The sequence below is a fragment of the Scomber scombrus genome, chromosome 6, assembly GCF_963691925.1.
Source record: "Scomber scombrus chromosome 6, fScoSco1.1, whole genome shotgun sequence".
Taxonomy (NCBI): domain Eukaryota; kingdom Metazoa; phylum Chordata; class Actinopteri; order Scombriformes; family Scombridae; genus Scomber; species Scomber scombrus.
This window is the reverse complement of record NC_084975.1, coordinates 21,632,114-21,704,202: the sequence shown is the minus strand read 5'-3', so window position 1 is coordinate 21,704,202 and position 72,089 is coordinate 21,632,114. Positions and strand designations below refer to the sequence as shown.

At 39.8% G+C, this 72,089-nt stretch overlaps 1 protein-coding gene across 1 annotated transcript; it reads left to right on the top strand.

Annotated features, from left to right (window-relative positions):
* Positions 1-30,073: 30,073 nt before the first annotated feature.
* On the top strand, positions 30,074-59,729 carry LOC133981547 (contactin-1a-like). The gene is made up of 23 exons (XM_062420298.1): positions 30,074-30,128; positions 32,216-32,254; positions 39,258-39,384; positions 40,294-40,472; positions 40,858-40,953; positions 41,928-42,134; positions 44,241-44,340; positions 44,687-44,868; positions 45,196-45,320; positions 45,803-45,920; positions 46,260-46,407; positions 47,312-47,439; positions 48,172-48,344; positions 49,642-49,765; positions 52,182-52,343; positions 52,663-52,812; positions 53,386-53,456; positions 54,192-54,426; positions 55,428-55,531; positions 55,988-56,177; positions 56,283-56,395; positions 56,515-56,671; positions 59,646-59,729. Exons 1-23 carry the CDS (start codon positions 30,074-30,076, stop codon positions 59,720-59,722), a joined length of 3,060 nt encoding a protein of 1,019 aa, XP_062276282.1. The 3' UTR covers positions 59,723-59,729.
* Positions 59,730-72,089: the final 12,360 nt, after the last annotated feature.

Genomic DNA, 72,089 nt, shown 5'->3' with positions numbered 1-72,089 from the left:
AGCCATCTGTTTTTGCACCTTCGAGGGTGCAGTCAGATGCATTGTTTACGGTGGTGTTGAGAAGCTGTGCAGTCAAACAATTCTACATGCTATTTTGGTCCTGTAAGAGATGACTTTCAATTTCATGCGATTTGAAAATCAGTGGAATGTGCCTGATATATTCCCTGGGATTTCAAGCAGATTACTGAAATATTGTAAACTTCAGTGTTTACAAGTACATTTCTTACATGTTGAGGTATTTTTGATTATTTATTTGTGTTATAAAACATGCCATAATGTCCAAATTATGAAGAATGTCAGAGATTGTTTGGAAAGCACTCTGAGGAGGCATATGCATGTCCCCTCCTCCCACTATATAGGAAATTATTCCATAATCTGCATATGAAAGCTAGCATTTAGCGTCATTTTGAAGATTATATTACCTCTATATCCTTCATCATTGATATTCTCAGTAATGGGCTGCATTGTTTCGGATTTAATCCTGTTTAATCTGTTTTCATCATGAGATTGCGGAATCCTACTGTAAGTTTAGCCGTTTGTGTTGTTATCTTATAAAGAACAAGCCCGATGCTGTAGGGAACTGTCCAATTAGGTACAGAAACGTCTTCCTTGTTGGGGCCGAGCCACTCTTGGGGCCTTTGAGCAAGGCCTGTTGCTATAGCGCTGGGAGCATGTGTGGAAGACAAGAGCACAATTTCATCTACATGCTAGTTCATATTTCAGAGCTCCCAAGTATAACCACATTCCTCTGCCTATGATATCACCTTTCATGTACACATTGTTGCTTCTGAAGCAAACCCAGTGTTTTTTGCTTCATACTGGTGAAGGATGCTGTATATCCTTGACAGATCGGCAGTGTTACGGTGATAGCATACTAAACTGGAGTCAAGAGCTCACCACCAGTTGTGTGTTGAAAATAATGAAAGACTGAGGGGTCAAAGGGGATTCTGAGACTAATCAGAAACGTCCTTGGTGAGATGCCTACTAGTTCTTTAGTTGGCTGACCCCGAGCTCTCTGTGGAGGGGTCTGTATCTGTGAGAAGTGTATGGATAGAGGGCTAATCACGGAGAGAGCCCAAAGGCGAAGGCCTCCTGGCACGTGGAGCGAATACTGAGGAGGTCGAGCTCTTGGGAAGCCTCATTATACATTTAGGGGCGTCCTGTTTTCCCTTTCTCTGGACAGCTGGACAGCTAAATTGTTTGTGGATCAATAGTTTAGCTTCCTACTGGCTCTACAGAGTGAGTGAAGTGCATTTAAACCCAAGAAATCCCATTATGCTTGGCAGAGATGGGAAGCATAGCACTAGGGGCCTCAGCAAGTACTATTGCTCTGGCCATTATTCAATCAGCCTGTTTGTTTACCTGCAATGTTACTGCTGAGACCACCCATAGTCATTTCCCGCTCATGTTATCCAATATTTTTTGACATACGCTTTCTTTGCAACATAGTCTCATCCATAAATATCCTGTGATATTCCCACTTGATGAAAATGTCCAAAACTGTGACTTTATGATTGTTAAATCATGTATTTGATGTATCGACTAAGAGAGCTTCACCAGCAGGATCGATTCCTCCTCCTTGCATTGAAGGTCAACCATATAATAAAATTGTAGGACATGACCAAACTGGTAACGTCATGACAAACATCTGGAGACAACTGGGTATTTTATAGTATGTTAAGATTAAGAAACTCAAGGCTTTAGTGGTAATGTTAGATGCAGAAAAAACATTCGATCATATAGAGTGAAAGTATTTGTTTAGAAATTTAAATTAGTTTTTCTTTTCTTTATTGATTGGATCAAATTGCTATAATGTACATGGCAAGCATCAGTTTCCATTAATGGGGAAATTACTTCTATTTTGACAGTAAGTAGGTACCTAGGTATGGTACACAACAGGATCGCCCTTCATTTCCTTTATTATTTGCGCTAGTAATGGAGCCTTTAGCAGAAACGATCAGACCTAGTACTTCAGTTAATCAGATCAAGGAAAAAATACAATACAAATACAAACACAATATTTCTCTGTATGCTGATGATGTTTCTGAGTATGCCAAGTCCTCATTCCCAGCTATTATCAGGATAATTAATGAGTTTGTGATGTTTTCTGGATACAAGATCAATTATGGGAACTCTTTGGCATTACCACTTAGAAATTCAAGTTGCTCTTATTTATTGGGACACATTCCTCTTCAGTTGTCTCCTAATGGGTTCAGGTATGGGTTGAGGCATTTTTGTTCCTTTTATTTTGGATAATATGATAACAATGAAAGATGGGCCCTTTTATCAATATCACTGCTTGGACGGGTTGCCATTATACAGATGAATGTTTTGCAGAGGCTATTATATCTGATGCAGATGTTGCCTAAATATATCCCATTTACGTTTTTTTAAATCACTACATTGTAAAGTTTGCACATTTGTGTGGGAGTAGTGCCCCAGATTTAAGTTACAGAAATAGCAGTTACCTGTGGACAAAGGAGGATTAGCGCTTCCCATTATGATGTACTATCACTGGGCTTCACAAATCAGATAACATTACTGAATGGATTAAAAATGACCTGAATTCTACATTTCCTGATTGGAAACTGACTGTGAGCCTGTTCTTTTAGACGTGCCAGTTATAAATAATGTAGTTTCATTTCAGGGGAAGGAGAACTTCATCAATAACAAATCAATACCTTGTGTGCCATCTATTGTAAGTAATTCTGATTTTGATCTTTTTCAGTTGTGGGTTTCAAAACATGGAAGGATGATAGTGTTTCTAACATACAAGATGTGTTTTAGGCTGAATTATACAAACTAATTGCAATTTATGAGTTACATCCAGTCCATACCAATAAGAGTCATCTGTATGAAGCTTCTTCTCTTAGGAAGAGAGTTATTAGTTATATTTATGATCAAATGTTTGTTAACATCCCTACTATCAATAGTAAAACATCCTGGGGGGAGGATTTTGGGTCCCATCTTGATGATGAAATGTGGGGAAACATATTAATGAATGTAAGAAAATTACATGTTCTAACAAATCCTATGAAACCCAAATATAAGATTATTCACAGACTACATGCAACTCCAGCTATTTCATTTAAATATATGATCCTATGTGCTAGAAAAATAGTTGTGGTACATATAGTCTTCTTATGTGGTTTTGCCACATTTTTTGCCTATCAGTCCAAAATGAAATTAAGAAGATATGTGGGGTAGATGAACTTCCAAATCCGTATTGTTTTGTACTGGGATTAGAGTCTCATTATGAATGCAGGTAGAGATACATTCTTCAATTGCTTCATATGCTGCTCGCCTCGTAATATTACAAATTTAGCTTGTGACTGCTGCTGTTTTTTATGTGTCTGTGTTTGCTCTTGTGTTATTTTGTTACTGTTGGAAAAGAAAACTGACCGCAAGCATTGATTGAAAGTTATAACATTGTGTTATGCTCTCCTGAATACCCACTGATTGTATATTAATGCTGCTCATTATGACTGGAGCCTGGCTGCAGCCTGTTTGTATTGATTCAACACTTATTTAGAATGTCTGTTGTTTCTCAGTCCAGCTCTTTGGCTATGTAAAAGGCAGAGAGAGAAAAGGCGTAGAGGGAGAAGGACAGGAAGGGGGGCTCGGGGCCTTAATGAGAAAAAGAGAAGGACAAAACATTTGGAGCTCTCCCTTCATTCCTTAGATCAGTGTAACCAGAAATAAAAGCTGTGGCTGGTGCAGGCTCTGGGCTGTGGGCAGCCGCTGTCCTCTCCTGGCTCTCTTGCTGTGCTGCCGGTGTATTTGTGTTTTGCTGGTCAGCCTCCGAGCTCCCGGGCTCCTCGGCTGTATCTCTACATGAACAGCCCATTGATGTGGGCAACATTAGCATTCGTTGTGGGCGAGCACGACAAACAGGTTGGTTTTCCATTTCACACTAACAAACCTGTTCTCTCTGGATCGTCTCAAAGGGTCTCAAATCAACCCTCTTGGTGCATAGTAAATGAGTGCGGATAAAAGAGGTCAAAGAATGCTTATGTAGCCCTCTTCAGTCCAAGCAGTGTACTCTTTGTACAAGGCCTCGCCCTGCCAACTGACAGGCCAGGGCAACACTTCTTAGCTGGCGTGACACTGTCACATGTGGCACACAAACTCGCAAGGTGATGTAACCACCTGCGTCATGTTTTCTGTAAGTGCTAGTGGGACAATACACCAGCACTAATAGCTTCCGACAAACTGCTCTAAAATGTCCCTGAACAAAAGTTGTTCTTTTCGTTTGGCATATCATTATTCAGATCTGAACCCAGCATTCTGAGGAAAGCTGGCTGACTTATGCATGAGACTTGTGCTCTAATTATGCCCCAGATCCTTTCCTTGTCTCAGTTTGTAGCTGCAGGAGCTTTTGATGCAATCTGCTAATTCATGCTGCTGACATTATTCTCACAATTTTTACTTAGCAACAGCAAATTGCCCCTGAGACAGTGTTTCCCCTAGGTTGACTGCTTTAGGGTGGCGGTGGGAGGTGGGGTGAGGTTTGAGGGGGTGCTGAGCGAAACTTGTGACACTCAGCAGCCTGGAATATCTCTCTGTTCTCTGACACTAAATGAGCTGGTCTGCTTTAATGATCACCTGGTCAGGTTAGGCTAACCTATTGTGGCTAACTTCGGGGCTAACCCCCTTCACTTTTCCAGCAGTTGGGAAACAACAGACTAGACTGTTGTCTGAACCACACTTGCTACCAGTGGTGGAATGGGGGGATGCCCTCTTGGGCTCTGACTCCAAATGTTTTCTCTAAAGCCCCGAAACGTTTAGGTTTTTAAAATTAGTTCAATTTTGTGTAATTTCCCCTTAGTCTCTCTGACTGCATTGGCAAATCAATGGAGCAAAAGTTAAATCCTGGGGAAATATTGCAATCTGTAGGTCCGCACTAACATTGTTAGGGAGGATCCTAATAATGGTGGGGTTGTTGTCTTGTGTGTGTTGCGTTTCATTTGGTCTCATCATCTCTGTGAACATGCTTGCTAGTTAGCTAGCTAGCTAATATACAGAGGAGCCAGGACAGGAAATGTGTGAGAGAGTGAAGAGGGAAGGACAGGAAAAAAGAAAGGCAGAGCAGGACAAGAGGAGGAGAGATGATTAGGCAAGTGAGACAGTAGTGAAAACAAGAAGTTATGAGAAAGAGAGAAAGCAGAAAAATGTGTAGTTAGTGGAGAATTGGTGAGAAGAGAACAAAGTGGAAGTGAAAGTTTGGATTTTAGGAGTCGGGAAGAGAGAGAAAGTGAGGAAAAAAAATAAAAGAGTAAAGGAAATGAGATGTGAAAACTTGTAGAGAAAGCAGGTGAAGAAGAAGAGGGACAAGAAATGAAAATGTGTTGTGAGGAAAGGAGTGAAGAACAGAGGAGTAAAAGAGAACAGAGGTCCAAGGAGCAGATCTAAGAAAATAAGAAATTCATGTAATCTTAAGTTCATTATCAGAAATCTTAATACTTGTTTTGTTTTATGCTAGCTTCTTTCAGTGGAAGACATTTCCAGGAATACATGAGTGCAGTTGTTAGTAAGAGAAGTTAAGAACTAAAAAGGAGGAAAGGAGAAGAGAGTGACCTGGAGTAGACCAATGAAAGTACCATAAGATAATAACATTTACCTGTGTTTTTTCCCCAACTATGCTATGCTCCTAAGAAATCTAGTATAATTTGAGTACATCTTCTTCTTTTGGTGTAATCAATTGGTAATTAAATTAGGAGCTAGCAAGCATTGATTTAAGAAATAGGGGTGGGATTCAATAAGTTTTGACTTCTTCCCACTCCCTTTTGGATGTGGTTGAAAGTGCATTGCATCATGTTTTCTGTTAGGTGTAAGTTCACTGTTTTCATTGAGACCATTGTGCTTTCCTTTTTTATATGTTGTTTTTGTTTTTGTTTTGTTTTTTCTTTTTTTACACATTCAAAATAAAAAAAAATCTAATCTAATCTAATCTAAATTTAAAGCATTGAAGACCACATTTACTTGGCATTGTTGGGAATCCTTGATTTGCAATTACAGATTATTATGACATTAAAATGTAGCAGATTTATAAGCTACACATTCAATATGTTAAATATTCTAGCAAAGTATAACAAAAGTAGGTTTCAAATGGGTTTTAGTAATGTTGTGTATGCCAAATTCCTACCCTACCTATGTCATGTAAAAAATATATAACAGACAGTTTTTGCAGAGTGAAAATTAGTCATCCTCAACATTTGTTGTATTGGTTTCAGAAGGATGAAGACAGTTGGAGAACAGTTAGATACAACATAGGCTGTAGGCTCTAGGATCATTTCTTTTCCTAGGCAAATATTTTTCCCAAATGTACAGATTTTTAGGAATTTTTTAAAAATTATAATAAATTGCTCGAAAATAGTGTAAATAGCTGCTGTAAATAGGAAAAAATCTCTCTGTCCCCAAACATCCCCGAGATTTGGCCTGAATGTTTACTTCTGGCTCTGACCCTGCTTGCTACGCACACATATTACATACTGCCCTATTCCTTAAAGGAACTACAGTGCCAAGAGTTTCCCAGGCAACGACACAGAGGTTGACTCACGCTTCAGAACAGCGCTGCACAGAGACTTCAAAATGCAAATGATTATTGATTTCCGAATGAATGGATATTTTTTTGCATTAGATATAGGTATTTTTGGCCTGGCTCGGGCTCTCATTGGCCTGGCGTGCTACCAGGCCTATCGAGAGAGGGATCGAGGGGGAGAAGAACAGAAAGAAAGACAGCTTCCTAATTACAGATCCTTTTCTCCTACCATTTTGCATTTCAGCCTTACTGTAGTGGAAATTATATGAACAGTAAACAGGCAGATAATGAAGATGTGAGTGAAGATTCTAGCGTTTTTTATTCTCATTAATTGGCCGTCTAGACTGAGGGAGGTGCCGGCAATCACAACATCAATTCCCTGCCTGACTGAAAATATCTCTCACAGTATTCCATGGAGAAAAATAAGCCATGCATGCATATTAATAGAGTATTTGTTCAGAGTTCAGTAGGGCATGGCAGCAGACAGCTTCCATACTGTACGTGTGGGCTTCATAGTGCAATGTGTCAGTAGAATAGCGGCCAGTGTCACCGGTTGGATTATTCATGAAAAAGGTGTAATAGCAGTGAGTGAAGGAAAGGGCATCCAGAGGTGAATCTGACTGAGAGAAAGAGCACTGAATCATTTTTTTTCCTGTGCTCTTTTCACACACGCCCCCCCTACTTTGCAGTACTCTGACTCTTATCTGCAACACACAGCTCCACTCATGCTGCACACACAGGGGCATAGTGTGTTGAGGACAGACAGAGCGAAGGGCACAGCGTCACAGTCAGGCAAGCACACATCCTACACACACACACACACACACACACATTATGTACAATAGATAGAAAGAGGAGGGGTCATACTTCTCTTAATTCCTCTGCAACAGAGGACAATAAGACTAAGCAAAACACTGCTCATCATTATGACTGAAGGGGGATGGAAAGCACTCCATGTTTAGAGAGACTGCTGGAGTACTTAATGTTATTCACATTGACCCGTGACCAATCAGATCATGATCTGACTCCAATACAATCACATAAAAAGCTTGCCAAAAAATGACTGCCTGCAACTAATGGTATTTATTATAGATTAGTCTAAATAATTGATGAATCATATTAAAAACACACAAAAAAATCAAACAAAACCAAAATATCAATTCATAGGTAAAAAAAGAATGCATTTGTTTACATTCCTTAATATGCTTTTACTTGCTTACTTCACTTACTGCTTATAAGTCTAAGCTAAGGTAACAGTCTGTGCAGTTTCATATTGTACAGACAGATATGACAATGAGAGCATTTCTCACTTAATTCTCCTTAAGAAAGCAAAAAAGTATTCCTTTAAAAGAAAAAACTGAAAATCAAAAAATGTATTTGAAATATTACAATAATTAAGGTTTTTTTTCCTTAGAAAGTACATGAAAAGTTATAAAATCGCTGCTTAGTGCTTTGGTGTGAATAAAGTCCAACAGAATGTTGGTGAAATGGCCTAGTGAGTATTTTTAGATAGTCAAGCAAAGGCATAATATATAAAAATTCTCAACTTAGTTTAGCTTTGGGGGGATGGCGAGCTTGATTGGAAGTGCTGTAAACCAGGTTGATATCTGAGTAATGTCTTGAAGAAATTGATTGCATAACAGCTACTTATTCATGATGTCTGTTGTAAGGTATGTTGTAATAATTGTTTACTTGTTCAGTTAAATGTTGTGTTGTGTATGACAAACAGTGTATGCTATGGGAAGCAAGACAGCATTTTAGAAGAATATTTTGATGATTAAGTCAAATCAAACAGCTTCTTAACAGTGGAGAAATGATGTCCTCATGTGTGTGATAATCTTGTGATTTTATGGCTGGTAAACTCCCACACATCTTCACCTCCTTATGCCGCCACAGCCAAGAGGTGTCATGTAACATTTCTTTGTTTCATTTTTTTGAAGAGACAGCACATTAGCCTAATCATATTCAAAAGATTATCTCAACAGTCGGTTGATCATGGCGTGGCATTGTGATGTAAGCGCCCTCTTTCAGTGCATCTCCCTGTGTTCTTCTCTGTTGTTTAAATGGGCACCTGTTCTGCATGATGAGCCATGATCACATGGTGTGACTTGGCCAAGAGGTACCATATGACTCAGGTCTTTGCCCAGACTGCGCTCATTGTCAGTCGGCACACACACCGCTTTCCAACAGGCTGTCTGACTGTGGCCATGTGCTCAGCAGTAAACACAGGTGACTTGGTCTGTTTACATGCACATTGTGTTCCGGATGTGAATGTATATGACGGTGGAGGGCCTGGTCCAGATTCATAACAAGTTAACATAATATTTTGATTACTACACAAGAAACAACCAACATAGAAACAGTCAATTTGATAATGTATTTACATGCCATAATATATTAGCAAATATTTGCTTGTTCTGGCTGTCATACTTAGGTTTCTGGCAATTTGAATAAGAGCTCATACTGAGAGTTTATGCAGCTTTTCAAGGAAGGAATAGAGTGCCAACAAAAAGGGGAAAATATTATTTTACACATAAATGCACCCATTGAAAGAGACTTTGGAGCTTACAGAAGCACAAGTAGTGGAGGAAGACTTCCTAATGGGTAGGCATGAATATGCATGGTGCTGCTTAAAAGCACTGGCACAGACTAATACAGTATGGCAGTCAATGGACTTACAGAGCAGGCTTTGTCTCGAGTACTTTCAACTCTGGAGGAGATGTCTGAGCCTTTTGCCTGAACTGTTCAACCCTAAAGTCCCACTTCAGAACGTTCAGAAAGAGAATCTTAAAATCTTATAAATGCATACAGTATGGGGAGCATTATTTTCTGTTAATTATATCTCCTCACTCACTACCTTATTACTTATTTATCAGTAAGAAGGGTGTTTACATTTCTACCCAACTTGGAATTATGATATTTTATGTGGGGCTCATTGAGCTTGAGTTGCTTTAATGAATCGTTAAGTTACCAAAGTAAACAACTCAGCATGTGTCTGGTGCACCAGAGACCGTACTCCTAAACCTCTTGTGATCCAGACGTATTCTAGACATGTACCAACACTGTTCAGAGACTTACTGGCAGAGGATTTGATTTTCTCTCCTCCTCATTCCCTGGAATAATCTGTCATCCACCCACATCTGCCTTGAAGAAAAAACTGGAAATGGGAAATACTAGAAGTAAACAAATATCTGCTGGGCATGCGATCACATTCTTAAAGCTGCACATTATGCAGGGCTGCCCTTGGCAAAAGGGCTGCTGTTGCTTCAAAGCTACAGCGGCACTGGGAGTTAATGGCCACATGTCTCCATCAAATTAAATTACCATTCCCAAAGCCTCAGCACATCCAGTCCACGCATCAATCTCCTGCCCTTGTCTGCTTTTCCCATTCATCCATTCCTCTACAGTCTGTATGTAGCTGTGTGGGATGACATAATGTGAACAAAACTGTAGCCAAACATCTCTTTAGGGACAGACATACTGTACTGCTGAGAACATTTTTAAAAAGAGACAAATCCGGACATATATGGTTATTTGGCAGATCCAGACATAAGATTCTTTGTACAAGAAAAGCAGTAAAAGTAGCCCATTGCTGACTGGCAAGGAAGCTGCTGTGGTAATAAGAAAATCTATGCTTGTTTATAATCTGAGCAGGCAAAATATGGGCTTGTGCTGCATTGCATCCGCAGTGTATAATTGGTATGTCAGATTTCAAACCTCAGTGTAAAGTACTGTGAACAAACAAGACCAATAAAAAATGTTTATTGCCTCATGGCGTGAAAGGATATCTCTTTAAGGCATACGGGTGTGCAGACCCCAGCACTGACAGAACTTCTCATAACACCAATGGTGAAATAATGTCCAGGGTGTTTATTACAGTATGTTCAGTAAAGTGGAAAAGGGTGAAAAAAAGTACAGTGGCATGAGAACAAGGGGAAAGAACCAACATTCATTGTGACGGAAGTAAACAGGGTTTTGGGATGAGTCTGATGATGATCTATATTTTTCTCATTGTCAGCAAATCCCATGAAAAGACCAAACAGTTTGTGTTTGTGTAGCCAAAGCCTGATATGGCCTGCTCTGTGTCCTAGATCTCCATTCTTGTCTAAAAACTCCTGTATGAGCCACACCATTGCGCTGTTTGATATGTGCCTTCAATACAATGAACATGCACTGTAGCTTATTTCGAGTCAATCCCACATACACTGTTCTATACCATAAATACTCGGCAACACACCAAACCAGCAGCTAAAAGTAGTCTTCCACAAAAACACTATTTACTCCAGTTTGAGTAACATTTGATACAAACTACAATTCCCTACTGTTGAACATATACAATTGTGGCCCATTTTTAAAGATTCATCCCTAAAGGATCAGTGTGTGAGACTATTCAGTTGGTTGCAATCTCCAACCTAGCCAATTAGATGCCACTAAATCCTACACAATCCTCCTACACCTTTAAGTAGGAACAAATGGGCTCCAGGCTTAGTGAAAAGTTTAGTCTAGTTTAGTCAAAAAATACTGAGATGAATAAGACATTGTTTTTTCTTTGCTGACAATAATATTAATGGACATTTTCACAGCAGATATTTTGACATGTCTAAGCGAGAAAAACACAGGTGCAACATTAATAATGACTGAACAACATTTACATAGTTTGTGAATGTATTGTATAGTGTTGTTTTTGGCTGATAAATTCATAGGATTTAATGTTGGGAAGGGTCCCTCTGACGTCCTCTGTGAGTTGGAGTGCTCTGCTGTGCTATTAACGTTGTGTCTACAGCAGTGGAGAGCAGCCTCTCTCCTGCACTGTTAGCTCCAGGGAAAGCCCTCACTGTCCAACACGCTGAGTAGGCGCAAGGTTTTCAGGTTAAAACAAACTGAGCACAGAGTTACTTTCTTCACCTCAGAGTTGGTTTAAGTTATTTAAGTGTTGCAGTGTGTGTTGCACAACTGGTTTCGTTTGTTTCTGTTGATCCCTGCTCTGCTCCGCTAATGTTAGTCTCTGAGTGATGGTGTAGAAAGTTCACAATATACTTCACATTGGTCTCACAAAGGTTATTATTTAGTCATCGAATCAAAAAAATGCTTGTAGCTGCTGCCTTTTTTTGAAGATGATCTACAAGATAACACTAACCTGTGTGCGCTGTAGACTGACCGGGTGCTGCACTGCCCTCATAGTTGGGTTCTGTCTTTTTTTTGCTCTATCAACATAGTATTATTAACTAACAAAAATCGATTTTTGGCATTCGTGAATTGCATCGCAATGCATTTTTAATCAATACATTTCCATGCCTCTATACAAAATATCACCAATCCTGCATGTGTTTGTGAGAAAGAGTGGGAAAGATTTGCACCGGAAAGGGAGGCTTCTTACCATCTTAATTGTGGTGTCAATAGATTGCAGCAGTGATACTTAGGTATCAGTAGCCTATTAATGAATCAATACTATGCAATTGATCCAGCCTCTCTGACTCATTTTTACCTGAGCTGTATTGCTTACAAACATTGATTAATCTCCAGATGGATTCCATCTTGCAGGGCTTGTTCTGTGTATTCTAACACATGAGGAAATTGATTAATACATGTCAATGATTGGCTGTCGTCACACCCACATCAACAAAGATGCTGCGTGTATCGCACATAGTGAAAAGCATCCTGTCTGGCCTGTGACTGTCACTGACTGACATTGTTTCTCAATGGTCATTATATCCTCATGTGATTGGAAGGTACATTTTTTTCTGCCATTTTATAATCAGACGGGCTGCTGGTGAAAAGATCCACTCAAGTGTTAAAGCAAGAGAACACTGGATTCTTTAGCCGACTTAAACTTAAAGTGCAGTGCACACATATTTATTCACCCACCCACACACTCACTCACGAGTTGCTGGGTGTCTCTGACAAAGCTGAAGAAAAATGCTGAAATTAAGCAGTGCGTAGATGAGAGGATTGTTTGGTTTGTCTGTGGGTCAAACCACTGTGAAGGAAAGTAAAGACTATATTTTTCACACACATAGGGTAGCTGTATCTGCTAATATCCTCCACTTCAAGACTCCTCCCGAAAGATCTTCTTACCTGCAGTTTGTTCAAACAGTTTACTGAGCAGATGTTGATAATAAAAAGCGAATAGCCCAGAGGTGAGATATTGCCTTCGTCTCTCTTAAAGAAGAAAAGGAGTGAGTGGGCAGTTAGCTGAAGACGGACATTGTTGTCAGTGATTAGGCTTGATGCTCTGCTGTACATTAATAATAGACAGATAACCTGATGTTCTGTGTTCAGTTTTCTGCTCTATTGTAAGCGTGAAAGGGATCATGTTTGTGTTTGAGCGCAGTAGGGAGTGAGAGAGAGGGAGAGTGTCAAATCTGAGGAACAGTAGGAGACACAAACATGGGACCTGGGTTCTGTGCTGTGACCTTGTTTGCTAATTAAGTGTCAGACCTATTTTTCCACTCCAGGAAAAAATCCCATATCTTAGGGCTTATATTGCCAGAAGGCGATGGGAACTCTCGTTTTGCTACTGTTGGCTGGCTTCTCTAGGTCCCCGTCTTTGTGCGTTGGTGTGTGTGTGTGTGTGTGTGTGTGTGTGTGTGTATGTGTGCATGTGAATCGGGAGTATCATTAGAGATTCTACTGTGTGAGTTGCCCTTTCTCATAAATACTGCACAAAGCTGTATATGATGTAACAACACTGCATAATGTAGCTAAAATGTCACTCACTGTTATGGTCACAAATATGGACTTCAGTGATCTGTTTCAAGCTTGTTTCAAGCTTTATATTATATAAATAAATACTAAATTTGTAGAGCCTGGTATCGATAACATTAAATGTTGACTACTGCTGGCCTTAAAGGCTTCAGCTGCAGAAAGCAATTGATCTGATATTATTTGAGTATTCTAGCTTAATAAAATGAAACACAAATCTACTTTTTGGGTCACTTTAGTTATATTAGGGCAGGCCATTAGTGAATGCCGCAATATCAATATTTAGGTAGCTGGTCAAAAATATTGTGATATTGTCCAGCCCTAATTCACATAAGCTGAATTGATTACTCAGTTAATTGATTGATTATTCAGTTGACTGACAGAAAAAAATAATTTGAAAGCAAAAATGCTGAAAATTTACTTTTGACAGTTAATGGACTAAAAGATTAATTGAATAAATGAAATAATAATTGAAAGACGAATCCATAATTGACAACAATTGTTTATTGTAGCCCCATGTTATATCATTATACAGTACATATTGATATTGAGGTACTTGTTTTAAAAAGCAACATATTTAAGTTTGCTAATACTGAGCCGTGCTGATTCCTATCTGGTTATTTGATCTATAATGGTCTCTGTATTGAATTCAAGAAATGTCCTATGTCATAATGTTGTGAACTAAAAACACAGATACCTTGCTTGAGGATTTTATCCATCCAGCTGACCCTTACTCACATGATCTACTTGTTGTAGAGATGTAGTACTGAACGAGACTGCACACAAACACATTAAATACCAATCTACTGTTGCCTTTACATCACTGTCGAGGTTCATCATACTGGCTTGAAAAGTTGTTTCCTTGACATATTTTCTCTTGTCTCTTTGCATCTAGCCACCCACTTTACATTGTATGTGTTTTGTTCAGTGAGCATGAAAATTGCCCTATTTAATGACACCCTCCCATGCTTCTCAAGATGCAATGTCTCAAGAAGCTCTTTGAACAGCTCACTGACCCTTCCCCTAAAGACTAACTCCATAAAAAGTGCGGCTTTAAGTGAACAGCAGATTCTACTAAAGATTTCTGGTTTTATCCCCATTGTACTGGACATTGTTGTGGTCTAATGCTGTAGGGCATAAGTCATTGTTTGCCCAGTCCTAAAAAGAGCATCATTGTGTGCGTGACACATATCAGTCACTTGAATGGCAATGTTGACCTATATGTGAAGACCTGGGTCATAAGAGGGGCAGGCGGGCCTCAGCACAAGGTAAATCTCTAGTTTTAATGAGGCTTCATGCAGCAGCCAGTGACACGACATGCGTCAGGCTGTGGCACACATATAGATCTAACCAAGAGGAAACAGTGTTTATGTGGTACTCGGATGATTTCTTCGAGCTGAAACATTGCGTGTGTGTCGGTGTTGTTGTGTAATGTAGACCACTGCCTTCTAAAAATAATGTCATGCATGAAAACGTTCACACACAGTTACTGGAGACTATCCTCTCTTAGCCACTACATTGACTCTCTCTTTCTCACTCTCTTTCTTAATCTTGCTCATACTTGGTTTTGGATAATTCCCAATTCTAAACCGATGAAGGTATTTTCCAGTCGAATTCATTCGCATGTTATATTGGACAAGACATACATGAGAGGACAGGAGAAGATGGACTGACTCCCAGATTGAGGCGGGGATGCTGAAAATTCAGTGTGACTCTAAACCTTATTATCTTTGCCTTGATGACTCCAATAGTGCAGGAATCAATACAGCCTGACTGGCTCCAGGGGCACGGGGCCCACTACAGGAAGCGGATATCTCCAAACTATCCATTATGGATGAGAGGAGGAGTGTAACGATAGGAAAGAAAAGGAGGAGAGAAAAAGGATGGAAGACAGGGCCAGAGGAGAGGGATAAGAGGCTGAGAGGACAGGAAGGAGGGATGAGAAGAAGGGGAAGTGAAGATGGAAGAGGAGGTGGAGGTGATATTTTGCAGCGGGGCAGTGAGCCTTGCAGCTGTTTGTGTTTTTTTTTGTTGTGGTTCAGCTGCCTCAGTGTGGCTGGTTCCTGCTGTTCCTTATGTGTGGTTGTAATGTTTATTTCCAGCTGAGGGAACGTCCGCAGCCCTCACAGCTATCAAAATTAAATTGTCTTCTTCTCTCCCACTCACAGTTTGGTCTCAACCCTGCAACTCGCCAACAACAATTTTTTTTGTATCACAGCATCCTTCCCATGGTACACACTGTAGTCTTCTTATTTATCCCTCCTTGCTGTAGTTATTTCCCCCCCCCCTCTGGCTGCCGTGCTGTCTGGCCATACACTGCTATCACTCCCCCTCTCTGTAAAATGCACATATGCAACCCCAGCCCCCTCTTCTCTCTCCTTCTCTCTTTCCCCCTCATCAGTCTTGTGCTCTCACTCCTCCTCCTCCTCCTCCTCCTCCTCCTCCTCCTCCTCCTCCTCCTCCTCCTCCTCCACCTCCACTGTGATGTGAGGTCACAGCTGGGGAGCCCTATGATTTGACAGCTAAATGTTTATGTGAGGGTGCATTTGTGTGTATTTGTGTGTGTGATTGAAGGGGCTTCTGTGCCACTGAGCGCCTGTGTTAGAAGGGGGCAGGATGCCATGACAGCGGCTGCTAACCAGCACTACCAGACTAGCAGTTTATCCAGAGGCATGCTGTAGCAGAGAGATATACAGCTGACACCACTGCTGCCAACGCTAACGGGGCTGTAGCTACAGGCGTGTTGGGATGAATCTGCCTGCACCTCAGGGTTGTGTGCTCGGGAACAGAGGTGGGTGGCAGAGTGGGCTCACTGTTTGGTTAGTGTGTGTGTGTGTGTGTGTGTGTGTGTGTGTGTGTGTGTGTGTGTGTGTGTGTGTGTGTGTGTGTGTGTGTGTGTGTGTGTGTGTGTGTGTGTGTGTAATGTGGAGGAGCCAGAGCAGAGCGAGAAGTTAGGAAGTTTGCTGGTTTCTCTTGGGTTCTTGTAAGCATGTGTGTGTCTGTGTATGTGTGTATGTGTGTGTTTTCGGCACAGCTCAACTGTGCTGGCTCCGGGATTCTGTCCTCTGCAGAGGGAATAGCTTATTATCTGCCTCTCAGAATGAAGCATCCTACCTCAACACTGCAGTGCTGCACACTGAAAGGATGAACCCATTGAAGCATCATATGTGTGTGCCTGCGTGTGTGTGTGTGTGTGTGTGTGTGTGTGTGTGTGTGTGTGTGTGTGTGTGTGTGTGTGTGTGTGTGTGTGTGTGTGTGTGTGTGTGTGTGTGTGACTGTGTGTGCATGTGTGTGCCTTTTTAGTTGTAAGATTGTTACAAGGAAGGGGTTGGTGGCTGTCACTATATTTGTGTCTCTGTTGTTTTATCTCTTCTATGTGTGTTTGTAAGTGCATCATGCAAGTATTCCTGAGTCCTGTCATTTTGATGTGTTTGTTACTTGTTTTTATTTATTCATTTACTTTATCAAGTTATCATTTTTTCCCCACTTGTTTCATTCATCCTGCCACATTTATACAGTTGTGTTTTTGGCATAACCAGAGAAATGAAAGAAAAGTATGAAGGGGAAAAAAAGTTTCTTTGGGGTCCTGCAGTACTCTCAGTTTTACTGTTACACTCCATCTATTTTCATTGTTACTCTATACTTTATATATATATTTATTCATATATTTATTTATTATTTATTTATACTAGGACTTGTGTGAGACTATGTTTCACTGTGTTTTTGATGCACCAACCAGGAGGAGCGCTCTTAATTATGTTGTTTACTATACAATGATAATAAAGGTTTTCTATTTTCTATTTTCTACTGTTAAACTTCATCTGTTTTCATGACCCATTTACTCCAGTTTCTTTAAAATTCCTCTTCTCTGTTACTCAACTTATTAGGGATTCTTTCCATTTCTTTAATCCTTTCGACTGTTAGTTTCCAGGTGTTAATAGAAACTAACAGATGGTGGTTCAACATCTCGCCATGTTTTTCTTACTTGAGGCATATTTGAGCCACCAAGACAGCCGTTCATTATATATTCATTTGCTTTATATATTTTTTTTGTATTACTACTACATGACGTGTCACATGTTCATTGTGTGATTTATTTATATCAAGGCCCACTCGGAGACATTTTGTCCTATATGCCCAGTGTAGCCTATTAGGGCAAATAGTAGAGCAGCTTCATTATGTATGCTGTGATAATGTTTGTCCTATATGTGCATTGTTCACTCATGTATGTTGCATTTGTAGCCTTAAAGTGTTGGAAATGTTGCTTTGTGAACGTTTTTCCAGCTCGGAGGCTGCTTGGCTTCCATAACACCATATGACGAGTCTTTGACCTTTATTTAATGACTTTCTTTGCATGGTTTTACATCACTTGGCTTGTAATATCAACAGCAGCATGAAGTGTTCCCCCTCGCCCTCTCAATTCAGAGTCTCTCTTTCTGCACTTTAAGGAATTCATGTGAGTGCCAGCTCTGCATGTACAAAAGGTTTTCTGATTAGTGGGCCATGTTGATTGATGGGTAATTTTCAAGCAAAGAAGCAAACTGTTTGTTGAGAAATTACTTACCCAGGTCCTGAAAACCTTTTTTTTTCTTTTCCAATCTATTCAGTATAAGTAACAGAGTTTGAACAGTTTCGAACATTTGAGCCAAACTCACAATCTATTGACCTGAAATCTTGTAAAGATTAATCCAGATGACTGGTGATCATCTAACTTTGCCTCCACTTCTGAACTAAGTGAAATGTCTCAGCAGCTATGATAAGTTACCATAAAATTTGGAACACACATTCACAACCCTGTCAGGATTTACCTTGATTATTTAGTAACTGCTATTTAATGTAATAGAAAAATACTACTGAGTATTGAGTTTTCAGGGTTGCCTGTAATACTGTAGTTGTTGTCACACATGGGTCACAGCTGGTAAAATTAGTTCAGTATCAGTGTTCTTTTTTTTCTTTTGTCTCTCCTATCAGCTAATCAAAGTAATCTGATTGAGCTGTACTTCCTGCCTCATGTCCCAGCTGACATACTCCAAAAAGTCCTCTTGCAACAAGAGCTGAGTGCCTTTCAAGGTCTCTTCATTCACCTCAGACCTCTTAGAACTACTCATATTAACATCCAGACAAAGGCTTTATTTGGGCAGGTTAGGCCAAATTGGGCTCTTCTCCTAAGTCACAGGTTGGCTAGCTTGTTCTGCTTCCATTCTCCTAAACTGACTCATTGAGCCGAAATAAAAGGCTTTGAATCAAGGATCAGATCTGTACAATCAGGGGCAATTTACTTAGGCTTAAACTCAAGCCATTGAGAGAGAGTAGTCATGTCTGTCCTATTATCAGTCCACCATAAACAGCAGTAATAAAGCCCAATAAACATTATGTAGAACAAGTTAATGTATTCATGTGTGGCACATGAATTAATTCTGATTCACTGACCTGTTCTTAACCTAAAGCATGTGAGGTGAAAGTTCACTAGATATTGAGCAGGAAAGAGCTGATGATACACACATTGCTGCTTGCTTAAACACGCACACATTGACACACACATGCACCAAGCCAAAGAAACACAATAGGGTATTTGTGTGACTAAAACCAGTTAAACATGGTAAACAGCTGCATGTTTGATAGAAGAACAGTCAATGAAAAGGGAGTATTGTGGACCACCAAGTCTCTGTAGTAAGTCTGTTCAAGTAAAGGAAATGCTTCATAAGTGATTGAATATGTATTTCTGTTCTTCCTTTCATGCATTCAGTCTCCTCATTATACTGCTGACATGCAACACCACATCAAATATGATCACAGGGAGCAGAAACGAGGGCAGATTTCAGACAACTGAAAGACTCATCACGAATTTGGCACTTGCCTTCCATCAGTGTGATTTGATGATCGTATCTACTCTATGTTGTCATCGAATCCAGTTTAAAATGAATTTGCAATAACTCTTCATGTGTCTTTTAACCAGTTGGAGTAAAACGTGGGTAGATTTGAACAATTTACTGATATACACGATTAGATGCACGATCAATCAGCTGCAGATCATAATAGGCTGATAAAGGCAGTAAATAGATAAGAGGTGAAATGGATGATGATTTTTTAATTTCACTGCTTATGATCACAAATTAGAACACGTTTTATATATTGAACAGAAAGCCAAGATGGCAACGGAAAACTCCACATGCACGGCAGGTGGGATATTGGAATTTTACTATTTATGCTTTCTGTGCACTTTTACACAATGTGCTATTGTTAGAAAAGATTCTGAGCAAAGATAACTTTTAAAATGTGATCAGTGGCCCTCACTTAAAATTTAAAAAAAAGTTAGCTTACAGTAGGTCAGTTTTGGAAAATCTAATCAATGCTTCCCTAATATACAAAGCTATATGCACACTTTCCAATAGTGGTACCCACACCTCATAGAAATCCAAGAACCTCATCTAACTGAAACAAACACTAACAATTACTTGTAAATGCTGAAGCTGTTTTTGCCTGTTGTGCTCATAGTAGTATTGTGGAGCTCCGTTTACTCAGTCTGAATATACTGCAGCTGTGTAACAGACAGAGGGGAGGAAATGATCCTCTTTAATTCCTGTCAGTGGCTGGATTTTGTGCTGAGTCAGAAGTCTCCAGTAAATCACACTGGAATACATTTTAAAAAAGCCATGAAGAGCAATGAAGCCAGCCAGACACAAGCCTTATGCTCTGCCCCATGCTGTATGTCTGAGAGATTTGAATTGCATTTCTTTTGATTAACTGGGGTGTTTGTGGTGTATGACTAGTAGGGGAAATGGGTGCTAAAAGGAAAAATTGGTTCCCCTTTGCTCCTTTGTCCAGTTCTTCCAACTTTTTAGTGTCTAACTGACATAACTGTAAGCTATTAGATATGATTTGGTCTGAAGCATGATCCACTGGTCTCTTAACTTGATCCATTAGCTTTAATGACCTCAAACTTAAGCACAGACATTTGTTGATTTCAGATTTGACATTTTGGTATGAGTGCAATCACTGTCTGCTTTCAGCACTCAAACACACTGCTTCTGTCTCTCTGCTCCCCATAATCCCTTTTATTTTGTGTAATCACTTATGTAAGTTGAATGACCCACAAAGTTACTAACAGCCTTGGATAACACTGCAGATCTTCCCTTTACTGAATTTCCTAATATTTCAGCCCTGTCTGTGTCATTCCCAAGCCCTGGTGTAATCTAAGGCCAAACGAGTGAATGAAGATCAATTAAGATGCCTTTCCTTCCCTTAAAGTGTCAGCTGGACATAAATTGCTGGGTAAGACAGATGGTAATAGGATACGGTAGCTGGAAAGATTGGGGAGCTCTGCATGATTAAACACAATGAAATTCAATAACTTTAATCAATTCATTGCTTGGTGTTTTGTTGCCCCAGCACAAAGCCTTTTTTTTTGTTTCTTTTTAGAATTATCACACAATTTATCATGTTGTCAGCTGGCTAGGCGGGTCCAGGCAATACCATAATGTGTATGTGGTAATACTGACCTAAAGCTTACTGAAGCAAAGTCACATTTGTTGTATTGGGCCTCACAATACTCCAAACCTTCCAAAACCTGCTTAAGTGTCCCCTCCACCAAATCCCTGCAGCTCTTGCTCAGCATTTTCTCAGTTAATACAACCCAAAGGCACTATGAGAGAATATGTATAATAGCGACTCCCTCCTGTTCCCACAACACAGCAGAAACCGTCTAAGCTTCATGTAACAGGCTGAGTAAGAGTTCACAGCTGGGAGGAGCTGAATAATATATATCATCCATTTACTGTTTGTCCAAGAGCAGTTTGGGGTTCACTGTGTTGCTTTAATGGAAATGAAGTGAAACCACATTTCTCATCTCAGCTTCTCTCTACCCTTCAATTGTCTTTCCTCTTCAGGAAGTGGCATGAGTGATGAACCTCCAGTCAGAAAAATCAACTCTCTTTCAAACTTTCACTCTTCCTGTAAAAATGCACTTATTTGAGACCAAATTGTTCATTTTACACCTGAAAAATAAAGTTGTGAATGCTCTCTGGTGGACAGTTTAATTAATACATTTATCAAGGACTTAGTGCAATTCCCTCCCTGTCCTTTTACTGTATCGTGTATGAGAGTGGCAAATTTAAGTTTGTTGTACTTGTACAATGACAATAAATATATCTAATCTAATTTAATCTATAGGTTTTGGGTTAAAGATTTAGGGCATTGGCCTGCATGGGTTCTCTCCAATTTCCTCCATAGACCAAAAACATGCAGGTTAGGTTAATTGGCAGATCTCAATTGCCCTTAGATGTGAATGGTTGTCTGTCTCTATATGTCAGGCCTTTGATTAGCTGGCAACCTGTCCAGGGCGTACCCTGCCTCTTACCCAATGTCGACTTCAGCTCCCCTGCAAGCGTCATGGAAATTTAATTTAATAATAATTAATAATTTCAAATATAAGGCTTTTTTCTTTTTATGTTTGCATGTATTACTAATAGAAACAAAGCTTTTACAACATCAGAGAGTAACAGCAATTTAAAATTAATTGTCTTGTATTTTTCCATGTGTTAATATCAATTCAGAAGTGACAACACAGTGATAGGATCGATATCTTTCCTTTGTTCTGTATATTAGTGTTCAGGTGACTCAGATTTACCTTCAGGTGAAAGATTGCACCTTTAACAAATGGAGGTTTTGAGACATGTTCAGAAATTCATAAAAGTAAAAATAAGTAAAAGTTTACGTAATCCTTCTTCTCTAAGTATTTTTTAAGGGAGAGAGGATAAAGGGACTTCAAAGAAGGGCTCAATTTGGCTCTCTTTAGTCAGATGAATAGAATAGGAGAAAGGAAATACAGAATTAAAATGAAATAGAGAATATGTTTAAAGCTTAGAGAAGTATATCAATTTTTAAGTGAGCAATCCATATCAGAGCAATGGTCTTTTATTTCTTATTGTTACTTAATTGCTTGAAGTTTTTTTTTTGCAGAGCATATGTTTTCTTGGCCTCCTCACCAATGGACATCCTTTCCAGGAGAAAAAATTGCTAGCCTTGCGACAGTATAGGGGATGATGATTATGACAGTGTTGATGATGTGTCTGGCCCGTTGCCAGGCCAGTGATGACAGTGTATTTTAAGGGACAGGAAGGGGTGCTTACAGTTGGGGAACAGGGAGAGAGGAGGTGTTGTGAAATTGTGTGCTTGCATGTGTGTGTGTGTGTGTGTGTGTGAGTGGAAAAGGAGGGCTTAAAAGATTAAACCCCAGCCTGGCCACAGTTGAGGAGAGAAGACTCCTCTTTGGAGCCCTCTCACTGCAGGGAGGCTTCTTCAGTGGCGTCCCATTTGCACGGTTCCCTGTCCTGCTCGGGGGAATTAGCCTTTTCTTTTCCCGTCGTCCCTCCCTCCTCTCTGCACCTTGGAGAGAGTGCTTCTATCCCGCAGCATTGCTTGTTTCTGAGGCAGACAATGGAGCGGAGTATTTAGGACACTTGGAAGGGTAGTCATGTTGGAGGGGATGGGGACACAGGCTGTTAAGTAGCTCATCTCATCACACAGCCACTGGCATGATAGCTCTCCACAGCAAGGTAAGCACTGAGCAGAGTCACACACACTCCGTGCCCTTGATTGTTTCACTGTGTGTCACTTATAGCTCTGTGTAGTGATGGTTTTTCACTAATAGGTAACCTCCTCCTCTTCTTGACCATGAGGCAATTAAGTGGGAGGTTTGTGGCTTATTTTATGACTCCATTTAAACATTCCCTTTGTCAAGTTAATCTGTGGCCTAATGTTGGATTCACACCCTCTAATCCAATAAAGCGATGAATGGGGAATGTTGTGGGGAAGACTCCACTCTTTCTATTATTTTCCATTTATTGTAGCTACCCTATGCAGAATAAATACACTATATTCACACATTCCCTCTGAGGACCTGTCTTTGTGCAATCTGAAGGCATTGATTGTTTTTCTCTGTATACTTCTGGAAGCACTAATTGAGCTCTTCCATCTTATCTGTACAGCTGTGCCATCAATTGTAAGCAGCACTCTGTCACCTTATAATTACAGTTCTTTAAAGTACAGTGTATGGCCATCATTGAATGGGGAGCACGATATGTGGCTTCTAAAACATGTCACTGCTTTCCTATAGAAACCACTTAGCCACTATCTTTATTGAGCAGATGTGACATGAAGTAATTAAACTGAGTGCTCTTTTTTATGGTTTGCAAGTCTCATGTGACCTTTGCCCACATGGCATATTTATCATATATGATGTGACATACTCTCCTTATTTGGATGCTACATATAAAGTGATTTGCAAAAGTAATAAAGTAAGATCTGCTGGCTCTGTCTCGGACCTGACACAAAGTAAAACTTACTTCGGCAGTTGTTGCTTCAAAAGGTCGATACCTTTCAGCGTTATGAAATATTACCTTAATATAACAAGACCAGGAGCCCTCAGTCATGCTTGCTGCACTTAGGCACAGCAGTGATTTGAGCTGAAGCAAGCTAACACGCTAATAAGAATAATGCTGATGTGCTGATGCATTTAATATTTAACAGATTCATTATCTTAAGTAAGTCTGTTGGCATGCTAACAAGTAGCACTAAACGCAAAGTACAGCTGAGGCTGATAGGACGTATTGGGCAAGTAGAAGTTTTGACCATATGATAGATGAAAGGTCATCAAAAGGGGGATCACCAGTCAGTAGGATTCATTTTAAAGGAATTGTTAACATGTTCACCAAATTCCAACGAAATCCATCTAACAGTTATTTTATTTTATTTTAGTTTTCCTTTTTTTTTTTAACAACAAAAGGACATCACAAAAAAGAAAATGGAACAAACAAATTAAAAAAAAAAAATAAATAAAAAAAAAAAAGGAAAAATACCATTAGGGGAGTCCTGTGTTTTTAAATTGTGTCCATTTGTCCCATTTTTGCTCTCCCTGCTTCTCCTGCAGTCTCATGTGAAATGTCATCCTCTCCATCACGTAGATTTCTTCCACTATTTCCAACCATTGGTCGTTATCAGGGGGATCAGGTTTGCACCACTTTCTGGTTATAGCCTTTTTACTGGCTATCAGTATCTTTACCAGATCAAATCTTTACCAGATATCTATCACTTACATGTACATTTCCCTCATTGAAATTACACATATATAAAGTTTTACAGTCCATAGGAATATTATATCCTAGTATCTCTTGCAGAGTATTATGCACCATTTCCCAAAACCTTGACAACTTACAACATTTCCAAAAGACATGAGCATGGTCCGCATCTAGTTCACCACATTCTCGCCAGCACATATGATTAGTATTTGAATATTTATTCTTAATCTTAGGCGTGATAAAGTAGCTTACTAAGTTCTTCCAGGAGAACTCCCTCCATGTCCAAGAATTAGTGGATGTTTGATGCATCTTCCACATATCTTGCCATTCTATGTCTGTGATTTGTATACCAAATTCTGCTTCCCATTTCTCCTTAATATAGTCGGTTGAGTTCTTATTTGCTGTCAATGCTTGGTATAGTGCAGATATAAGTCTGATTGGGTTTCTTCATCTAACAGTTATTTAAGTATTTATTTATTAGCCAGGCCATACAGAAATGGACAGAGCACCGTAGACTTTATATCCTATGTGGAAGCATGTAGTAATATACTCACTTATTTATTTTGTTTGCAGATAACGTGGTTTGCATACCTGATTTGAGGTTAATATAATTCATACAGCAGTCAAGCTCTAGTTTTCATGTATTAAATGACTGGTTGTCATTGATATTCAGGTCAGCTGAGGTTGCTGAGCCTGTGTGGCCCTGGGGGGCATTGTGTTGACTGCAGGGGTTGGGATAAATAGCTTACATTAGCATGACTGCTTCTATTGGTTGAGAGACAGAGAGAGAGAAAGAGAGAGGGGGCGTGGGGGGGTAGGAGAGGGGGAGAGAGACAGAGTGACACAGTGAATGAGCCATGAATGGATCCTCTGCAGCTGGATTACATCATGAATAATAGTTCATACTGAGTGTGTCGGCTCTGTGGGTTGGGGAAGTATTGGGGTGTTTTTGGAGGGGATAGAAAAATATAACTTACAATATAAAGCAATACATCCACAAAACAGATAACAGCCTGAACATTTTAGTTCAGTGTTGAATCCATGACTCACTCACAACACATCTGTAACAACAATTGAAAACATTATTTGTTACAGGTACTTTGCATTAGACTGTAATATATGTTAAGGTGTTGCTCTCATTTAAAATTAGTTAAAGCTGATTCTGAGTGTGGCAATAAAAATAATCTTATCATTGTGTAATTTCTAGGATAAGAGCAAGATGAGCATGATTTCAGTTGGGCCTGCTGCTAAAATGAGAAAGTGAAAAGTGAATTCTGCTGAAATCAAGTTGTTGAACGCTGTAAAATAGTTATTTTTTCTATCAAGTGCTGAACTAGTTCCTGCTTAGCAACAGGGGACCTGTGCAGTAGAGAGCGTGTAAAGAGCATCTTTATCTGCAGGTGTTATTGTGTGTGTTTGTGTCTTGGGGTTAGTGCTTTATCCGCTGTGTAATAGGCTTGGATAGCCTATGTCTACATCCTTTATTTAATTGAATCATTCTGTTGGTCTTCTGGGAGATATAAACCTGTTTGTCTGTAGTGAAGTCTGGTCTTATTTTCCACAAAGATAGAAGATGTACTCCAGTGTAGATGGAGTGTATCTTTCAGAGCTGGGACGAACAGACATGCAGATGCTCTCTGGCTCATTTTGGAATCAAAATCAATGATTTTATCATAAATAATTCATAGGTAAGACTAAATGTATCACCACTACTCTGTAAAATAGCAGTGATTCAGCATGAAAATGAAATGGATCAAAGCTTGGTAGTATGCAGTCATACCAGGTGTTTGATTTCATCAGATATGAGATGTGTGCTGTTTTCTGTTTCTTTCCATTTAAGAGAAAATCACACCTAACCACAGTTTGAAATGAGGTTACAGCAAGGTTACACCAACTATAAACTGTAGAGAAGCTACATTACATTACATGACACTACAGTTGAGATTTTCTCTTGTAAATAGAGATGTTGACAGTCTGGATCAAGAGGACTATGCTTATTTTTGGTAGAATTGCTTTAAATCTATTTACTATCTGGATTCTGAATGGGAAATCAAATGATCCAATCATTTGGCTCCCAACCCCCAGTAAAAGTGGTTATACTGGCCAGCTATTAGGTGTATGCATATCATTTCATGAATGTGAATCAGAAAAACAGCAACTGTTTTCAGCCGACTTTGGATAAATTAAGCTTAAAAGAGATTGGACAGTAATGCCCCTTAAACCAGACTAAAGTCGCAGCTGACTCTCAGTAATGATGTCAGACAAAATATCTCACAGTTTCATCTTAATTTAATCTGGATCAATATTCCTGTCCATGTCTTGCTTGTTTTTCAGCATATGGGTTGATACAAAATCTGTGATTTTAGGATGCCTAATCATCAGATATATTAATATTGGATTTCACATCTCATGCTTCAGTGTAAGTGGTAATAAACTGCGCAGCAGGGGCAAAAATAAATAAATCACACAATAACCAGCCTTCCAAAATATATAGACATTTTGGGAATTAGCTTATTTGCTTTCTTGCTTAGAGTTAGATGAGACAATTGATACCACTATATCTGTACAGTTTATATGTGAGGCTATCGCCAGCAGCCGGTTAGCTTAGCTGAGCATAAAGATTGGAAAAAGGGGGGAAACAGCTTGCCCTGCTCCATCCAAAGGTATCAAAATCTGCCCACCAGAATTCATGCTAAACTATGCTACAGTGTCAGAAAAAATGCCTGTTACAATTTATCTGAGCCCAAGGAGATGTACAACCCAAAGATGTTCGCTTTACAATGATATAACACAGAGAAAAACAGAAAATCTTTACATTTGACAAGTTGGAAAAAGAGAAAATGTTTCGATTTTTGGTCGGTAAATGATTGATAGAGTAAATCCAATATCACAAGAGTTGCAGATTAATTTTTTTGTTGATTGACTGATGAATCGACTAATTGTTTTGGCTCTAAACAGCACTATCTGTCTTTCCTACATACTCGATATGTTCACATCCTTGAGACATCACTGGGATGCTGCATGAGCTGACACTGTTTCTAAACGGCGCTCATTTTCCCTTCTCCAACTGATTAAGCCCAAGCCAGAGTTAACCCCATCTTAGCTTTCCTCTTGCGGGATTATCTCAAATCTGATCTTAATGTGTGATTGTGGTGGTTGTGTTGATTGTGTCTGCGTGCGTAAGTCGTGGCGGCGGTGGTGGGGAAGGGGGTGGGGTTGTTAGAGCAACATCTTGTTTTTGAAGTCTACGACTCTGACCCCTTCATCATCCTCTCCTCCACCCTATCCTCTTTTGTCTTCATTCCTCCTCCCCCCACATCACTAAATCTGCCTCAGCTGATAAGGGAAGACGTTTCTATAAAGTTCCCCACTCGATTATGCAGCACACATCAGGCCAAGCACAGAAAAGGAGGGGTTTCACTCACTTTCTCTTAGCCTATAGCACCCTAAGGGGGTTATGGGGTCATGATAAAAAGCACAAATGACAGTATTGGTCATTGGAGTGCAGCAGTAAAATCCCTGAATCTGCCCCCTGCAGCGTTTACTCAATGCAGTATGATTTCTAAATTCTGAGCGATGAGGTTGAGAATTTTGAGGGGAGTAAATGTAGGGAGAAAGAGATTGAAATTCAGCAAGCAAAGCTGGGAAGAAAAAAATCCTTGACAAGAAAAAAAAAACCCAAATCAAACCAAAAGCAGTAATAGCTCTGGCACCACCTTAGGTTTGATTTATGGGGGAGAAGAAATGGCCTTGTTTGAGGGCTGTCTCAAATGGGTCTTGTGATTTACTGTGATGACTGGAGCGCTCTCATCTCTCATCACCCTCTGCATTCAGGCTGCTAAGATAGGACAGGAGAGGTAGGAGGCCCCATTAATACTGATTATAAGAACATGCTGCCTTTCTGTGTGGTGCTGGTCTGAAGCTTTTTTACAGAATATCAATTCAACAACAGTTCTTAATGTGATAGATTGGATTGGTTGTTTCACTATGTACTGTGACGCTATAATAAGGCTCCTTGTCATTTCCTCTAATCTCCTAAATGCATCCATTAAGATCATTTATGATTTATGAGTTACAGAAATTATACCTACAGTAGGTAGTAGGAATATAGCTGTAAAGTAGATTGAGGGGGGAAAAGAGTGAGTGTGTTTTAATAAACTTCTTTTTTCTGCACTTTGTCTGAAATGAATTTCTTTAATAGATGAGCAGAGCACCCTAGGTCTTTGCTCCACAACAGCAGTGTTGTTCCAGATTAAAATGGGTGTTTGCATAGTTTCATTGCCTGTTACAAAAGGCCCCCCGCAGCACACAAACTGCTCCTTTTGAAAGGTGTTGCTAGGATACAGGCCGGCATGAAGATGAAATTCCCTCCGTATTGGTTTCTTGCAGCTGTAGAGCTCAGACTTTATGTCCAACTTAGTGTGCATGCAGTGTAGATGCAGTGTTTCTATATGCATGTACAGTATGCCTGCCCATTTGTCTTTGATTTTTGTGTTTTAGAGTCTGTGTGTGAATGATTGTGTTTGTGTCATGCAAAGCTGGCACATTACACGCTCTCTTCTATCATTATCCATTTTCTGTAATAGAACTCCATTTGTCTGGTGAGTGCTGAGGTCTCAATCCTCCTGTCACACCTCTGAGTCTCCACCAGCTGATACCTCAGGCTGTGCACAAAGAATCAATATTGTCTGCCTCGTGTTCAATTACACTCTAATCAACACAACCGTCCAGCATGAACTGAATGAATGAATGGACAGGTTGGCTAATATTGAACTGCCACTCAGCGCTGTGATACAAGGGAAAGGTGTTATATTTATTTGTGAGATTTGACAGAAAAGGATTGTTGGCCATGAAGCACTGAAAAGGAATGACAGAAAAAAGAGTTTCACCCTTAGCTCTTAAAAGACTTAGTGTTAAGAATTCACACAGTTTTTATTACAGATTATCTTTGCCTCCTTGATGGAGTTCCTATACCCCCTAACCCTTAATAAAACTGATTATTCTAAACACTTCAAATACTTTCTGTATGATCTCATTTATAATACTAATAATAAGTAGAACATGAATTTGAACTCAAGTCAGTAATACATTATGAGATAATAGTAATAACCCCTCCTCTTGTCTCTGTCAGTGCCCCTGATGTTTACTCACCCAGACAGCTGTTGCTTTTCATATTGTGTTACTGGTCGTGAGTTTGAGCGCTGGGGCTGGCGTTTACTCATGTGGTGTTAACATCTTGGGGGCAGATAGTGAGCAGCAGGATGCCTGCTCAGCTAAACCAATGCTCAGTCTTTCTTCTGGCAACTGTCTGAATGTCAATCATCAAGAGTTAACCTGTCATGAGCTTGCGCCTTGGAGGCTGACAGAAAGCAGAGATACTGTAAAGATGCTGCAGCAATGGGTCTTAACTACCTTTTTCACTGTTGTCTCAGAACCATTCTGAAATACAATCTAAGTCATAGCTTAGGCCAGAACAGGTCACACAGTTCACTGTTCAACTGGTCATCAGCCTCTAGCTGCACAGCCAGCCACACCTCCTCATTCAAGTGAATGCATATTGCAAAACTAAATAAATAGTAAATACTGTGAATTCACAGTTTCAGCAAACAAAAACATGGTTGTTGTGAAGATTTGTCCATCATTTGACTATCTCTGTTTTCTTGTGTCTTTTTAAGGAAAAACAGGAAGTCCTGCTAATGTTCCATCAGCTGAGCATCTAGCTGTAACCCCACCAGGTGGTTCTCACTTCAACATCATGCTGCACCTCACCCTGCTCCTTCAGCTCCTGCTCCTCTCACTCTCCGTTGCAGGTCAGTAGCACGCAGCTCACATTCAGTTGAAAGGGAATGACTAAAACAATTCACAGAATGTGTTAAAAGATATTTTGAGATATTGTGTTACTACTGCTGGATGAAAGCATCACATCTCTTAAAGGCAGACTTTAAACTCAGCCTTTTTTAGTGTGGCAATCATATTGTTTTATATATAGCTCTCAATTATTTTTATGACCTCACAAGTCATTGCATTTCTCAGCTCACAGCTAAAGTTCAAATAAAAACCATGTAAATCTCAGAAAATAGACTTATTTGGCACCATTGATACATTAAAAATTGGAAGTAGGTCAGCAATAGTAGAATTGTGCTCTCAGAGAATTTTCTTTTCAAATGTTTCCAATAAGCAGCACCCATAAATTAAAAGAACTATACTTGCTTGAAGCTGAGCTAGCTTGACTCTTTTTATTTGTATATTATTTCATCTTTCAAGTATCAATATCCAAAAATCCAGTTGCCAAAGGTTCATTTGATTTTCATCAGCGCAATATGTCTCATAAAGGTATGCTCATAGCAACTACAGAAACAGACATAAACTTTGATTAGTGGCTCCAGCTTCAAAGCATAAATAAATCACACAGGTGGTAGGCAACTTGTCTAAACTGAATTGTCAGTACTTTCATGCATGGGGAGCAAGAAAGACAAGGTGCTAACAAGCTGCGAACTGCAAGCTTCAAAGGACACAGTAAATGTAATGCCGTTGGCAGATATATGTTTCATTGACTGCTGTAAAGATGTATTTTAATGTCAGGTGTAAATGTGATATCATAAAATTAGATCTAGATACATGTAAGGTATGAGACACATGCCAAAGCCCACCTTTAAAAGAGGAACACATTGTAGAAAAGCTCATGTGCTTTTGATAGGCCAGGCTTGGCAATCGCCTGCCTTCGAGGGCTTTGAGTTTGCAGGTTTTCATTCCTTTTTTCTGAAACTGCTGTGCAGTCAGCTATGCTGGAAGCAAAGTAAAGTGGACAGAAAACAGCAAGGATGAAAATGACCTGTCTAAAAATGATACAACCTCCTCTGTGCTCCCATACCTTGGGCTATTCTCACTTGTTCCCGATTTGATTTCATATGAACCAAAAAAAGAAACTTGGATTGAGAATTCTTTTGGTTTCACAACACATCTTCCTCGAACAGACCTTGAAATCTAGGAAATCTTTTTTCTCTCTTTTCCTTCCCTTTCCCATCAGAACGTACTTAAATCATTGCTGAGTTCACCAAAGGTTTTGACAGCACTACAACTAAATAACAGGCTATCCTGCTCAAAATACACTCACATACACCTTCAGAAAAGCAATGAGCAGATAACTTACATAAACACCACATACAGTACATGGTTGCATTGCACATATACAATACACTCAGTATGAGTCCAACCACACAGGGTTCTATCTAAACAGGCAGCAGCCAAACAGCAGACTCAGGTCATTACTGGGGGTAGAGAACATTGGCTTGACATTTTTGTTTAGTCCCAACAAGGAAAAAGTTTGATGGTTAATGTAATGACAGTAGAACAAAAGCCAAGTACACACAATCCTAAAACTAAAGCACAGCACGGAGTGTGTGCTTCCTGTGGTTAAGCTGACCCGTAGTAGTGTTAAAGACTACAATGTAAAGTATAAAGTCACAATTATTGTTGAATCATAAGGTTAGTGGGATTGTTTTTGACTTTCTGTAAATGTAAGATAAATGTGTTGAGTGAATGTAGCAACACAGTAATTAAAGTCATTCCCCCAAGGCCAACCACAGATGTTTTGAGTTTTGTGTTTTATGGTGAAGGATAGGATGTAGTAGATTCCACTGAGTTGGCGTTTAGCCCAAGGTAGTCTTTCAGTCCAAAGCAGAGTATCCAGCCGTTCATAACATTCTCAGAAGCTGAAAAGGATTTTATCAAAGACCTGAACCTCTCTGAAGAAACCCTCTGGATGGAACCTTTTGATCCACTTTCAATTGATCCTGTGAAAAACGAGAGAAATACACCTGTAAAGTTTAGGAATACAGGAAGTAATTCATATATGTGCAATGTCATGATTAAATATGGTGTCATTATTTCCTTATAGATGCATTGATGCATGGGGAGGCATCTGACTTTTATGGAGGTAAGACTGATTATAATACCAAATAGTCATTGTTATTTATATTTGGTCAAAAATCTGTCTTGTTATGAAACATTAGTTTTTTCAGTAATGATGAAAAAAGATGATTTTGGCCAGTGTTACACCCTGAGTTCTTCACCAGACACACACATGGACTCAGCAAATATAAGCTGTTGCCATTTCTCTCCAGCACAATACTCCACAGGCGTTACAGCACCACAATTTTGCCAAGAGACTCTGCTGCTCAATGCATTCAGTGTCAGGAGTTGAATGGAAATACAATTCACAGCTTTTGCCCTACATTTACCCACTATTTTTTCATTTGAATTTGGGACAGGATGGAGCTGTTCTCTACTTCTCAAAGAAATATGTGTTTCAGTTGTGATAAGATTTTGAGCTCAAGGCTGACCAAAAGGTTACAAAGAAGTGTTTAATAACCAAAAATCTGGGAGAATTGACAAGTCATTTTCATGAACATCTACGTACGTGTTTTGTCAAGGGTCCTTTAGGAATTCATAGGACTCTTTGCTTCTCACTCAAATTAAGACCAAACAAGTTATTAACTGAAAATGTGACTTCAGGATATCACCAGTAGTCAACAACGATTTATGGACATCAAACCAGAGACAAAAAAAGCTGCACTTATTCACTGTCCGCTTCGATGAGGCTGTGACCTTGGAGTTCAGAGGAGCCAGCATGCTGTGATTCATGGTCAAGGCTAGTCCCCTCATTGAAAAATTGAGAGTCTACAATTCTGCAAATATGTTCAAGATTTTGATTTTTTTTCAAATTAATTGCAATGTCACAAAATCATGCTTACACGTCTTTTATTCAGATTTAAGGTGACTAAAGAGGCACTTTCCCCTTGAAAAATGAATGTGAAAACAACCTTCAAGTCAAACTCTGCACATATATCAATCTGCAGAGAGAAGCTCAATCATCAGATTGAGTGAACACAAAACACATTTTTGAGTGGAAGAAGACTTTGGTCAAGTTTCTCAGACAGAGATTAAGATTGGTCCTAGACTAAAGACAAGATTCTGTTAAATATCCGTTGAGAAACAAGCCTAGTCTTGGACTAGACTTAATCTCTGTCTTTAAGTTTTTTTTAATTTTTTTAAATTTTCTATATGTAAAAATACCTGACAATGATTGTTTGTTGATTGTATGTATGATCATGATCATCCTCACAGGGCTTAGTTTCCCAAGAAAAGACACATAACATAACTGCACTATTCAGCTGTTTAATGTTTCACAATTTCCTGTTTTGTTTCCAAATTTTAATCCACACCAGATCAGCATCCTATAATGTTAGAGAATAGGACATTGTGTAATGCTAAAATAGTCTCCTGCTGGAGATGAACAATACAGTAAAGCTATTATAGAAAATAAGAGAGAGAATAATTCATGGAATTTTCCATCTACATCTTATGTCAATACAATTACGGCTCTTATATTCTGCTGTTTTACGAAATTCAATGAAAAAAACAAACACAAATAATAGAAGTATGTCAGATGTAAATAGGTCTCAATTGTGGCTCTACTGCAGCCCCTGAGGTGGTAAAACCACAATAGTATCTGCCTGTCAGGACTCGTTAAGGGGCAGACAGTGACAGACGGCCCCTTTTCTCATGGTCCACTATTGGACAGGACTAATGAAAATCTATTTGGAGGTCATAGTTCTTTTCCACTGTTGCTATTTCTGTATTTCTCCGACTTGCAGATTGATGTACATCAATCTTGTACATTAATCCTGATAGAGATGGTTAAAATCCAAGACATTGCACTCGATTCCACAGATGAGTCAAGGATGGTCATTAGAGCTTGAAACCATATTAGGGCCACTGTGGAGTTATGTGGGTATGATGGATGATATAAGGCTGCATGACTAATTTATACATTTGCTGAATGTATTTGTATATATTCATTAGTTTAAATGTCTTACTAGTTTATTTAGATTGGTTGAATAATTAATTGAGTTTTGATCAATCAGAGTACCTCCGTGTTCTAGCTTGTAGTTGCAGTTGTTGCTGTAGTATCAGTGTTTACTGTCTGGATTTGTTCGATGTGTGTTATTCTTTGGGAGAAAAATAAAGTGGAGGCAGACTGTCAGCAAGGGGTAAATTGGAAAACGTAAGGCTTGCTGATTTGTTGCTTAGGAACAAGTTGTGATGCTGCATGCAGGTTGAATTGTTGATGGAACCAGCGAGGAGAGGAATCATTTTTTCTGTTCATCTCTCCTACATGTTTTCACCCTTTCACTTTCTTTTCTTCTCTATGAAGAATGGACTGTAGATTATATCTGCAGTCTGTGCACCTGTATGAAGTACCTGCATATCGATAGAGAGTCATTTCTTCGACGTGTCGATATGATCTTCACTTGTCTGCAGAAGAAACACAGCATGATATAGCCAAGTCTGTTTCAAATGTTTTCAATGCCGCACACATCAGTCCAGTACACAGAACACAGTATTTAAGGTCATTCAACACTACAATATGTGAAATAAGACTGAATAGGCTTTATAATTTTGAACTTGTTGCCAAAATTGGATAAAGATGAAGGTGTAGTCATAGGAGGAGGCAAAGTCAATACCACCCTCTTTAAAGGTCAGAACATTGTGTAAGCACTGTGGCCTTCCTGCTGGGACACACTCAGATTCCCTCCTTTTTCTTACAAGTGAACAAGTGATCATTCAGCCTGTAGCAATATGCATTCCCACCATTCTGCTGTAAAAGCGGTACTCCATCCAGTATCTGACTCTTCAGCACCAAACACTCACCCCCTGCAGGCATCACAATGTCAATAGAGACTTATCAAATCACTTCTCAGCTCACCAGCCATATATCAAACACTACTAAATGCTTCAGATGGACCAGTACGATAAGCCAGTTGATGTTAACCTTATTAAGCACATCGAGTATCAGCCATGCAGCATCATCAATTTACAGACTAAAATTCAGTGTTTCTGCTATCAGTTATTATTCAGTCACAGGGAGCCACACACTCAGTTTTTGGTCTAGCCTGCCTGACAGTCTATTTAAAGATTTAGGTGCAGTGCTTGGGGGGAAAAGTGAGTGTTTGGGACATGCTGAATATATGGATATTTTGTATATTGTTTTTGTGAATATTTTGATAATTTTACTAATCACTACACTAAGCATACAATGACTGACACCAACATTTTTATGTCCAAACCTCAGCAAAAAGGTTTGCAGTGACACACAATAATTGAATATTTTAATATATTTAACAAACTTTTTTTTTTTTAGTAGATTTTTCACTATAGAAACAATTTGGATTTTCACCATGCCTCATTATGTGGCTCAGGGGCTTGTGGGTAATTACTGCTACGCTGTGCTTTTGTTGCCTTCAGGAAACAATATGTTATCTGTCCCACTTGGACACACTTTTGGTCATGCAAACAAGCCATGCTGCAGATACACAGCTGTGTGTAAGGTAAATAGTATTGTACTCTTCTGGGGCTTTGTGTAATTACAGAATGTGACTATTTAGATGCTAAAACAAAAATGCAAACAGAACTGTAGCCTGTGAAACAAAAGAAAACATTCAACAAATTGTAGTGATTGTAGTTGTATATTTTATTATGCAGTATTATACAACTTTGCGTCAACAAATCATTGTCGTGTACCTAAAATTATAACGAAATCTTAATGAATAATTGATGCCTCATAAGAAACTGATGCTAGGAAAGACAGCCGATTCCTAAAATAACAGGCTATGGTATTTTAAATTCAAATGAGAGTCTAAAATTACCTACTCTTCAGCTGAATAAGAGTCTGTGTTTGATAATGAAGTCTGCCCAGAGGAAGATCGCTTCCAGCATGCCTTGGAGACACATAGCCTCTGACTACTGGGTGGGTGTGTGTATCGTTCTTCCTCTCTTTGTACAGATGTGGCCTTTATTGAGAATAACTGGCCCTCTTTCTTTCTTTGTGTGTTTGTGTGAGAAGATCTCTCCATGACTATTGTGTAAAAGAATTACTTGCCTATTAAACAGGTCAACTCAGTGCATCCACAGTCAAGTCGTGCCAAAAGAGGAAACAGGGAAAGGGTCTGATGCAGGGAAAAGGAGAAGTTGAGAGACACACAGATTAAGAGGGAGAATAAAAACAGAGATTCAGATAGTGGTGTAGAGTTGGAAAGAGATCCTCTGTGTTTGGGAGGAGAGTGGAATGAGTTTATGTGTGTAGTGCAGTTATTTTTCACACGACTTTCTGCTTCCTGTAGTTACTGTTTCTGCTTATTTTCTTCACTTTTAATGGCTCATAGCAGGTCCAGTCCAATGTGACATGGTTGACAGGGCCAGTGATTGGACTATTCTGTTCATCTGTTTAAAATTAGTCATTCAAATGAGTTAAAAAAAGTTCCCCAAACATCATTCAATCACTGATCTTTTTATTACCTCTCAGCATTAGCCCATTTAAATATCGTGGTCATATATAAAATTATCTTCTTGCAGGATGAATGTGCATTTGCAGTCAAATAAGTGTTTTCTCTGTCATTAATATTCCAAGTTCAACAGCAGAAAACAGACATGCACAACAGCTGCCAAAACAGAGACATTTTGGACGTGCTTTAAGCAAATCAGGTGAAATGTGGCTGTCCCCATTTACATCTTTAGTTAATGAAAATGTATAAAGGGGCTACATGAAAAGTTAACCCATCATCAAAGATTCATCCTATGGGGCAAACAGATATCTGTATCAAATTTCAATAAATTTTTTCTCGTGCTTGTTCAGACATTTAATTTATAACCAAAAATGTTAACCTCATGGCGGCACTTAGTCAGGAGACCAACAAAGTCAGTAGGATACATTGTGGGACCATGTTGAGCTATTTCAGTCTGTAGCAAAGTGATGGACATACCGATAGACAGACCACAGTGCCTTGCCTAGAGTCATGCAGCTAGCATGGCTAAAAACTAGGGACTTCAAGATCATTAGAGGGAAAGTGAATTTGGAAGGAAAACAAGGAAAGGTAAAACAAAGAGGAGTATGGTATGACAGTTGAATAGACGTTAGAGAGAGGGATAGAGGAAAGAGGCAAGTAAGGCAGAGTTGGACACAGATAGACAGAGAGTGAAATGAAGCAGACAGAATGGAAGAGGCCTATGTGTGTCTCCAGGCACTGGGCCTTATGTGGCCTGCTTTAACACTCCCCTCCACCATCTGTCACATCCCACATTACAAGGGCGGGATAGGAACGTACCAGTGCTCTGTTAAACTCAGGCTGCTATTTCAGCACTGTACCAGAGCCTCAGTGACTCCTCTCCTCCAGCTCATCCCACATTTATATTTCATATTTACACGCAAAGCATTTACCTGACACTCATGCAGAGCAACCGAAGTGCAACAGTGGAATAGGGTTACTATATTCCCTTTTCTGTAATGTACAGTATGCCTTATCCTTTTGAGTCTATTTCCTTTTAATTTTTTTGTCTTTTTTCTTTCTCCCTTGTTCCCAGAACATAGTTTCTCACTTAATTTGCCTCCCATCAGCCCCACACTGCCCCATTTATAGTATGTTTAATTCTCTCTCAGCCAGCAGTAATTCAGAGTCCTTGGGATTTGCATCAATGTCAAGCTCTCTCACATGGTTGACTGCTGGAGTGTGTGAGTTGAAGTGGATTCTGTCTCCTAACGTCTTATTTGCTGCCTCCTGGTTCGCCATCCTGGTGCGAGAAGGGTACAGCTAACTTGCTACTGTTCATGTTTTAATTCCTTACTTGCTCACAGCAAAAGCAGTATCTGGTGGGCTGATGTTAAACTACGCAGTCAGTATTAGTGTACATAGATATCAAGCACTCACACATGTGCAACTGCTGGAATGTATAGGATTCTCATTTTATGTTCTTATTATTCTGCATGAATTTATCTGTTCTTGTAGTAGTAAATTGGAGTTTCAGGTGGCAGGATATTATGAATATAAGCCTCTTTTGTTCAAGTTTGTAAAGGTTGCACACTATCTGTCAATATGACATTTTCCAAGTGAATCCTAAGCGCCAATGCAGGCCTAGTTAGGAAGATCGGATAGAAGCAGGATATTACTGTCTGAAAAGGCAAGCTTCTCCCCATTGAGGTGTCAGCTGTGCTCTCTTAGAACACAAGAGACACAGGGGAATACACACATGTGAACACATATGCACACATACGCACCCGCTTCATTTCATTTGTATTCCTGCAGTCACCTACACACACTCTTGATCTGAGGGAATAATCAGCGTTTGGGAATATTTGACCTCATCGCTTATTCATAGGCTGGCATTGTGTGTATGTCTCATTCATGCCGCTGCTTGTGATGTCTTTCTGTTTTAATGAGTAATTGGGGCTAATTGTAGGTGTGTTGATGGTGTAAAAGGCAGATTGAACCAAGAAAGGCATTTTCATCAAGGAAACTGCTCTGCCTGTGTTTGCCTGTGCAACTGCTACACAGCGCTAAGGATGTACTGTAGTATGAAATGGGTTTGGATTATGCTAAATCAAGTTAGCATTTCCAGTTCCAGGATTTGTATGAGCTTGTAACAATATTGTATCCACTGGCAACAGATGAATGTGTCACTGTGGTTTGGCACCTGAGTGAGCACATCTCTGTCATAATTAATGTATTGTTGTTGTTTGGAATAAAGCAGGGACTTATTACTCTGCATTGACACTTGAAAGAGTGTTTTTCATGGATCAGATTAGTAACAGCTACAACCAGGATTTATTTGAAACCATCTACTAAGCCTTAGAGGTGTGTGCATATGTGAAATCCACAACCCAAGCTGAACTATTACATGGTCCTCACAAGGGTAATCGCAGTAGTCTAGGCTGTATGATTTTATTTCACCCCTCATGTTACATCTCAGCCCAGCTGTCTCATTCTTGATGGAAGTGCTCCAGAACTGCCAGACAGAAGCTGAGATTTAACACTTTGATATTTCTTGTTTGTAGTTTGACCAGTTCGATGTTATTTGCCCTGGTCTCTTTTGTTTGTTGTCTACAGACGAAGCCACAGGTTACGGGCCAGTGTTTGAGGAGCAGCCGGTGGATACCATCTACCCAGAGGAGTCGCCCGAGGCCAAAATCACCATGAACTGCCGGGCCAGAGCCAATCCACCTGCCACATACAAGTAACATATGTTTCCCATAAACCCAGCCTCATTACTGCCCACTGTGCATTCTGTGTGCCTCCCATTCCTCACCATCTCTCAGGCTGTATTCAGGCTGTTTTAGGAACTGCCTGACTGTAAATGGCAAGGTCACAAAGATGTTTGTTTTAACCTTCTCCATCTCTCACCTCCAAGGTTTACCATGTCTGTGTGTCACTAGCCAACAGTGCACGATTGCATCATTCATTTTCAAGCTATTCCCACAAAAATGTGTTGTCTTCTAACAACCTGCACATCTCATTTTGTTTAAAGCTGATCATTTAAATGCAAAAATACAACACGCGAGAAAAGCCAAATAACAAATGAGATGTTGTTGCTGCTGCCGCAACAAACAGGGCGGCCATCATATCACCACCTCATTTCACTGCTCAAAATTTAAAGCATTTTGGATGATCTATTTCAATTTAGATGTAAATATATGTAAATGATATTGCTCTGCATCCCCCTGAATCCGTTTCACTGTCAGAGAGCCCAGAATTAGATGTCCAAGGGGAAGGAATTAGCTTTGACCGCAGCTGGTATTAAGTGCTTGAATGGGTTCATATATAGTACAGTCAGCTATACCTTTCAAAACATGGAACTACCCTCAGTGTATGAATATTGGTAAATTGTTACAGTAGGTTTAATGCAAGAAAAATCAGCTGGTATGATACTGCACCATGGAGGACGAAATGCCAGCAACAACATACAATCAAAATATTGTCTTTATCTTCATCAGACAGGTTTTATGTTTGTGGTGCTCCATGTAAAATGAACCATTTGTCAACAATTATAGTCAAACAGTAGTTCACAGCAGTCTGCCATATTATGTTTGACCCTTAATGCTTTCAAACTACAGTAATATACTGACTGTGATTGCTCTCCTTGCAGGTGGATGCTGGACAGTAAGGAAATTGACTTGAATGAAGAAAACAGCCACTACAGTTTAGTGGGAGGCAACCTGGTCATCAGCACCCCCATTAAAAACAAGCATACAGGAATATACTCCTGTTTGGCCACCAACATGTACGGCACGCTCATCAGCCGAGAGGCCTCTGTCCAGTTCGGGTGTAAGTGGCCCAGATGTGAACATTTAGCCTGCTGTGATGTCCAGTACCATGCAGCTTTAACTTTAAGAGAGCTGCCCTAGAGCTGTACTTTCATGCATATTAAGAGCTCCGAAATTGCAAGCACAGCTGGGACAAATCCTAAGTGGTGTGCAAAGTGCAATTTGTGATTTGTTTAACTACGGTGCCAGCGTGGCTAATGTACTTTTCTATTAAAACCTACAGCTCAATTCTGAATCAGTTGTTGAGCTTTATACAATTCTTAACCCTTTAAGTGTAAAGTTCATGTAAATTTGTTGTACAAAATGCTCAAATGCGAATATATTTGACAGGATTTTGAGTAGCTCTTCACTCTGAAACTGTCTTTTTTTTAAATCTATTTTCTCAGATCTTGATCTTTTCTCATCTGAGGAACGGGAGTCGGTGTATGTCAAAGAGGGACAGGGGGCAGTACTGCTGTGCGCCCCCCCACCACATTATCCAGGTACAGTGTTTTCCTACAAGATAATGTTGAGCATCCCTCATCCTGAAGCAACAGTGGCACAGTGGTTAGAACTGATCTATGACCCCACCCCCCAGTCTGCAGCCTTGTAAGTCAGATGGACTGAAGATTTTAAATTTCCCAAATGGAATTTCAACTGCTCTGTTAGCCCTGTAATGGACTCCAATTAGTGAAATAATGAAATGAACCAAAGACGTTTTTCCCATGTTGGCTTGGGATTCACTTGCCCTTCTTAATGTTCTCTAAGGTATAAAAACAATGACATCACTGACTCTGCCACTGTCTCATTATCAGTTTTAAGCTTTTTTTCCACAGTTTGCAGTCATCTTCATGGTGGATTTAAACCTTGTACCCCCTCATGAATGTAAAAGAATAATTGAATTGGTTCATTGGCTATATTGCATTTAAGCTAGGTCATTACAAAGGTTATTTTTTGACACTTGTACTGACTTGTTTGTTAAAGTGTTTGCGTGTCTTTATTTGGCGTTGTTGTATTAGTTCTCCTGCTTTATATCTCATACGCTTTACTATTAGCACAGCTATTACTCAGCTACAGCTATTAAGCATAAACAACTGTACTCGTACTTTACATTGTCATGCAAATGAAAATCCATCAAACACTACAGTCTGAAAGCTTGGCTCTTCCTCGCCCTCTCTTTTTCTCTCTCTCTGTACAACATCAGAATTAACTCAACAGGCGAATGTGCTTATAGTATCTCTCTATTATGCCTCTCAGTCAAAAGAATTATAAGATTTCCTCTGAAAGGTTAATAGATGCTTGAATAATAAACCCCACTCAACACCAAAGAATTGTGCTGTTTTTATCGCTCATGTATTGAGATGATTCAAACCGTGCCAGCTTCACATCCAATCCCTTCAGCTCTTTCCAAAGCTGTTGCTATGGGTCCAAGGTCTTGATTGACAGGTGGCGTTTTGTCATGTCTCTTTTTGTGCAGAGGAGCTCTCATTCAGATGGATCCTCAATGAATTCCCCACCTTCATCCCACTGGACAAGAGGCGTTTTGTCTCCCAAAGCACGGGCAATCTCTATATCTCCAAAGTGGACTCCTCGGACAGCGGCAACTACTCCTGCATTGCATCCAGCCCGTCAATTTCCAAGAGTGTCTTCTCCAACTACATTCCTTTAGTGCCTCTGGCTGAACGTAAGAACCACACTTATGTCTTTCTAGTTTCTTTCCAGTTTCCCATGTTGTAAATGATTTAATGGAAACCGTGGTTTTAGTTTACTACATTAGTAAGAATTATTTCTGTAGTAAACACGAGTCACCTGCACCCAATTATTCCAGTGATCTTAAATGATTGGTTGGTTTAATTACTGGACTGATTACAATGTGAAAATTGGGCCTCAGTAACATTGCAATTAACAGCATGTCATGATATGTATTGCACTGAAATTAATACCTCTCACCTCAATATGCAATGATTTATTGTGTTTAAATGTATGAAAATGCTTAAGGTCATTACAATGGTAAAATACTGTATTAGAGATGTTTCTGAAAGAGATCATTTTCAAAGATGAACTTGACCATAGGAAGTAACACAGCAGTAAAATACTGCATTGATTTTTTGTCTCCCATCCCTACAGAAGCTCTAGTTTTAATCACGCTGGTGCCTGGTTCAGGTGCGATAAGCTCACACCATGATAGTGACTCTTAATATTAGTCTTACAGGAACAAATGATCTCAGAAGTAGACTGACACACAAGAATGTGCTTTTAGATTGAGACAGCTTGCTATGAAGAATGAACAGGAACATCAACAGTCCCAGAGATGGAGACCAAAAACTAAAGCTGAGCATTTGTTTATTAATGTTCTGTGTGCTTGTGCGGGTAAGGTAAGGTAAGAGGCATTAATGCGAAACGAGGCACTATTTTAACACTTTCCTTGGGGGCATTCCCAAAATTCATTAATTATTCCATTGTTGATGTAGACTTTAATAGTCATCTAACTTTGGCCAGCTTCGCCTGTGGGAGAGGGTTAGGGTTAGAACAGAAACTGAAATGTGGTCTTCTACCAGAGAGATGATGTTTTAACAGAGCATATCAGTTGTTTTGGCTCTCTCGTGCATATGTGTATTATGAGATGCCTTCAGGGTATGACATGGTCTGTATTTATATATGTTGTTTTTGTGTCTGTCAGTGTGTGTGTGTGTGTGTGTGTGTGTGTGTGTGTGTGTGTGTGTGTGTGTGTTGTTTATTTGCACTTTTTTTTAACATGTTAAAGTGTCTGATTTCACTTATTATGTCTGCTAACCTTTTAGGTTCTGCATTATATACACTGGTACTAAGATGAGTCTTTTTCTAGTATCCTGGTTATGTGTTTGAGTATGCAATCATCATATCCTGGTTTCAGAAATGGGAATTACCCTTTTTTGTAGTTTTGAAAAACCACCTGCTACCTTTAGTACCCTGATAGAAACCGGGATACTGTGGCCTCCAGGTTTGTGATGTCATATGTCTGTGATGTGAGCAGGTGTTTCAACAAGTGGAATTAGTAGTTAGTTCTTAGTCCTAGTATAACTACTAACTATTTCATACCACAGACTAGTCCTTCACTCACAAATCAGATGACAAAGGTCATTGGAGGACACTATTAGAGCGGTAAAATCTCTGCGTTCATTCTTACTTGCTGAGGTAACATAGTCAGTATAGAAATGACAGGGAGTGGTTGAGATGTTGGAGAAATCAAAGACATAACTAGATTCTTGTAGTGTAATTCAAAATCTGGATACTGGCGCATCAGACACAAAATAACGTTTATTTTATAACAGACTTACCCACTTAGGCCAACTTAGTCTCCACTAGTAGACACCCGGATAGTGTATACAGTGAGATAAGTAAACAGGTTTCACATGTCCTATGTAACTTCTATGTCTTGAATGTGGTCAAAGCAAGGTTAAAACTGAAATTCTTTAATCCTTGTGTTGCTAACCTTACTGTAAAAGTCTCCATCGCACACTGTGCGTGTTAACGTAGGACACCTGGCTAAAAGAGCAAACATACTTGAGTATCTTTTGGTTTAATTCAGCCCACTTTATTATTTGATGCAAAATTGTTCTTTTCTGGTGTGTTGTTTTATTGTATACAATCTGTTTTTACCATTCCTACTTTGACGGAGATCTTGCATTTTAACCAATATGCCAGACTAAATAAAGTATTTTAATCTAATTCCTCTCCTTATGCTAAATATTTCCAGCTAGAAATGAGTTTTGCTCCAGTCATAACTCTAGTCTGTTGTTATTCTTTCCAGGTCCCAGCAGGAAATACCCTGCTGACCTCAAAGTCAAGTTCCCAGATACCACTGCTCTGGTGGGGCAGAATATCACCTTGGAATGCTTCGCTTTGGGGAAGTAAGTGTGAGGGAACACAGTGTTTAGCTACTGAAACATGCATTAAATGGTCAAATTAAGTGATAATGGATATCAGTATACATTAGTACATATTAACTTTCAATAATTCAAATACAGAATCTTAAGCGTTGGGGATCATAATTATCAAAACAGTATATTACTGTAGGTCATCCTAAAGTGTGGATTAGAACATTAGACAACTCTCTTCAACTCATTGTATACTCATTGAGGTAAATGATTTATATTACATGCTTCAGAGTGATGCTGACTTGAGTGCCATTAATGCATATTTAATACTAGTAAAAGCCTGCCTTGTGTATAATTTTTCTCTCTCTGTCCTTTCTAGTCCCGTCCCTGAGATCCGCTGGAAGAGGTTAGATGGAGAGCTGTCACCTAATCATGAGGTGCGAATGGCAGGGTCTCATCTGCACCTGTACAATGTGCAGTTTGAGGACGCTGGCACATACAAGTGTGAGGCCTTAAACTCTAAAGGAAAGGACTACCACACTGCACGTTTGTTTGTAGAAGGTAAGAAGTTTGTTATCTGTCATTTTAGCCTTCTTATCTTAAGATACATTACAGGGAACACAAATATTCTTAGTCTTGGTCCATATCAGCTGTATTAATTATCTGTGATACACAATGTGTGTATCACAGATAATTAATACAGCTGATATGTAACTGATAGTGGCTCTTATGAGTGCTTAGTGTAGTTTCTCAGCTTTTTCTTTCATTAGCTCTAACACCTACTTTAATGCCTCAAGTATCACCCCATATCATATATTATTCAACAGCTTTGTAGTTTTCTTTTCTTTTTTTGAACACTAACTCATTTGCTCATGTCCTCATTTGCAGCTTTTCCTGAGTGGGTGGAGCACATCAGCAGCACAAAGAAAGACCTAAGTAGCGACTACACCATGTCTTGCATAGCCAGTGGCAAACCTAAACCAAGTATCCACTGGCTAAAAAATGGAGAACTGGTAATATTCAAACAGAAAAATCGTAACTTTCCTATAGCCAAGCAATTTAGCTTTTGCTGTAAAATTGTGTCCAGTGTGCAGCCCAGGGTAGTTCCTTTAGCACAGCAGTGACAGAAATATGGCACTGTGGATACACATCATGTCAAGAGAAACTACTTGGTGTTATTGAGCTGGTGCCAGCATGGGTTGTGTAACCCTCCATAGAAACAACTGTCATCAGGCCTGAATTATACCCAAGAGAATAGCAGCTAGTGACAGCAGAGCGGGGGAGGTTGTGTATTATATGCCGCTGGATACATTGTTAAGCATTAATGAAGCCTTCTCCTAGTCAAATGATCTAATTGTCATCTGTACCTCTGTAGATGTCAACAATCAACAGTTTGATTTTAATCGTTTGCTTAATAATAGAGCTTGAACTGTAGGAAAATGGTAAAATGTGGGATGATGATATTTTAACTCTACACTCCTGTGATTTTCCACAGTTTGACAAGAAGGAGATGAGTTTCAAAAGCTTGACATTTGACGATTCAGGGATGTACCAGTGCATAGCAAAAAATCCCCATGGAGTCATCTATGCCAGTGCAGAGCTGCGTGTGTTTGGTGAGTCAGACTTACAGCCACAGCACAACTGGCTGTGTCAGTGATTTAAAGGTCACGTTTCAAGCCGACTAATTGGAGCTCATTAAGGCATGGAAATATGTAGTACGATGTCATATTTTGTGAAGAAAAAACACTTTTGCAAAGTTTAAGAAAACATAAATAGACAATGTGTCCAAAAAGTGGACTGTTCATTAAAAGTGGCACACACAATCTGTTTGATCAGTACACTACACATTTTTATGAATGTAAAATATGTAAAATTAATTTATGCATGCATGCAGTTAATGCATATTCTACTAAGTTTGTGATGAATAATCCATACTGTCCGTCCTTTCACAGCCTGTGCTCCAACATTTGAACACAACCCAGTGAAACAAGTCCTGGCAGCTAAAAACGGCCGGGTGGTGATCCAATGTCGACCCAAAGCAGCCCCAAAGCCCACCTTCTCCTGGAGCAAAGACACTGAATTGCTTTTCAACTCTACCAGGTAGGCTGACTCTAAATACGATGGCATGTGCACATATATTTGTAGGCAAGGCAGGTTTGCCTTTGTAGTTTTTAATGCAAATAGTAATCGACCTTTTTCTAGGAGACACATCTGGGTCAATATATCACAAGGACATGTATCTTGCGAATCCCTGCTTTAATGTGTCACTACTCTGAAGGGGATCTGGAGTAGAAGGCTTCTGGAGTAGCGAGGCACATCTAGTGATTCTGGGGATCTATATTAATCTCTACACCCCTAAATCTACTATATATTCCAAAAAAAAGTCTTTGCAGTTGTTGTTAGTCAATGCTGTCTGTCAGTGGCTGACATTAAGCTTATTCTCAACCTCATCAGCCTGGACAGACTGGATGTGTAAACCCCTGCCTTGTGCTCCTCACTGACAAAACAAGCCTAATCTTGGAGCTCTGAGACCCCCAACCTTCTCTCTCCGCCCAACACACCCCCAGTCACCGCAGTGGGACTCAGACAGAGGAGGAGCAGTGGCCAAATTACTATGCAGCATATGACTCTGAATACTCACTATGGTGGCTGTCTGCATGAGAGAGGGTGTGGAGTGGTGACGGGGCAGCTGGCACGATGCTATTTGCCATGCATTAATATGAAAATATGATAAAAATGAATGGACATTTTTTGCCTTGCCTTTAGCTCAATTTAATGTTGCGTCTTGATGTGTAGATTCAAGTTCACATATGTTTTTCTTTGAAAACTATATATCCATTAGGGAAAAGGCAGATATTCAGAGTACTTTCATAATTTTTCATCATCCATATTACCATGGAATAACATACGCTGGACTTTTGACCTTCATATTTTGTGCTGAATATTTTATACCATATAGCTCTTTCTCTCAATATGTGAAGAATTCATTCTGGTTTCTCCTCAGAGTGTTAATCTGGGAGGATGGGAGCCTGGAGATCCTCAATGTGACGCGGACAGATGAAGGCAGGTACACTTGCTTTGCAGAAAATGACCGGGGCAAAGCCAACAGCACGGGATCTCTGTTGGTTACAGGTAAGTTTCAGATAATGAGGAACGCTTAAATAACTCTTTTTATGCATCTATCTTATCTAATGTCTCCAGGGCTGTTTGTGTTGCTGTGACTGATGTCAGTCTTGGCTGGCAATCATTCCTGTCACAAACAGTCCCGACCTCCAAATGTCTGCTGTTGTTGAATAATGGCTCTCTGAGCAGCACGACAGCATACAGGCTACTGGTGGATATTCAGTTATTCCCCAAGGGCAAAGACAAGAGGGGATTGCTTTAGATCAGATGTGATGTGACAAGAGCCCAATCTTCACCCTGTTCAGTGTAAAATGAGAAGAAAACATGAGTAATGAATTTGCTGAGATAATTTGATTGTATACCAAATAATTATACTGATGTGAGTTATTTTGCTTGTCATTCTTTAGACGTGCAATCTCAGCTGTCAAACATTTTTAGGTTTTTTTTTTTTTTTTTGCAGTCAAACTAGTTTTGCAGGATGCATAGCTCTTCTCTGCCCCCTTCTGGCCACTTGTGTATATTGAACAATTGTACCTATTTTATTTTATCCCCAGTTACATTAGTGTAGATAATATACTGTAGGACTGGTCAGGACTCCCTTGTTGTAGTTATTTGTCTGTATCTTTCCTCTAAGGAATCATCAAATTCCCCATAACCTCAAGACAGTTTCACCAGGCTCCATTCCTTCAGTGGCCTCTTTCTCATTATTGATATCCCATCATCCTCCTGTTTTTTTCCCAGAGTCCACAAAGATCTTCTTGGCCCCGTCTAATGCTGACGTTAAAGTGGATGAAGACGCCAGGATGCAGTGTGCCGCATCACATGACCCCTCTCTGGACATCACCTTCATCTGGTCCCTGGATGGCCGGGTTATTGACCTACATAAGGATAGCCAACATTATGAACGCCCCTCGGTGAGATAACATGTTGATCAAGTAGTTATTTAAAGACATATGAACCAAAATATCTAGTTTTGTTTGATAGCTTACTTACCCTCAACCACAACCACAAAATCTCAGGGACGCACAGCTTTAACTTGAGCCTGGAGTTCATCCACATCAAATCATATTTGAGGTTATATTGCTGTTTGCTGTATTTTCATTGGAATACCTGATAGGGTAAAGTACAGTATGCTTTTAAATGAATTCTTTCCCTGAATAGCCTAGCCTAGCAGTACATTGTATATCAGTTTAATAGCAATTTCCGCTAACATCCATTATTTGTGACATGACCTACAGTGCTCTCTCTCTCTCTCTCTCTCTCTCTCTCGATGCAGCTCTAACCATAAGCAGTGGTTAGCATTTCTCATTTGTCATTCTGCCCACTAGCCAAACACCATATTATGATTGTGATTGATGATAGCCCATTTTTGTACACAAGGAGGATTTTCCCCTCGTAAAAATGGGGTCTAGTTCCATTTAATAGTATTTGTGTGGTATTAGCAAAGCCAATTTGACTCTCAAACAGCAAGTTCAGTGCAGCCATGTATGCTTTAAAGAAGATTATCATAATGATTATACCTTTCTACATTGAGAGCGCTGACAAGAACAAACATTGTGAGGAGCTTGACATTTCTTCATTGGAAAAGATATAAAGCAAGAACCAAACTCACAAAATTGTGTTCAACCCATACCTGGGGTAGAACAAAACATGACCTTGTTCTTTTGTGACTTTGACATGTTCGCGTCATGAAATAGACGGTTGCAATTTTTCTTTTTACTGCAAAAGTCATTAAATTGATCAATGAAGTGATTCAGCCCCAAAGGCAAAAATACGCGTGTAATGAAACAAGAGGTACCAAGTTAATTCCATGTCATTTTCTACCTACTGGTTGTATTGACATCATAATTGCACTGATGGTCTGTAGGGAGTGTCCTTACACTTCAAAGCAGCCAGGAAAGAAAGAAAAAGTATATTGCCATCCATTTCATGAATTGGACATACAGTATCAAAGTGAAAAACAATGAAAAACAAGTTCATGTTTTGCTGGATGCTCAGGGTGGATATCTCAGTTGCTCCGGTCTTGCTGTACTACTTAAGTAATTGGAAAAAAATGTCCTTTTTTGTCATTTTAAGATGATTTGCATGTTGTGTAAATATCTAACATCATCATTTGAGCTTCGGCAGGCACACAGTGAGAAATATTCAGCTCATTATGAAGGATGATTTGTTCACTGGTAAATTAACTCTCTGGTGCTTTGTTCTGTGCAGAATGGAAGCTCAAATGGTGAGCTGTTGATTAAGAACGCCCAGCTGAAGCATGCTGGACGCTACACCTGCACTGCTCAGACCCCCGTTGACAACGTTACCGTCTCGGCCCACCTGGTCGTCAGGGGTGAGTGCTGCAATTACACCTGCATACAGTCATTTATGTGTAATGTGTCACTTTTAGAGAAACTTACTAATGCTCTTTTTCCTTATTCTCAGAACATGAATATACAGCTAGAAATTGAAGAGAGTGCTTGTAAAATGAGAGAGAGACAAGGAAACAGACAGATAGCACAGATAGCATGTTCTCCTGTGCATGTTTGAGGAGAAGTAAATCTCTCCAGAATAACCAGACTGTTGCATTTTTGGCTGGATAATCTGTCAACCCAGATACTTCATGCAAAAGACAGTGAACGAGAAAGCCCTGGAAAAAGCTATGGAACGAAGGAAATGGCTTGTGTCGTCATGCAGGAGGCAGAGACACACACCACACAGAGAGGACTAATTGTATACATCTTCCACTCAGGAAAGATCTGCCAGACTAAAAGATGATTCATTCAGCCTCCAGTAACTGGCTACATAATCTATCTAAGTGTGAAAATCAAATAGTCATGCATATGTCTCTGGTTCTATACCTCTAGATTACATTGTTTGTGTTCATGTTAGCACATTGCAAATTACAATCTGTAGTGTCGGGCAAAATAAATTAAGTTGGAAGACAAATTATAACATTATTTCAGGGAAATTTGCTTCTGGTAACACTTTAACCTCCATATTTAGAATCTAAATAAGTATACAAACATTTCATTAATGGTTTATAACACATTGTAATGTAGTATATAAGCATGTAAGTATTGTAGTTGTAGAGTAGACTAAAGAGTGTCAGCCCCCACTTGTCTTCTTGAGAGCTACTGTATTTGTGAAGGTATTAGTTGTGCAAAGCTATGTGATGAGTATTTGATGACTAAAACTTGTGTAACATCCTAGATTTATATCTCTCGCCACAGTGTTTTGATATGGAGTGCTGCTAATTTCAGTACTTCTTCCAGCCACACAGCTATCAACACATGAAAAAATAATCACTGCCACACTTCCACAGAGCTCCGTCTGTCATTTGCTGTATTTTACCTCCTGGATGATTCACTGGGCTTTGTTTTCACCCGCTACTTCCTGATGAGTGAGAGCTTGCCTTACAGCTCACCCTTCAGGTCTTGAAACAGGCCCAGTGTTGGCGGACAAAGGGTCTCTTCAGATAGGAACTTAAGAACTCTAGCAGTGATCTGGTTGCCAGTGATCCTTGTTGTGCCCTGGGTGTGCTGCCACCGCCGCTGCTTTCAGAGCAGGTGCTGACAGATGGCCAGGTGAACGCACAGCGGCCGACTGTGACGTTTTCCAGAGTGGAACCAAAACACAGGCCCTGGGCTGCTCCTAATGGAGTGCCAAATGCCAGCAGTCCGGGGAGCAGAGAGGGAGGGATGAAAGACAGCCATTTATCACTGCAGATGAGGAAGTAGATCTCCTTCAGGAGATTGTCCAAGCTAAAAACACAGCTCTGCACCTGTAGGTTGTTATTAGTAGGGATTTGAGATAGGGAAAGGAGATGTTGTCATGTGATGGGTGTGAGTGTTATTGTAGAGTAATGTTACAGTCAAGACTAGAACAGTAGTGAAATGAGTGAAAGGTGTGAGTAAAGAAAATATTCATAAACCTGATTTGTGGGAAATATGGCTAACATTGAGGCATCAGTTCAAACACTGCGCTATGCATTCATCCATATGACGCAGTGTTGTCCAGACAAAGAAAGTCTGCACAATATTTCATACTTTACATTGAATTGCAAAAAATCTTCAGTTTTCAGGACTACTGCTTTCTCTCCTGACTTTTAACAGAGAGTAGAAGCTCAAGGACTGTCCAGCTTTAGCTGCCTCATCGCCTTAGTTGTCTCGGCTCATATTCGTGACTTGGAAAAAGTAAATCCTGGATGATTTCTGAGGCTGTGGGTTGGGAGGCTCACCCTGACACAGTCTGGGTTTTCTATTAGGCCATTTTCATATTCCAAAGACAGAATCAAGAAGACCAGTAGGACCAAAAGAAACACTGGATTCAAAAGCTGTTGCTTAAGCTTAAGTTGCTTTAGTTCACATATGTCAATTGGTTCTAAGCTGTAATGTCTTAATCCATCAGTCTTTACTGATGTATTTTAAAGAAGGGACTAAAAAGTGAAAATGTCAGGGCTTTGATGTGCTGTGTTTCATATGCATCAGTGTTTTTTCTGGAGACTAGTGTTGAAGTATAAAGTTGTTAAAGGGCTCAGGACTTTTGCCTAGAATTTCGTTATGAGCTTGACTGAAAAACACTACACCCTCCTTCTCCCTATCTGTATTTTACATATATATATATGTGTTATATATATAGGAAGTTCGCTGTCTGCTTAAGTGACAAGTAGGCACTTGTGTGACCTTTTGACAAAAGGACAGTGCACCCACATTTGTGTTCTTCACCTATAACAACCCTAACTTGACTCTTACTCTTCTCCCCAACAGGTCCCCCTGGTGCCCCAGGTGGAATGCAAGTGATTGACAAAACTGACAAGAGTGTAACGTTGCAGTGGAGCCGTGGAGCAGACAACCACAGCCCCATCTCCAAATATACCATCCAGTACAGGGACTCCTACTCAGAAGATGTCTGGAAGGATGCCACTACATGTAAGAACACCAGCCGACTTCTTGGTCAAATAAACACTGCTACCTTGCTGAGCTGGCTTTGAGGTTATAATGATTTGGGCCATGCCACATAGTGATACTGTAGGCTTACATGGTGGTCACTGTTTCTTAAAGATGGATAAAATGTAATTTTTCATGCCACAATGACTCAAAGTATAGGAATAGGTTCCAAAAATGGAAATCCATTGCTGTTTTAAGGATATTTTTGTCAAATTGTGGGACAGAACAGTTTTTACTGTATAATGTTTTAACTTACCGTGTTATATCCCAGACAAAGTGAAAGCTGTTCATTTCTTTCTAGCTCCTGCAGATGTAGAGGGGAACGCAGAGACAGCCACAGTGGTGGATTTGTTCCCCTGGACTGAGTATGAGTTCAGAGTGATTGCCACCAACACACTGGGCACAGGAGAGCCAAGCAGCCCGTCACATAAAGAGAAAACCATGGAAGCAGGTAAGATCGTGTCCTGACTTAAAATAAATGAGACTTATGGAATAAAGAGTGACTGAATGGTCATGGAAATGTGGGTCCACAGTCCAGCTTTCCATTCTGACATTTATTCATTGTCATTCTATTACAGCACTGTTTACTTACATTAAGTATCGCTGTAGAAATGAGTCAGCAGAGATCCCATCATGCCGCACTTCCTAAAGCAGAAGCACACTGCCAAACTGACCACACAAGCCTCAACAAATGAGCACTTTGGTGAAACTCTATACTAAGATTCAATTATAAAATGAAAATCACAGGCCCTCTTAAAAAAGTAAACATCATTTGTGAATAAGCTACTAGACTTGAAGCAAAACAGGAAAACCTTTGCCTCTTTGCCTCCCTTAGTGGCAGTGTTCCCACATTGACATTAAGGTGTTGCATTTGGCGCAGGGGAAGACACTGATATTGTATTTGCAGAGGAAGGATGTTTCAGGAGCGCTGCCAGGGATAAGTTACAGCCTGTGTGGGTTGGCGTCGTTTGTGTGGATTCTTAGCATGTGAGCTCAGAGTTTCATTGCTGCTGTCTCATTGTAGGTCCTTTGGTAGCGCCTTCTGACGTCAGCGGGGGTGGAGGGACAAGCAGGGAGCTGATCATCACGTGGACGGTAGGTTCGGTCTTTCCATTGGGCAAAGTGGGGGTAAAGGTTACAAGCTTAGAAAATCTGATTCTCTTCATGTAAAAGGCAGACAGAAAAAAAGACCTGCTAATGTTAGCTCACCTTAATCCAAATAAGATGAAGAATTTAGAGAATATGTTAAATATGTGATAATAATGTTTATTTTATAGTATTTTTCAAAACAAAGTTAGAATTAAACAACATTTCTAGAAATCTGTTTTGAATAGAGATTTAGAAGAAGTCACTGATACATTTTAGTGTAGTTCATCAACAGATTAAGTTAATGACAGAGTTTGAATACAGCACACCACAGAACATGTATGTTTTTATGCCAAACAAAACAAATCGTTATCACAAAAATCACTGAATCATTATCTACCATTTCTCTGCCGTGACCGTTGATATATAAGCTGTCATGGTCAAATTGCTTTTTGCTTTGCTGAGGCATAGGCATTCAATTCCTGAGTAGCTGGAGGATTAGGCAATGTGTTTAGAGATTAGCCATGTCAAAACAGGCATATCTTACTGGACATATGGTTCAATGATAAAACCACAGTGCCAACAAAAGGAAATGAGGCGTGAGGACAGATCGGGAGGGTCGAGCCAGCGAAGTGTCACAACTCTTTTTGTGTCTTACACTAAATCCTAGCTTATGTCATAAGTGTAAGTGGATGATGCATGATATGCCTCACTACATTAATTATTTTATATTGTTTTCATCAGCCTGTACAGCAAAGGTACTTCTACGGCCCTAATTTCGGCTACATTGTGGCCTTCAAACCCAAAGATGGAAACCAGTGGAGGAAAGTTACAGTAGCCGACCCCCAGGCCAGGCGCTATGTCCACAAAGACTCCTCCATCCCTCCTTCGACAGAGTTCCAAGTCAAAGTCAAAGCATTCAACAGCAAAGGAGAGGGACCCTACAGCCTAATGGCTGTCATTTATTCCGCGCAGGACGGTAAGTAGTGAGGAGAGTGTGCCAAACTGATCTCATAACAATGTCACAGATCAGTCCGGTCTTGTTGTCTCAGAATTGCAGAATGAGAAGTTCTTCAATATGCCAACACTCAGCTATTTCAATCTGTCAGTGTCAGCTACTTAGCACTACCAGGTTTTCTATGGAGTAGGACCCATTTAATAGCAGTTCTCATGTATAGTGAGGAATTTTAATACCCCTTGAAAGTGAACCCATCTTCTCCTTTCTCTCTCTCTCTCCCTCTCTCTCTCTCTCTCCGTCTTCCTTGCGGGGGGATTATCATGATCTATGTAGCATGAACCAGAAAGCTGATAATTCGCCCAAGGATGCAAAGCATTTAGCCTAGTTATTAACTTCCACTGACAGACAGTTGAGATAACCACTGGCAACCGAGACATGATGGGTTACAGAGATGCTCCGTTGCCATGGTAATGCACTCTGGGAACGCAAGCTGCTCAAGTGCCTATGATTTTATAGTTAAACCTGCAAAGAGCTCCACTCTCCAGGCATGCGTGCGACCACTTGTAGTTGTGTGCATGTTGGCAGAGCAGTATTGTTTTGTGTGCGTTTGTGTTCAACTCAATGGCAGTAAGTGATGGGTTGTTGGTCGAAGGCCCAGTGTGACAATTTGTATAACTAGCCCATAAGTTATGAAAAATTGTCTGATGGGCCAGTGAAGGAATGTGGGCTGAGAGACATTTCTGTCACTTGATGTGTTCCTTATGGTGATAAATTCACATGATTAAAATAATGCTTAAGCACTGCTGACGGAAAAATTGCATTTGTAAGGCCAATGGACACAAACCATGAAGTGCTAAATAGGTAAAGGTCAAAGAAAGGGATCTATTAGCATGTATGGTCTATAGATCTATATTATACTAATTATATTCATACAGATGAAATATGTCATTACCTCTGAAGGACATGTCCTTGAAAATGTTTCTCTCACTATAACCTATTTTCCACCTTGTGTTTCTCTTCAGCTCCGTCTGATGCTCCTGCCAGTGTTGAAGGCAGAGCTCTCTCTGCCACAGAAGCCATCGTGTGGTGGCTGCCTCTCTCACAGAGCAATATCGATAGATACCAGGTCAGTACAAGAAATTACGCAAACATACAGTGTGTGTGACATACTACAGCTTGAATCATGTAGCATCTAAAACATTTGGTGATTTGGTTCCTTGACTACTTTATTTAGAAACCACATGGCTGGAAACAATAACAACTAATTTGCTATAACTTACTAAAATGTTTCAATAATCGGAAGCATTACTATGAAGCATACTGTACATACATACTGTATGTATATGTATGTATATAGCCATTTTTCTAAAGACGTCTTTCATTCATTTTATTTCATTTTCAAATTCTGACACAAATGAGTAGAAGTTGTATCATTTATCCTTGTATCTACAATAATGTTTCGTGTTCTTGGAGCACTTGATGAGCACTTTCCTGTCTTTATGCTGCAACAAAAACATAGTTTGTACCAAGTTGCGCCAGTTTGGGATCCAAGTCATCTCACCTCTGTTCCTTTGTGTCTCAGGTGAAGTACTGGAGGAATCAAGAAGACAGTGAGGGGGGAGCCATGAGAGTGGTGGTGCCCGGCACAGAGAACCAAACCAGGCTAGAGGGTATGAAGCCCAATTCCGTTTACCTTATTGAGGTTCGGGGGTTCAACTCTGCAGGATACGGGCCACCCAGCAAGCACCTCCAGATCCACACCAAGAAAGCCCGTATGTTGATGTACAAAAGCAGTTTAGTATTGACCAGAACCATGTATTGTCCAGGTGTACAAATTTGAGTAATCTTATTATTCATTTTTTTGTCTCTTATACCAGCTCCAAGTCAAGCCCCAAAAATAATAGGTAAAAAGTTAAAGGGCCAATCAGTAAATATTGCATGGGAACATGTGGAACCACTGGCTAACGAGGCATCAGTAGACGGTTACAAAGTGAGTACAGTTCAACGTTTATGCAGATTGCTGTATTTAACTTTTTCTCTCTGAAGTGAAACATTAAGAAGCTTCTAGGTACCTGACATTTTCTAAACGCTGTATGTGTGTATACCCAGGTGCTCTACAGACAGGAGGGCCACTCCACAGGCACTCTGTACACAACCAGTAGGCGGTACATTGACCTTCCCCTGCTCACAAATGGGAACTATGTGGTGGAGGTGCGGGCACACACAGAGGGAGGAGACGGGGCTGTGTCACAAATCAGCATCACCGGTAACACATGGACTCTAATAATGATAATGCCTTTTAACATTTGTTTTCCTTTTCCTTTTATTGAAGTAGAAAGGCATTTTTATTAAGTAACTGTTTAAAAATGTTCATTGTAGCCTCGCGCTACGTGTGATTTAAAAAAAATGTTTTTTAATTAAATCAGGAAATGTTCATTCTGAGATGAAATGTCTGTACTTTGTTCTGTCTGTACTAGGGATGCAACAGTACAGTGTGCCCACGGTTCGGTATGCATCACGGTTTTTGGGCCACGGTAACGGTACGGTTTTGGTATCTTAATATTATTTTAACTCTAACATCCAGTCGGTTCTTTGCCTTTTCTATTTTGAATCAACAGGGTACTACTACTCACTGTAGCAGAGGCATTATTAGATGTAAAAATAAGTAAAAGTACAGTTATAGTCAAACCACAAAATGTATTATAAAAAGGCACCACTTATCTTACTTGCCTTTTGTTAAAAAAAAATAGGCAATATCAAATATTTTAAAAAAAAGTGCAGTATCAAATTAAACTTGCTGTATTATAATAAATATATAATATAAATATTTAATGTAACTGAAATGTGTGCAGGAGGGGAGATTATAACGAGGTTCAATTGTTTTCATCATATGACAGAATCCGGTGTTCGCAATCACCGAATAGGGCTGCAGGTATTTTGCTATGAAGAGGCCCACTTCTTTCGTTATTTATTCATGTTTTTCTGAATTGGTTGAAAACTGTTGTTGGAAGGCAGCTGCAATAAACGGTTGCATTTTAGTTGACGAATCAGCTCTCCGTGCTGCTCCACTGACAAGCGATACAGCTGTGTGATGGTGACGTTAAGTGAGACATGTTGGATGCGTTACCTGACGAGTAGCCGACGGTCTTTTTGCCCTTGTCATTGTACTCAACGCTGAATCCAAAATGTTCCCACACAGCAGATTTATATGATGACGGTGCCTCTTCAGATTTCCTTTTCTCTTTTTCGCGTTCACTCACCATGGTCTCTGGTAGTTACCATCAGAAGTTCACTTTCCTCTCTCTTCTCCAACATTTCTGAAGATGGTCTGAACAGAGCGGTAGAGAAAACACATCCCTCTCTAAAGACTGGTCCTTAGTATCTCTAAATGCACAACTTGCACGTACAAGGACCAAGTTTTGAAAATTAAAGTTTTATGAAGGGCGTACCGAACTATCGCGGGTCATCTTTGTGTATTGAACCGAACAGGGCGTATTGAACGGTTCAATAAAATGTTGAATACCGTTGCATCCCTAGTCTGTACTTTGTTACTGAAACATGCATTAAATTCACTTTGAAACAATTAAAACAAATTGATAACAGGGCTGATATGTCAGGATTTAGGTGCCTGTGTTGTGTATAGTGTCTATGTTTTTTCTTTTCAGTAAATATTAATCTTTCTGATGGAGTGAGAAGGGTGACATTTTCTGTTAGATGAAAACTGAAATAAAATGTACTGGTTCAGAATAAAGTATTGTGAAAAATAATATGCTGTCTTCACACAGGATTAGTTTCACATCAGTGGAATAAAAATAAAGAAAGTCTTCAGTTACTTAATAACATTTTGAATCCATAGTACTAAGGTGACATACTGTGACTGTTCATTTCTGGCCTGCAATTTGCTAGCATGATTATACCAGGTTCAGAGTTGGCGATGGGTTATCATTTGTCAGAGCGGGAGGTTTCCCATGAGACAGAGCATGGATGTCACTTCAGCTTTCATGCCTGAGATTGGAGGGTTAAGATGGAAAACTTTACAGTCCATGACTAAAGCCCTGATAGCCCACTGACTCAATCCCCTCTCTGGCTGATGGACTGACAGGTAGGCTGACTGGCTAGAGGAGGCCATAAGCCTCTGTAATTGATCTTGATGAGCAGAGGAAACCCCTCATGTGGTTTTCCTTATCACTTATCGTTCAGTCCAGACCCACCTGACAGCTTGATTTCACAGACTGGGGAATTTAAGCCGTGGGGGATTTCAAATGCAGGTCATTGACAAATGGAGGGGCATTTAAGGGGATCTCCACACAGATGGGGTATAATATCACACTTGACACACCAAATATAGTCTTCAGTTTGATGAATGAGAGTGGGACACTCAAGGGACAAAGACAATTTCCCTAAAATAAGCAGCCAATTCAATTGACAGTCCAGTTCACTTGGCAATTTCGGTCTGTCAGTCTGTTGGACCACCAAATTGCCCAGAATGCAATATCTCAACAACTACCAAGTTGATTATCATGAAATATGGTCGATTTCAGCCCTAGGGGGGCTGAAGGATGAATCCTACTTGTGATCATCCCCAGACTTTTCCTCTAGCACCACCATGAAGTTAACATTTGTGGTTTTAACAGAAATATCTCAACAACTGTCGGTTGGGCTGTCATGAAACTGACACACATCATTCCCTCAGGATGAATTGTAATAACTTTGGCGATCCCCTGACTTTTCATTTCGTACCACCATCAGTTCAAATTTTTAATTTGTCCAATGCAAAACTTTCCCATCAGCCTGAGCTGATAAAAGAAGGTTGTTAACATGTTGTGCTAAAATGCATTTAGAGCCTGTCAACAGCCCTAACCCTAGCCCATCTAACATCTCACTGTGGGTGTTCCTGCTTGAACTATTCCTTCCTGTAGTATTTATAACTGATTTGATGACCAAATAGCTCCAAATATCTCCATTTCTTGTTAGGCCCCATACATACATAAGCAAGTACTTAAAGTCAAATGGCAATGCTTGGCCCAGCTGGGTCAAACACGTGCCCCCTCGTGAACATACTCAACAAGTGCTTTTGTTGTTTCATATTATAGCAACTGTAGCTTAAGGTACAAATGTCCAGGTGACACGCTGCAAAATACAACAACGCATTAAATCAGTTTGCATACAATGGCTCGAAGTGTTTGCATTTGTCTTGTAAAACCAAAATTTACATACTTTCATCTTTCTGTGTGTCTCAGGTGGAAGTGTCATGGCGGCCCAGTCTCTCAGCATACTCTCCCTGCTCCTGGTGGCTCTCTTCTGCCTGAACCTCTGAATGTAGCGCCATCTTTGTCTTCACATCCCGTGAAGGAGACTCTTTATGGTTGACGCCTATAAGGACTTTGGGACTCTTTCCACAATCTTTTGGTTCCGCCCTGTAACTGGGACTTCCTATTCCAACTCTTCCCCTCCGGAATATGTTCGTGGAAAATGACACAGAAATGGAAAAATTGGAAATGGACATCCCTTATTTATCCACAAAAAACCTCTTTGGAGGAGTGTCAAAGGAGTTCTGTCAACTTTTTAAATATGCCTTATATAAATGACTGCACTTATCTTTCACAATAACTTGTTTTAAAATGGATCATGACTGAAAGTGTAAAACCTAAACTTTACACAGGTTGGCTGTTAAGTCTTTTTACATCATGAAGCCAACCTTTTTGATACAGATAATGATTCTGTATGTTCAGAAATGTAGATTTCATTTGATCTGGATAATCTATCCTACAGTGCATTCCATAGTTTAATGTAAACAAGCAGCTGTGAAGGATAAGTGTATATAATTATAAATATGTCCATATGTATTTCTTTAATTGCAGTTCAGTGGCATTTTATTCTATTTTCTTTTTAAAATGAAGCACATCCTTTGTTAGAGATACAGTCAAAGCAAATTTCAACCTCTCATACTTGGTTTTATTAACAAGCATCATAGAGAAAAGCAATTTATGTCGTGCTGAATAATATATCCGCTTCAGTCAGAGATGTTTATGTCAAGGAATTGACCATTTATAGCATGTGGTCATACAGTTACGGTGACGGAAAAGGCTCTGCTCTTGAGGGAGCGCTCAAAGAATCAGAGCAGTTACGTGGATTCAGAGATGTAATAAAATAAATCTTAGTTAAACCAACAATATCACATACAGTACCAGATAAGGAGGAGGTTGGGGTAATGGAGGGAGCTGCAGCATCAAACTGTTGGCATGAGCGTAATCTGCAACATAACAGAAAACTGATCACCCAATAGCACATCACCTGCAATCATTTAGAAGCCATAAATGCCCATAATTCATGCTCATCACAAATCTGACAACAATAGCACAGCAACAAAGCTAAACGGAGAGCCTCATAGCTTATACACATGTCCAAGCAAACACAGCCAAAACATTCTGTCACAAGCAATGAAACAAAAGCATGCGTAGCACAGCAGCAGATATTTGGTCGCAGTCCGACAATGAACACATGAAAACTCTGCTTTTTTTCTGGCATCTGAACCATTTTGAATAAACTAATAATTGCGATGCTTGTTGGAAAACAGCTCATGCCAATCAGCCGATACGAGCATGACTTCAGTGCTTTGCCTTAACAAATGCTATGCTTCATTTGAGTGAACCACACTTAGTGCAAGGAACTTCAAGGAACTGACCATTTATAGTACATGGTCATGCAGTTGGAAGTTTGATTTAGCGGAAACGGCTCTGCTCTTTTAGGGAGCTCTCAAAGTATCTGAGTAGGAACAAGGATTCTGTTGAGAGAGCTAATAACCCAAAAAAAAATATCCTCCCTGCATGATAACTATAAGCAGGGAGTGCATTAGAACCCCTAAAACAACAGAGCCTCAGCAATCTGCCATTCTAAATCTATACAAGTATGTTGCATTTTCCCCTGAATGCTAGTTAAGCCCTTCTCATCTGAGATGAACTTCAGACAACATCCTGGCTAGCCTAAGATTTACATGTGGCAGGAGAGAACAGTATCCCAATTTAAGGAAAATATTCTAAAGTAAATGTACCTAACCAATGTGAAGCAACAGCATGTGCAGATTCCCCTTGAATGCTATAAAGCCCTTCTCATCTGAGAAGTAACTCAGTAGTCTTGATTACTCTCAGATGAACAGAGGGTGAGACACTACAAGTATCTTTTTTATGATATGTAACAAAGGTCCTTGGCTGCAATCAAACCATATAATGTGGCAGTTATGTGGCTTGCACAGTAACCATTTGGCTAGTGGGACGTACCCACTACTAGTATTTTGACACAAGGGAAATACTCTACAACTAAAATGTACCAAGACAATGTGGAGAAATGCATGTTGGTCTTAGATGCAAGCCAGGCCTCCTGTCCTTTAAAGCATATACCAAAGTTTGAGTAAAGTTTTCTCTCTATCCACTAAATAGCATGCATGAGCTAACGGAATACCGCAAAACAACTCCAAAACATATGCCCAAAAACAATTGAGCCCACACAGGAGCATTCAAATAAACCTTGTTGTCAATGTCCAGACAACATTACAAAAAATTAGCTCAACTGCTACACAAGCAATGCAGCCTCATAGACACATGTGCTGTCTGTTTTCCTGTTTATATGTGTTTCCCCTTGCCTTAAGCTGAACCCCACCTTATCTTAACCTAACCAGTTATCTTAGCTATACCTAACCATAACCTCAGCGCTAACTCATTCAGACCAGAAACAACTTTGCATTAAAACAACACAAGGGGTTGCGATGGTAGGGGTGTGTTGCTTCAAGTGCTGGTAAGACAAAAAATACAATCGAGGAAGTCCAGTTTGACGTTTCAAGCCACAGAGCTTCAAAGCTAGTCTTCATTAAGTCATATGGTTTGCTATCTAATATGCCATGGATGTTTTATGTGATTTGAACAAAAATATATTGGTTTGACCAGCACTCAGCTCTTAGTCCCAAATCCTCACATTAGCTCTATTACTAGAATATCAGTTACGAAGTGTGTGCATACTGACATTGTTTTGAACTTTCGGGGGTTTGGGCACATGGATCCACATTTGCAAAGCTGAATGTAAAGCAAACTGTGACAACTAAAAGTAAACAACATATCGGACATGGTTTCAAATGCAAAACTGCAGCTATGTGTGCCAGGGGTTATTTGGTTTGCTTACCACCTCTGGTTATGTTTGCACAACTGTGCAATGATCAAGGTTTCTTGCCACATCTCAAGACAGAAAATTGCTCCCTGTTATTGAACTAAACTTTAGCTAAAAGCATTTTTGTTTTGACTGTATCATTAGGACCTCAGTGGTACCAGCTGGTGCTTTGTAAAGAATGTTGGCATTTTATTTAGTGTAAACATTTTTCATTTCATCTCTCTCATTTAATGGCTTTGTGTGAGAGTCACTATTAACATTTACAGTGAACAGTAGCGATGTTCATGCCCTCCAACAGTTGTGCAATGTCTGATTCATCTGTGGCTACTTTATATTTTCTAATAAGACAACTTGCCTAGCTCGTATAACAGTAATCTAGTATATTTCATTTTTCATGATCTTGTACAAGTATAAACAAAAAATAAGCAAAGCCATCCATGTCAGCAGTGAGAGCCTGTCCAAAGCTCGTGACGTTGTTTCCGCTGCATTATTTTTGTCTTTTTATTAACATGTGATAAGAGATATATAAACATTATCAACTGCTGTCATTTTTGTTTATGATTATTATATATATGTTTGTCTTGACCCACCTCTGGTTGGACAGTTTAAAAGTTTATTTCTCTCAAATGGAGGAGAAAATGCTGCGTTTTGAAGTCCTCTAATTCATTTCTGTTGTGACTGATGCTGGCCATGCGTCTACATTGTGACTATATCAACATCCACCACAAAGTGCTTTTCCCAGTTTTCCTTCATGCAACAAATCATAAAAAAAACATTGCCAAATGCATGAATGCCTTGAACTTTGACATTTTGGCCAAAACACTGGCTCTACATTCTTACATGCATGACATTGGAGACAAAGTGGTACATGACTTTGCAAGAAAATCAACATCATAGTGACTTCTCAAACCACTCAGCTTCATATGAAATACATTCCATTCCTGAGTGACATCCCTTTACGTCACAGAATAGATCTAAGCCTAATATGTGCATTAGCTGCTAAGCTACATTAAGCCAGTCATCTCATGTGAAGTCTTTGGGAGAGTCTTTTTAGAGAGAAAATCTAACACTGACTAAAGGAATCTCACTCATTAAATTTAAGAAATGGTCCTGCAGTTTTGCGCACACAATGGTTGGGATTTGATAGCATCACTGGTGGCAGTGGCAGCATGTTTGGCTGTTTGCTGAAGTTCAGTGCTTCGCTGGACGTGAATGGCACGTATGAGGGATGAAACTAGAACCTCTCATTGGCTGGACAAGGAACAATAAAAGTGTAGTTAACTATAATATTGCTCTGTTGTTTCTCTTTTTGTGTTGTGTGAGTCTTGGGTAGTGTGAATTTGAGTTTAAGTGTGAGTGGCGCTGAATGAATATAGTATATTTACAGTACCAGTCAAACCTACCCTCTCATTCCCTTGAATGAGAAAGTGTGTAAGTACAGGTAAAGCTGACTGTGAGTTTGAGTCACATTTACAATCCAAGACAACATTGGAGTTTGAATCTAAACCTGCGTTTCACTGTTGGCGTGTCTCAGATACGACTGATTGTCAGTATGAGTGGAGATGTTAATGGCTTAAATATTGAATGGCTAAAAAAGTCCTGCCTTAAAGGATATTTTGATAATTTAAAGTATGTATGTATGTTATGTTAACAATAAAGTCTTTTTTTTTTTATCGCTATCAGCTCAATAACATACTTCAGCAGATGAACAACACAATGAAAGTACTAAATATACCAATAAATACAACCTAAGTTTTGAAATGACCACCTACACTTGCTATGGTAGTCCTATACAGAACAATAGTAGTAATGTAAAAACATCTTCACCACAAAGTCCACTTAAAAACTGTTCTGGAGCGCTCCATCATGCCACATGATCATCATTGCGTTAGTCATTGCACTAAATCGGAAGAGTGAATTTGTACATCATTAATTGTATTGCACCATAGATCAAAAGCTGCAGTGTTATCAAAGAAAATGAAAATCATTAACAATGTAAATTAAGAAAAAAAAAATCCAAACTATCTCTTCAAAAGTCACTGTTAAAAGTTTTTATTTACAGTGTGTCAGTTTGAGTTGATCAAACCTTGAATTGACTGCATTCTGAAATACTGACTATCTCAGAGGGCACAGCTGAATATTTCCAGTTCAATATGTCCACAGTTTCACTTTAAACACACACACACACACACACACACACACACACACACACACACACACACACACACACACACACACGCACACACACACACACACACGCACACACACACACACACACACACACACACAAAACAAATGTGCCAAAAGTCGTAAGAAAGGCTATGAAATCCATACAGATCCTCCACTGGGGTCCGGCACAACTAGTGGCTTTTTTTGCTCTTAGGTGTGTTATAATGTAGACTCTCTTGAGGTGTATTAAAATAAAAATCTCTGCAAAATGGACTCTTTGTTAGAAAAAAAGGAACATGTCTTCATAAAGCAGGTTCTCACATCCATTGTGTCCTTAGTCAGTCTACCTTGGGATTAAAGTATATTTGACAGACACTGGTAATGTGTGAAATATCTGAGGCAGAGTTTCAGCTATCACATATCAAAAAGGAGAAACTAGAGCGTCATCTATGATTTATGGGTTCCCTCCATTAGCCTCTCACCTATTTGCAACAAGTCCTTTTTCTTACCATTGTTTCTCCGGGAAAAAGCTATTCTTTACCAAAGCTAGAAGCAAATATATACAGAGATAGTGTTTCAATCTGTCCTCCATTACAGATAAGGCTGACCCAGTCAGTGTCCAGTTTTTCAGACAGAAACAGCTGTTAGAGTTTTGTCTTCTATCAGGTATCCAGCAGATGAAAAGTAGATTGATATCCCTTCTCTTCACGGATTAGGTCGGACCAAATGAATCAGATTTAGATTCTTATAAAGCTTAGGTCATCTTTCCATTTCAATCAGGGGTCTCAATGGTTATTCACTGAAATCAGCTCACGGAGAGAACAAAAGGTGGAGATTGCTTTCATTTTTCTTGATTTTGTTCCTGATCTGTTGGCTTATCAGTCCAAGCATATGGCCTGTGTGATAGGTCTGAGCCCAGGAGGCTGTGTAACACTTTCCCCTACATGCAGACACACACAAGTGTTACCCAGGAGTCTGCCTTCTCCTCCAGATCACATCCTCCAGCCTTTAAACTCATTCAGCCTCCAGGAAATATAGCTATTTGTTGGCAATTGAATTAAACATTTAATTTTATGTCACATTATAAAGTAATATTAGAGGTGATATTTCATTTATAATGACTGTCAGGGGGAGAACTACATTCTTCTGACCTCCATGGGCATGTGCTTTCTGCAGACAGGTGTGCAGTTCCAGGACAGATTGTGCTATTGTCTTTGTAAATCTACACCTGTTCTTTGACAGCTCAGACAACACAAAACATACTTTAAAATGGTGCACAGCAGACTAGAACCAGACTGCTTCTGAGAGACCTGAAACGTGATGCCCTTTCTGAGATGCCTGCAATATGTCATGCTGTGTCAGGCAGTAAGATTGGCCTGGACTCACGCAGGAAGGCTTTAAAAGCGACGGTCTCCCCGCAGATATTGTGTTACAGTCAGGGTTTAGCTATTGAGGGACCATCATCCCCATGAGACAGGGTTCTCTGGCATTTTTTCAAGACTGCAGAACCTCTGCTGAAAGAGGACTAAATTCATTTAATGGGTTTAGGAGGAAGGACAATAAAACCAAACTGATAATGCTAATCATGTCCTTGTCATGTGTGCTACAGAGAGGTACAATTGAGTTGTACACTTCCATCTCAGTTTGAGGAGTCTGGTTTGCACACTGAATCATGTGGGGGGTATGGGTGACCTCTACTGGTGAGGCTTTAAACTGCACATCCAGTTCACAACACAACATTTAATTGAACTAATTACACAAATTGAATAAAGATTATATTTTGATCAAACAAAATCAAGTATATTTCAAATACATTTTAAACAAAAGGTAAGAAAGTCTCAGAGGTATGATGAGTCTGATCAGTAGGAGCAGAGGTGAGTCAGCAGGGTGAAGTTTTCTCGGACACATTTCACTCTGCAACATCTCCTGAAGAGGCGCGGCCCCGCAGCTCTGCGCATTCATGTGTTCAGACGTGTAAAGTAACTTTGTCTTAACTCTGAGTGCTGCGCAGGAAAGTTAACTGCGCGACACGCTAACTATGATTTGCCCAACCCCTTGCGGAGAGGAGCACCAAACCTGCCAAGTGTTAAACCTAAGCGGGATGGAGTCGCAAACGAAGCCGGACGCGGTTCACCGTGGTGGAGGTGTTTGTCAGAAAGGATGCGGGCTCCAGCTGCCCGGTGAAGACCACTGCTGTGTGGACGCGCTCCGCACGGTGACCGATGCTCTGGAGGAGAGAAGTGCAACTTTGGAGCATGAAGCCCGGATGGCGAGGCTCAGGTGGAACAGGAGGGAGCAGTCTCTGTTAGCCAAGGTGTCAACTCTACAGAACGAGGCTCAACTCGCTGCCCTCAAGTATCAAAGGAGGCTGCACCAGTACATGGTTCACATAAACAGCATTGCAGAGCAGGTCATCGGGTACTGTAAGGTAAGAGGGAAAATGATGATTTATGATTTCACTTTGAGTCAGGACTGGACTGGATGTCTGTAGTGAGACTGATAAACTCCTGTTGTGTTTGTTGGCTGAATTAGAGTGACTTGAGGACACCTGCTGACATGCAGAGCCAGGTATCAGAGAAAGCAACATGTGCAGAGGGAGAAGAGGTCAAAGAGGTAAGAGACACACATTAATAGACTGACAGCTTTGTGTCTGTGTCTTTCCTAATTTTCAGCTCTACTGCTGGGAACATTGACATTTGTGGTCCTTTTATAAATGTTTAGAGAGTGCAATATGTCAGTATCACTGTTGGCACCCACTATGACACTTCCCAGTGTTGTTGATTTTGGGATTTGGGTGAGTGTCACCAGGATTTTACTTTTTTCTACTCAGTTTTTATCTGCTGCTTCAGCTCCGACTGAGCCCTGTCTTTGTGTATATGTTGACTTTGGGGATCCCACCAAATGCTATAGAGTGGTAACATATCTTTGACTGAGAAAAGCTTATAGTTGGGGATCTCTCCTCACATGTTGTTTGTCATTTGGTGTAGTGGAGTCTCTTTTTCTCACAGTAACAATTTTAAAGAATGTGTTGTAAAGAGATGTGAACAGTGAATGTACATGATGGCTATTTAAATTAGATATTTGAAAGCAGTGGATAATTTTAAAAGAACCTTAGTGCCACCATCACAGCTTTGACCTCTCAGAGTTAAGGTGTAGAAATTTCTTATGGTTTTGTGGGTTGAAAGATGTTTCTAAAGTGGGCTCTGTCTTTGACTTTGGGTCTCAGCAGATCTAATATCATTGTTGGGGTTGTGTCTTTACTTTTCTTTTTGGAAAGTGTGGGGTCAAAACAGATATCATATTTCACCAACAGAGAGGAAAGAAACAAAGGGTAGTAGAGTAATTAGATGACATTTAAATACAACCTATATAGTACAATTACTTATGGAAACAGTGAATGAGTGAGGGGCTCTTTGCAGTGGCTTGATCTCTGTATGAACACACGTTTGCATATGAAAATTCAAAAAATACTGGGAAATAGGGCTGCAACTGTTATTTTCCTAATTAATTGATCTATTGGTTCTTCTTATCAATTAATCGATAACTAGTTTGGTCTTTAAAATGTTAGAAAATGATAAAAGGTGTCCGTCACAACTTCACAAAGCCCAGGGTGACATTTTCAAATGTATTGTTTTGTCTAAAACTAAAAGAAAAGTTTAGTTGCAAAAAGACAAAGGATGAAGTGTAATATTCCCTTTTCAAAAGCTGAAACTAAAGTTTAAAAAAACAACAACAACAATCCATAATCACAATTTTTGTAGATTTACTAATTGATTAATGGGCTTATTGTTCCAGCTCTACTAGACAACAAAATACTCTCACTTGTGTGTTAACAGCTTGGTTTAAATGCCAATTAATGCCTGTTTGCTTCTGTACTTCTGCATAATTAGTTTTCTCAAGGCAGCATGCCGTTTTCTTGTAACTACTTATAACCTCATCCATGTCAATATGAAATTGATGAGCTAAACAATATGGACACGGTTTCTAACTACTCCTGAGCCATTGTTATTTCAGGGAATTATTTATTAAACCTCCAAATGTGGCTGCCAAATCTAATAATAGCCCTTGTTTTAGTAAGCTCACAAGGTAGCTTAAAAATGAGTGTTGTTAACCCTCCAGTCTGGGGCTTTGTGTTGTGTTTGCGCCGCCGGTGAGGGTGGATGGGTTTCATCGTGGTAATGGTCACATAAAGTATCTCTCTAATTGCCCGCAGCATGCTGTGAGTGCAACAGACTCACTTTTGATTAATGTGGAAAACGGTTCACTCTCCTCTGCCAGCGCTGGGCAGTAACGCAACATCTATTTTCAGCTCTGTTTTTTTTTTCTTAGCTAAAAACTCCTCTATAATGAGTCTTTAATAGTTTTCTCACTGTGTGTTTTAATCTTTTGCTTTCCAAATGGATTTTCCAATACTTCAGAGGGCTGGGCTGCAGTTTTTGAAAGTTTTACAGTTTGGTAGAAAATCCCCTTTGCTGGAAAAGCAGTGGGTTTCTTTCTGTGTGGAGAATAGAGTGGGATGGCTTGTAAACACCTCAGTAGCAGTTATGTTGTGTCACATTCAGGGTCTTTTTATGTGGTTTCAAAGCAAGCCTAAATGACCCTTTGCTAAGTTCCACCCCACTTAGTTAATGTTGCTATGCATATTGCAACACACACTTACTATTCTAGCACATGTGCCACTGACAGATTTCAGTATTATTCAATTATTGGATTAGTCGATCGACAGAAAATTAATCAGCGACTATATTGACCATTGATCGACAATGTGACAATGTGACAATTTTCAGTTTTTCTTTTTCATTTATCACAGTGAACTGAATATCTTAAGCTTTTGGACTGTCAGATAAAACAAGCAAGTAAAGGCATCACTATTGCTTCTGAGAAATTGTTAATAATGACTTAATTTAATCGGCACAATAATTGATTGAAAATAATTGTGACTTGCAGCCTTAATTTTGCTGGCTGGCTCAAATCTCAATTATTGCTCATGGATTTGAGCCATAATAAACTTATTCTGTCTTAGTTGTTTGAAAAGTTGGACTCTGGCTGACATTTTAAAATGGCACATTACTGATTCTAATGTTACATGTCCAAGGCAGCAGCCTCACAAACCATCTAGAAGACATGAAAAGAGCATTGCAGTATTGTAAGGTGTCTAGTTATCCCTCATTTTATGGTTCAGTATATTAAGGAAATTGGAAAATCTGATATAATTTAGAAAATCAGTTACTTAATTCAAACATAACCCTGTTTGCATGCTTACCATAGAAAAACATGGAAGCAATAGATTTCTGCTTTATTATTCCCATTTTCAAACAGTATGTGTCACTTTTCCAAGACGAGAGGCTCTGGGGATGTGGATTAACTGATGAGTTTGGCAATCGCAACGTGATATTTCAGCTAATGAGTTTGGCTGGGTTTGCTGGAGTGTTAACTTTCCCAAAGCAAATACAGAGCTAAGCAGAGCTGCTAATGTTACCCTAAACTCTGATAGAGTAGCATCCAGGACCGGATCCCTCACAGTTGGGACAATGGATGCGCCAGTCCTGAGTGAAGCTTTTTCCAAAGCAACCTGAAACCAATAATATAGTTACCTAATGAAATGCTTCTTGGTCTCGGAAGCTACTGTTTAAGCTAGCACACTGTTGGAAATTGATCCAAACCTAAGCATTTTCAAAGATGCCAGTTGTTCTTGATCCTGATGGTTGCCAAGAACCAGATCTGTATTGTGTGTGTGTGTGTGTGTGTGTGTGTGTGTGTGTGTGTGTGTGTGTGTGTGTGTGTGTGTGTGTGTGTGTGTGTGTGTGTGTGTGTGTGTGTGTGTGTGTGTGTGTGTGTGTGTGTGTGTGTGTGTGTGAAATGAGAGAAAATGGAGAAAAAAGAGACATAAAACTATTGTCAGATGGCAGTGGACTGCAGTTGACTGACTGACTTAATGTGAGTCGCACCATATTTTTCCATGTACCTCTGAGATGAACTGATCTAGATCCAGCTGATTGTCTGTTCACTGGCCTGGCAGTGAATGAAGTCAGTGGCTGTGGGTGAGTCAGCCAGTTCTGCTATGTTGAAAAGGGATAATGGGAGCAAGAGACAGCACAGAAACAGCAGCAGGATTAGTCACTATTGCAAAAACATACCGTTGTCTTCATTTGCCCATATAATTTGCACTTATGTTTGTGTAAAACCAGATGTATACACAAATGAAACCACAGTGGAGTTTAAACAGTCCCACTCCTCTTGTCTGCAGCCAACGTCCCCCAAATCCACACTCAGAGTCAGCTTAAAAGTTTGGAAACCAGGAACATATTTTCATTTAAATTCACAATGGGTAGTTCTTTTCATCATCCATTACCAAAGCAGAGTAAAAATCTATTTTGTTGACCGTGACTGTGCCTGTGACACTAGCACTACTTCAGAGAAGAGCTGTTGACAGAAACACAGAGGCCTTTTCACCTGTCTGAGAGCGGCAGTACAGTAGCTCAAGCTAGTTCTTCTTTTGTTTGGATTGAGAGCAAAAAGGGCAAAAGGAAGAGGGAGGGAAGGAGCAGAGAGGAGAGAGCGGAGAGTACGCAACTCGAGTATCGGTGTCATCAAAATCCAATCTTGCGTGACAGGCGGGGGACGAAGGCAGGCCAGTTTGTTTGCTTTCATAACAAAAGATGACAAGAAAAGATTGCCTCGCGACAAGAGAAAAGATTTATGACCTCTGCTTTTATGTTGGTTGATTTGATTTTTCTTGCCCAGACTGAGCCTCTAAATAAAATGATAAACAAGTGAATATTTTTCACCATTGATGTTGGATTTTTGCCTGGTCGGAAAAACATAAAATTACCTGAGGAACACGGACAAAAACTGCCACAAACAAAGACAGATGTCTAATGGTCCTATCACTTGGGCACACAGTTATACACTTCTTTTTACTGCTTGTCTGGACAGTTTTATAGTCTCCTTGTGCTCCAATTCCCCAAAGCACTGTCCTGAAAATGGAACAGGATGCCTGTATTCAGGCAAAATAACATAAAGTCATTGGTTTACAACTTGCTGTCTGTTTCTGTCACAGCTGAAAGATCAAGAAAATGGGAAATTCAGTTGATCAAACTGTCCTTTTCACCGTCTGCTGGGTTAGTGTTGGGATATGAATATGGGATTGTCATGTTCTGTGTGGTTTAGCTCACGGGAGGTGTTTTCTGTACCTGTTCTGCTCTGTTTGGGTCGTCATTTACCCAGAATTTACATGGCAGCTGCCCATGAGAGGGACCGCCCTGTTCACTATTTCCTATTTCCTCTCCAATTCGACACACGCACGCACGCACACACACACACACACACACACACACACACACACACACACACACACA

Coding starts and splice junctions, on each gene's coding strand:
- LOC133981547 (XM_062420298.1), top strand. CDS start 30,074: ATGCTGCACCTCACCCTGCTCCTTCAGCTCCTGCTCCTCTCACTCTCC. Junction 44,869..45,195: donor TGCACGTTTGTTTGTAGAAG/GTAAGAAGTTTG, acceptor CCTCATTTGCAG/CTTTTCCTGAGTGGGTGGAG. Junction 56,178..56,282: donor GATCCACACCAAGAAAGCCC/GTATGTTGATGT, acceptor CTCTTATACCAG/CTCCAAGTCAAGCCCCAAAA.